The 70696-nt window shown below is 41.0% G+C and overlaps 9 protein-coding genes across 15 annotated transcripts in view; 6 read left to right on the top strand and 3 right to left on the bottom strand.

The window, feature by feature from the left end:
* Positions 1-1113, top strand: part of RB195_002303 (uncharacterized protein) — a gene marked incomplete at both ends in the record, with an annotated part of 1874 nt that extends 761 nt beyond the window's left edge. The window contains 4 exons of the mRNA XM_064199490.1: positions 317-372; positions 497-588; positions 640-758; positions 986-1113. Coding sequence (XP_064055371.1) covers positions 317-372; positions 497-588; positions 640-758; positions 986-1113 — 395 coding nt within the window. The remainder of the gene's footprint in view (positions 1-316; positions 373-496; positions 589-639; positions 759-985) is intronic.
* Positions 1114-4390: 3277 nt separating this feature from the next.
* RB195_002304 (uncharacterized protein) lies at positions 4391-25912 on the top strand (the record flags this gene model as incomplete). Of its 3 annotated transcripts, XM_064199492.1 has the most annotated exons (18): positions 4391-4417; positions 12019-12078; positions 14726-14890; positions 14949-15038; positions 17091-17168; positions 17291-17379; positions 17644-17735; positions 17786-17938; positions 18002-18124; positions 18234-18313; positions 18368-18515; positions 18816-18991; positions 19054-19198; positions 19254-19383; positions 22667-22849; positions 24352-25244; positions 25299-25431; positions 25489-25912. In XM_064199492.1, 18 exons carry the CDS (start codon positions 4391-4393, stop codon positions 25910-25912), a joined length of 3189 nt encoding a protein of 1062 aa, XP_064055372.1. The 3 variants fall into 3 exon arrangements, with proteins under 3 accessions (XP_064055372.1, XP_064055373.1, XP_064055374.1); XM_064199493.1 differs by lacking the exon at positions 12019-12078; XM_064199491.1 differs by lacking the exons at positions 4391-4417; positions 24352-25244; positions 25299-25431; positions 25489-25912 and adding an exon at positions 11183-11263 and having other exon boundaries at positions 22667-22853.
* Positions 24554-25282, top strand: RB195_002305 (uncharacterized protein; the record flags this gene model as incomplete). The annotated part of the gene is made up of 1 exon (XM_064199494.1): positions 24554-25282. The coding sequence occupies one exon, from the start codon at positions 24554-24556 to the stop codon at positions 25280-25282; it is 729 nt and encodes a 242-aa protein (XP_064055375.1).
* RB195_002306 (uncharacterized protein) lies at positions 25622-25912 on the top strand (the record flags this gene model as incomplete). Its single annotated transcript, XM_064199495.1, has 1 exon — positions 25622-25912. One exon carries the CDS (start codon positions 25622-25624, stop codon positions 25910-25912), a length of 291 nt encoding a protein of 96 aa, XP_064055376.1.
* A 273-nt stretch (positions 25913-26185) lies between these two features.
* RB195_002307 (uncharacterized protein) lies at positions 26186-26767 on the top strand (the record flags this gene model as incomplete). 2 transcript variants are annotated; one of them, XM_064199497.1, is made up of 1 exon in its annotated part: positions 26186-26767. In XM_064199497.1, the coding sequence occupies one exon, from the start codon at positions 26186-26188 to the stop codon at positions 26765-26767; it is 582 nt and encodes a 193-aa protein (XP_064055377.1). The 2 variants fall into 2 exon arrangements, with proteins under 2 accessions (XP_064055377.1, XP_064055378.1); XM_064199496.1 differs by having other exon boundaries at positions 26300-26767.
* A 1602-nt stretch (positions 26768-28369) lies between these two features.
* On the top strand, positions 28370-41990 carry RB195_002308 (uncharacterized protein; the record flags this gene model as incomplete). Of its 3 annotated transcripts, XM_064199500.1 has the most annotated exons (11): positions 28590-28744; positions 33695-33804; positions 35487-35580; positions 35633-35721; positions 35787-35928; positions 36346-36486; positions 36576-36735; positions 36813-36959; positions 41196-41261; positions 41639-41770; positions 41910-41990. In XM_064199500.1, the coding sequence occupies 11 exons, from the start codon at positions 28590-28592 to the stop codon at positions 41988-41990; spliced, it is 1317 nt and encodes a 438-aa protein (XP_064055380.1). The 3 variants fall into 3 exon arrangements, with proteins under 3 accessions (XP_064055379.1, XP_064055380.1, XP_064055381.1); XM_064199499.1 differs by lacking the exons at positions 28590-28744; positions 33695-33804 and adding an exon at positions 37086-37158 and having other exon boundaries at positions 35495-35580; positions 41196-41395; XM_064199498.1 differs by lacking the exons at positions 35487-35580; positions 35633-35721; positions 35787-35928; ... (4 more) ...; positions 41639-41770; positions 41910-41990 and adding exons at positions 28370-28480; positions 34862-34969 and having other exon boundaries at positions 33695-33770.
* A 2108-nt stretch (positions 41991-44098) lies between these two features.
* Positions 44099-45331, bottom strand: RB195_002309 (uncharacterized protein; the record flags this gene model as incomplete). The annotated part of the gene is made up of 6 exons (XM_013448770.2): positions 44099-44200; positions 44325-44465; positions 44568-44708; positions 44759-44815; positions 45137-45205; positions 45275-45331. The coding sequence occupies 6 exons, from the start codon at positions 45329-45331 to the stop codon at positions 44099-44101; spliced, it is 567 nt and encodes a 188-aa protein (XP_013304224.2).
* Positions 45332-49482: 4151 nt separating this feature from the next.
* On the bottom strand, positions 49483-52512 carry RB195_002310 (uncharacterized protein; the record flags this gene model as incomplete). Of its 2 annotated transcripts, XM_064199502.1 has the most annotated exons (4): positions 49483-49879; positions 49928-51256; positions 51314-51446; positions 51501-52512. In XM_064199502.1, the coding sequence occupies 4 exons, from the start codon at positions 52510-52512 to the stop codon at positions 49483-49485; spliced, it is 2871 nt and encodes a 956-aa protein (XP_064055382.1). The 2 variants fall into 2 exon arrangements, with proteins under 2 accessions (XP_064055382.1, XP_064055384.1); XM_064199501.1 differs by lacking the exons at positions 49483-49879; positions 49928-51256; positions 51314-51446 and having other exon boundaries at positions 51463-52512.
* RB195_002311 (uncharacterized protein) lies at positions 49924-51123 on the bottom strand (the record flags this gene model as incomplete). The annotated part of the gene is made up of 1 exon (XM_064199503.1): positions 49924-51123. One exon carries the CDS (start codon positions 51121-51123, stop codon positions 49924-49926), a length of 1200 nt encoding a protein of 399 aa, XP_064055383.1.
* Positions 52513-70696: the final 18184 nt, after the last annotated feature.

The following is a 70696-nucleotide window of genomic DNA, read 5'->3' on the forward strand; positions in this document are numbered from 1 at the left end:
TTCTGCTTTTTGTTAGAATTACCCAATGCTAGTAGCCATAGCACTTTTTTGGTGATCATCTGCTCCATCGCTCGATCGATTATCGTCTCATCGATCGCGAGGTTGGGCAAGGTGCTCGCCTTCATTGAATACGTAATACGTCAGGACCGACAGAATACATTCGGGTGTAAGCTGACATGGTAAACTACCTGAAGTACCACCTGTTTTGAAGAAGCATAAAGAAGTCTGGAACTCATCTTACGTTGTTGAGAACGTGGATCTTGTACATATTTAGAATCTTTTCTTCATTATCATTATTTCTAATCAACAATTTCAGGATTGATTTCCTGGGATTGTGTCACCGACTATCGACAATGTGACCCATTTGAAACTGTGAGTTTTTGAGGGGAAATTATGGATGATTGTTTCCAATGTACTTTGGTAAATTTCCAATATTTGTGCGATTCGCACTTTCACCTATGTATGTCGAAACAAATGAATGAAAGAAATTTTGCAGAGATATATAGACGAAATGAGGGTGGTAGCTACATTCATGTGTCTGGCGCTGATATCGGAAATTGCTTGTCTTATCTGGAATTTCGTTACTTTGTAAGTTTATGAATGTGTATACAAGGATCTGTGAAAGATATGACCATTAAGCTGTGCTTGCTGCTGGAAACAGTATATCATCCATCCATTGATCCTACTCTCTTTTTTCACGATAACATTTTTGCTCGTTGCTGTCATAGCCTACGCTGTATCTTATAAAGGAAACACTGGTGAGTTTTTTTTTTCGTTGGATCGTTGGAAAAGAACGCAATGAATTGTAATGCTTATTGTGGATTTTCACGTAAGGAATCAGCGCAACAACTGTAAACTTCGATTTTTTCATAAAAAAATTTTCCTTGAAAGATCCGGATAGCAAGCAAAAAAACAAGGTTTCATGAACATTTAGTCCAATTCTTCCCAGGCACTACCTCCTGGAAGTTTCCGCTTCATATTTCAGGATACTACACATACGATACGGATGAATACGGTTTTGCATTCTGGTTAGCGGTATCGGCGTTGATTTTAGCAGGCGTCGATGTGGCCGTCGCCAGCGTAACAGTGTGCCTGGGAGAGAGAGGACTATAAATACTGCTAGCTCATTGGTTACCGAGAAGGTCTCTGTCTGCCACGACGACCGCAACGCGACCGCAGCATCTCGTCTACTTTCTTCTCAGTCACGTAGGCAACTCATGTGCCACGGGTTACAGTTATTTTCAGCTCCACTGTAAATGCTCATAAACTTCGCACATAAAACAAACTTTCGCTACGGCAAAGTTGATACGATTATGAGATAAAATGGATACGAATTGATATTGTGCAGCTGTTTATATCTACCTTCGTAACTCAATTTATTCTTGATCGTTAATGTACTTATGTGTAATTCATGTATAATACAATACTTAATAGAAGCATGTTTAATGTGAGTACAAATTTGTCAACATTTAAAGGTTAACTTAATGTGTTCTTTGTGGATAGTGCATAATTAAAAATGTTAGACATGAGCAGGTGATCTGTTCAATTTTAAACACTACCCCGACGTATGCTCATGTTATTGTTGAGAAATGCAAGTGTTATATAAATGTTCGTTGACGAAATATGCGTCCTTCTATTCCATCGTTGGTTACTGTATCCATTAAAGGGGTTTATAGCTTGAGTATGCTCACTATGCATAGATTATACCAAGAAAGTGGGAGTGGACAGCCGCTACGCACGGTTCCTAAGAGACCTGCGCGTGCACGGTCCTTCACTCTAACGGTGGTGTATTAAAAAAAGAAAACCAATTAAATCGGAAACAAAAATCGTCAGAAAAGGGAGAATGTAAGGTTACTCCTTACTCAACTTTCTTACACTTCTAAAAGTATATGGTTGCTTTTTATTCAACCGATCACTAGTATAGTCAGGTCGAAGCTATGAAGGTCGATCCAGTTGCATAAGCGGCTGCGCCCGAAAGGTGCGGTGGAGTGTAGCGGTTAGGGTCGAGGGATGGCCTTTGCTAACACTACTCACCGGTGCAGTTCGCGGCGTGGTCCCAGATCGATCCTAGCCGCTGGATTCACCGCGCTGCTTCGAGCGCAGCCGCTTACGCCCGAGCTTCATGACGTTTTCACCCGACCGCGACTGCTTTTTGTCGTACTGTAGTGAGATGCGCGTGCTACTGAGTGTTCCTAAATTTATATGAGTTGATTCCTTCTAACTCCCAGATTTTAGGGACGATCTTCTGCGGCGAATAAAGTAAAGGGTTTAGCAAGTTGGAGAATCTATTATAATAAGAAACATAGATCACAAAGGATCACACTAGGGATATTAATGACAAGACGTTACAATGAAGCTCGGAACGAGTAGAGAGGGCCCTAAACGACCTCCGAGGTACCTTGTAAAAGAAAAGAAAAAAAAAGAGAAGAAAAAATCCTGGTGAGCCTGAGACGAAAGAGAAAGTTGCCACAACATTCTGCGCGTTCACAGTGACTTAGTGAGTTGTTCCTCGCTTTTATTCGCAACTATCGTCCATTTCATTAATGATCGTTGCGAGGTCATGGCAGTTTGACCTAGCACTTTCGCCCTGCGCTGTGCTTCTGCCGCGAAGTCCCTACATTGACTGAGGAAGGAATGTAAGAAATGAATTTTGTGACCCCCTTTTATATCTTATTTTAAAAATCAAAGACAGTGTAAAAACAAATCAGTAGCAGGATTCAGTAATAACAATAGAGAACTAGAAATAAATCAGATATAAGAATGACTCCGTAATAAAAATAGAAAGAAAAATGAGAATATTAGTTTTTAGAAATAATGTGTGCTTCTTACTAGTATAAAAATCGTACCATCGACTCCAGAAACCGAAAGCGATCCGCTGAACGCCACAGATCCAAACATGGACTTTGTCCGCTCGCCGGGAACAATGTAGGGTGCCATATTACAACACGACGCTCGTTCTGAACTTACGATTTCTCTGTCCGACAAATCTTGTTTGCTTCGTGACAGAATGAGACAGTGGGTGCGTCAAAGACGTTAGACAGAAGAAGAAATAAGAAGATAGACTTTCAAGAGCGTCTCTTTTTCTTCGAGCACGCGTAAATGAACCGTTGATACTATGTCTTGATGTCACCTCGTATTTGAACCCGATGAATATGTCATGTAAGAGACCTAGGGAGTTGTAGCATTAATGGAAGATCAAGGCTACAGGGATTTTTTTCTTGAGCATAGAAAAAATAGCTAAAAGGAATGCATGATCATGTTTAGGAAGATTTACGGACTTCCTGAACATTTTTTTCTATTTTGGTAGGATGTTTTTCTCACTTCTAGGCATGCCCTCTTCTTCTCAATTTTTCCAACGATTTTTTCCCCGAAAAGTTGCTCTCGGATCGGAGTTTCCGGATCAAATGTGGCACGAACGACACTACGCTCCTTCTTTGGTGCCTCTACTAACCTTGGATACAACTTTCATTCGTGCGGTGACGACATTTTAGAGGTGAAAAAACAAGCTGTTTTTTTTTGCTTTTTCTAGGTCTGATATAACATCTTCAAACTGGTTTATCTTAAAAATTCAGTCAGGAACATCCTTGAAATGTTCTTAGAAATCTGCGGGTAAATCAGAACAAAAAGCATTAGATAGCTTACAAGCATACATATTCGAAACCAAATATGTTCGAATGAGCGCGATGCATCTTCGATAAGAGCTGTACAGAGAAAAGAGGAGTTTCAGGGTTGAGCTGAGAAAGAGCTTGCATTCCGGCAGTCACACCCTATTCAAACGGCTTTGTGCGCTTTAAAAATATGTATAACAGTGCAACCGCTGATCTTCCGTCATTTTAATGTGCAATTGCGGACTTGAAAAACGTAAATTGAGGAGACGGCGCCATGTTGGTTGTTGCTTTTCTGATTTTCGCAAAGTAAAGTTCAGCGGTTAAGCTGAGGTCTGCATTCATTTCCTTGCTTGTTGAACAAGTTAATCAAGAGGAAGGAATCGAGGAGAAGGGAATTTCGTTGAACATAACTCAAGAGGGAATAGATGTAGCTGGCAAGAAAACCCTCGCTTTAAACTCGAACACTGGTTGAGCGACGCTTTTTGTAGCGATTTAAGTCCAGTTCGTCGACAGTGAATGCACGTGAATTCGTGTTCACAACGGAACAGAGAGATCGAGCAAGCGTGTCTGCGTTTTATCAGCGGTGGTGTTTGTTAACAACGGTTGGTTGCTAGCAGAACAACCGGACGATTCATTGTTGGATCCGAGCGCTGGGCGGTCGCGTGGTGTAGTTCTTCGTTTCGGTTGCACACAATTGCTACTGTGCATCATCTGCTGTGATACACTACGTCAGGCGACTGCAGCTTGATTCTTGAAGACGCGCGTGAGTTCCCCCGGCAACGATGGTGATGAAGTGGCATCAGAAATTGGTAGGTGTTTCATTTATCCTCTGTTCACACTTTAGTACTTGTCAGTCTTGGAAGAGCTGTGTTAAAAACTCGGACGAAACTAGAACGTGCACTAACCGACCATAAATGCTGCACAAACTTTGGCACGGAAAAAACGAATGACAGGTGAGGTAAAATTAGATCGGTGGCTGATGTACGCAAGCGTCACCGCTACGCATTGCCGTTGCGCAGAGTATCAGCTCACCTCAACACTATTGATGGTAAAGAACTAGCAGTCACCAAGAGTGCCTCATAAAGAAGAAGAAAAATGGGCTAGACCTTAAACGAATGCGAAAAAGCGTAATTTGATGACCAGGGTTTAAGTTTGCATTTGGCACATTCTAAGGTAAATAGGTGAATAACATATATTTTGCGATATAGTTACAATAATAGTTAAATTGCTCAAGGCTAGCGATAGTTTAAGGGAACGTATTTGTATTGAATTGTGCAGACAAAAGTTAGAAATAATGAAATGATGATGGTTTTTGAAGGTTACTATAAGTTTTGATGATTAAATTGTTTTATTAATTGATTAAGTGATGGACTACAAATTCTCCAACGAAAGTTTTTGGAGATATTCGCCCTCTGAAAAGATCTAGCTTGGCAAACTTTTCATGGACCTTTAAATTTGGAGAAGTATTCATAGCGTCTCTCCCTCTGTTTCTCAGAGGTATTGATGAAACATCAAATTCCAAAGAGTGTCACTATCAGAAGCAACGATCTTTTCCTTTCCTAGATAGTGAAATACTTCTGAATATTAGATGCCAGGAAGGCAACCTCAATTTCACAAAAATACTTTAAAGATATCCTGCTGAAAATAAACAGAAAATGTATTAGTAAAACTTCAGTGATTGTTGCTAATAGCAGTTTTCCTGAGTAAAGCCCGGAGATGCCCTTTTCCTGCACCTATTTCACGTCTGCTTCTAGTTGACTACTACAAACCACTTTCGGCTACGATTTGTCTAAAGGCATGGCTTAAAACTTTCCATTTCTTTTTCTTCCAAGTTATCAAACCAGCTCAGCTCTCTGTTAATATTTCATATATCTTATTTCTGAAATGTGAGTATTCCTGGAATGCGCGGATGGCACTGCACCTGTCTACACTCTAGGAGTCCCAGGCAGAAAAGTTATCTTCATTTCACTTTTTTCAAGTTAGACTCCAACTCTTCGTTTATAACGAGTTTTCTATCTCTTCCCAAAGACTGCAGCATCCTTACTGTACAGGCAGCATTTGCTAAATATTATTGAAGAACTCTGCGTAACTATCTGTTTGTTACACTCTGATATGGTTGGCGAACGTGAAATCAAGTTTAAAATTGTGTCGGAATGTTCATTTGCTGATAGTTTATTGCCTCTGTTACGCTCCTCTTTAGTTATCCTAGCTATATTCAGAAAGTGTAAAGCTCGTGTAGATTAATATCTGCAAATTGTGAAAGATGTTCTAAAAAAGACTTAGTTGCTAACATTTTAGAATCTGTGGAAAATACATTGAATTTAAATCAATTTAAATTTACACAGTGGGTGCATACACACCTCCGGGTCACACAATCGTTTTTAAAAATTAGCTCGCAATAAGTTAGTTCGTGCAAGAAATCTGGATCTAGCGCAGATCTCAGAAGCTGCGGAAACAACGTGCACAACCTTGCATGAACGTAGGTCGCATTTGGTGAACAATGGCCGCAAGTCGCGCTTGATAGTTTCGGTCTTTGGGAAATGCGACTAGATATCTCCTCAGTTCTGCTTAAAAGAACTATAACCTATACTTGATTTGTCATTTTTCCCTTGAGGATCGCTTCAAACCGGTTTTGAGATCCAATTAGTTGAGGAAAGAACAAAAACACTCGTACAGTACCTGAAGAAGAAGTTAGGAACAAGTAGGTGAATTTTAGCACAATTTCAGTTAGGGCAGCAGAGCACAGATGTCAGCGTAGCTATGTAGTACCAAATCAATAAATCACTCAGATCTACAAAAGAAATCATTCTGCTTGAAACTGAGAGAACGTCACGGATAAATTGACAGGAATTTCAACTAATTCTAGTGCTTTCTGCACTTCCTTTAATTTATCACGCCATTACAAATTAAGTAAATCATAGCAGCCGATTAATTTGGTCAAACAACTTTTTTCCCTTCCTTTTCTATGCTTCAGCGATCATTCTGCGAAAAAAAAAGACGTATACACGTTGTTACCTATGAATTCAATTGTTTGTTTAAATCCATTCCGGTTCCTCCATAAAATTTGGAGCTATTTCTGAGAAACGCAAACAAGTAAAACAATGTTATCGTTGTGGTATGTGACAAGCTCTCAAATTAATCTAATTTGAGAGGTTTCGTTCTTCGAGCTTGGGGAAAATGTTGAAGTCTGCTTAGATTGAGGCTTATTTGAAGATTGAAGGAGAAGAAGATTTGAGTGGTCGCTGAACATAACCCTTCTTTTTTTCATATGATCCACCCCATGTCCATATCCAATCCAGCGCCTGTTCTCGTATAATAGTGAAACACTGTCTTCTCGTTTAAAATAAGTGAATATATTTCAATATTTATTACCTCTGTGCGGACTAAGAAGGCCGGGTGTAGTGTAGCGGTTAGAGGTTCCGCTTCCTGCACGATCGATCGGAGGTTCGAATCCGCCCTAGTGCTCACCAAGCCTTTCATCTCTCCGGGGTCGATAAATTGGTACCAGACTTGTCTGGAAGGGCAAAAACACCGATTTCACACATCGGCTAGCCACCGCAAGTCGCTGTATAGGCCAGTTACACGTTCGTAAACCTCAAACGACTCTGAAATGAAGTGAACGTGGGGGCGCATCCCAAGCGGATTAACGCCAGAAAGTTTGTCCTTTATCCTTTATATCCTGTGCGAAGTGGTCGCCAAACATAACTCTTCTTTTTTCCTTTTTTTTTCTTCTTTTGAGGACCATATTGTGGAATGGTATGGCTAGGAAGAGGCTGAGACGGAACTCGCAAAAAAGACGAAAAATATCGCACAATCAATTGCTATGAGGAATTTCGAAGTGAATCACTCTCTCTCTCACAAAAAAAAAAAACAACACACACACACACACACACACACACACACACACACACACACACACACACACACACACACACACACACACACACACACACACACACACACACACACCACACACCACACACCACACACCACACACCACACACCACACACCACACACACACACACACACACACACACACACACACACACACAACTCCGTATTTTTCCCTTGGAAAATGAGCAGCTTCTTCCTGCACGCATGGAAGATGCTTATCGTATGTCTATTGTTTTCTTTGTATGTGGCCCCATTTTTTCACTGTACATACTCGAAAAAGAAAAAGAATGCGGAGAGCAGTCACGTAGGGCTAGTCTCTGTACAAAGCTGCATAATTATTGGCAGATATCTATTTCGAACCGGTTCAATTTGCCTGGCTCACGCAGCCGTCGCGTGCAGCTTCAAATTCACGCTAGTACTATTCAAGCACAACATTTCCTATATTCCTGTGTGATTCCCTCTGATTTCTTCCCGAATCAGAAATGCTTGAATATTTTTCTGGTCTAAAATGTTTTTGGACCTGCTGTCTCCGCATTGAAACTTTAATTTCTTACGGGAGAAGAAATTCTCCGTACTCTTGCAAACTTATTTATTCTTCTTGATTTTATAAAGCTGTTTTTCGGATTTCTTGAAGTGGAAATCAGATAGGGCCCAATTATTCACTTTATAAATGTGCGATTAGTGAGATTGATTGCAGCGTTTTTCCATGTTTATGAACGCAGTTTACACAAGCGATCTAGAATAATGAAAATCACTTTCAAATTGGGCACAGTGGGGAACTCAAGAACTTTTCCATTATGATGCCAACAAAAGTACATCCGTGCAGCTTTAATTCCTTCGCTATCTTTCCCTTTTAGGAAATATTTTAGTTAATCGAAAGATGCACACACAGAAAAGTTTGCACACGTATTTGTACATTGTGTTGTATTTGTACAAATGTGTACAAATGTATATACTGCAAATCCCTTATGCGGAGAGAAGTAAACAAATAAATAGGGAAAAATAAGAAAAATTTACATCTGTGTGTTCAAACGAGTTCCCACAATGAAATGGAACACGGTGCTAGTATTGCATATCTTGAACTTTAGGGAAAAGTGTTATGGGTCACAAAATTTTTGAAATGACTTCAGCACAGTCCGCAAATTTCTCCTCGTTTTCATTTAGTGATTATTTTGATTTACTGACTCATAAATGAATTTTTGCAATTAATTTGTACGTTTGTTCTCGAGTTGAGTACTTTTAAGATTTTAAAGGTGTTTTGTTCAAAATGCACACCGAATACAGAGAACATCTCTTTTTTAAAGTAAATTTTGAAGAGACGGGAGAGTCTTGTTCAATAAATGGGAAGAATCAGCCGATAATAGGGAACGATGAATGCTCTAGAAGCTAATAGCAATGGATGGAAAGAAAGAGAATTAGGTTGGCTTTATTAAACTAATAGTGACGAATTCTCCTCTTTTTTCATCCTATGAGACTCCTGGCGGTTGTTAGGCGAAATCGATGTGCATAGCACGTCTTTGCTCGATTCTCTCTTAGTTCTAGTCTCTGCTTTCTCCTACTTTTCCTTTCGCTCTTTCTTTCTTGGAGGTGTACAGGTCAACTGTTACATGAGACCAACTGTCATCACTCGCTCACGAAACATAGTCTATTCTTATCGGCAAAAAATAATCGGCCGGGTTTCCGCTTGCACAATCAATTCAGTCTAACGAACGCTTTCGCTCTGAATTGTCACTTCGTTCATCGAATATGCGGAGATGGACAGAAGCCCTCTTATTGCCAACACGTCATATGTCGACAAAGTCCTGTTTTTTGCTCTTGAAAAGCGCCGTGAAACATATTTTCCTCTTATGCATTCTCGTCCTCATACACTCTATGATGTACTTTCAAAATGTGTAACTTTTCTTTTTGAAGTAAGAGACTTTTCTTATGTTTTTTGTTTACTAGTTAATAATAAGCAGTAATAACCAGAGTATGATACTGTTTCATCAATAGACTTCAATGTTTTTCTTGCTAAAGTCGAGAATTTTAAAATACGTTATCGAGACGTTCACTTCTTACTAAATAGTTTATATTAGGAACTAATTTCCACTTTTCGGCAATATTTTAAGCTTTTCATTTTTCTTTTGAATGTGCGCGAAGCGTTTCTATTTCTATGCTATATTATTCGCTTTTTTCTTTCTGCTCAAATTTGAAAAAGACTTGTCGTTCGTGATGTTCAGCTTTTTTTTCGACATACACAAAATTCCCGGTCTCAATTGTCCCTCTGCCATCCTGTATTTCACATCTTAAGTGGTATTGTGTCGTATTAGTCGTTTTGGTATTCGTTGCAGTACCTCCTAGACACTCTAATGATCTTCTTAAATTTTAAAAGCATATTTCAATGACAAATTACCATTCTTATTTGGCTGAATTTTGTCCAGTTAACGTTAGAATCTCTGGATTATATAAAAAAGTTATCAATCGCTTCAAGCGACATCTTGAATGCTTAAATCGAAAAAAAGACTGAAAGATGTTTTAAAAAGCAGACATTGAAGCTATCACATAAAAAAGGATAAAGTTTCTGGCGTAAATCAATCCGCTTGGGATGCACCCCCACGTTCACTTCAATTCAGAATCGTTTGAGGTTTACGAACGTGCAACTGGCACATACAATGCTTTGCAGTGGCTAGCCGATGTGCCAAGTCAGTGTTTTTATCCTCCCAGACAAGTCTGGTACCAATTTATCGACCCCGGAGGGATGAAAGGTTTGGTGAGCACTAGGGCGGATTCGAACCTCCGATCGATCGTGCAGGAAGCGGAACCTCTAACTGCTACACTACACCCGCCCTCTTAAGGTATCACATATCACAGACTAATACCTAGAGCATAAAACCATAACTGCTACAGCCATATCTCTGACTTCCGATCTTTTTCCCTCGTAATTCTTCAAACACCTGCAAAACGGCGAACTTCAACCGCCAGTACAGGCTGCACAGCGACGGTCTTCGCATATGTGCATCGGTGCGGCAGATGTTTTTTGGTAATTTTACAACGGCTGCAAGTTTGTCATTGTCGCAGCAGTTTCACGCGTTTTGTTTATCGCCGATCACTGCACTGGTTTGTGAGCACATCCGATGGTTTGACCATTTTTCAGTTTTTCGCTTTTTTCTTCGCCCAATTTGAAAATATATGCGATTTGAAGAGTTCATCAAATCTTGAACATCTATTAGATTGTTCAATGAATTTCTTTCCATGGTCGTCGGCCCCTTGAAGACAGCGTATCACGATTTTTCTGGACTCGAAAGCCTCAGTGAAAGCGAAGAGTTCGGGTGGTACAAACCCAGCGTTGTTCCGCTCATCCCTTCCTGCTGAAAATGGCAGGAACAGCTCTCCACGCCGTTTTTATGACTTCAATTGCAACACATCACTTTCTGGACTTGTCTCATCTACGTACGAGCGCTCGAAAATTAACGATGTCTCCTCACCAACCTAGTCAAGTGAAAACAATGAAGAGGGTGCTCAAGAGACCGGAACGTGTACAGAGAAGCGCATTCAGACGTATCTTGTAGAAATTAAAGCGGTTCCCACGCCTTTTTGTTACGACGACTAAGAAAATAACCTACTACTAATCGAACTCTGTGCTTTCGCCATTCTTTCCTTTCTCGTTCTGGATTCTGCAGCACGTGAAAATTGTGATACGATGATTCTAAATCACAGCAGGCTGAGTCCTGAGCCAAAAAAGAATCCACAACCTAGCACATCAATCGGTAAAACTATTGTGGTAACTGTATAGTTGAATAAAATATAAAAATATAGGAAAAGTAGTAGAAAAGAGAAGAACTTGTGAGACCACTTAATGTATACTTAATTCGCTCACTATTATTGTCACTTATTACCACCAGGCGTCTTCAGTTCTAAAATTGAAAGAATAATATTATTATGACCTAATTTTGGACTCATTGATGCAAATGGTGGATCTTCGAGCGCGCGAAAGTTTCCAGCAACGATAGAGTCGTTGAGTAATGAAAACTTCATGTTCATGTTACGGATAATTTCTGACTGCAAGCTTAAATTCATGACTTAAGATAAACATCACCTCTGTTCTAGATCTCTTCTAAATTACACTGTAACTAGACTATATCATGATTATGTTATCGTATTCTTTTCTCAGCTCATATGCTTTTGCTTCCAGTACATAGTTTCATGTTTCGAAAAGTGTGTAAAACAGTGCAACGTATATGATGTGAACCTGCTGTACATGAAAAGGAATGACAGTAACGGAGAAAAGAGCAAGATTGAACATTGGGACTGCCTATCTTGCAAACTACACTGCTGTTCACAGACAGTGTTGAGCGGCGGCAGAAAGGGAGAAAAAGTAGCTTCCTGGTACCATAACTCCGGATCGTCCGAACGCTGCTTTATTTCTGGCAGAAATGTTAAAAATAAATTTGACGATCTGAGTTGAAGTAAGAAAATCTCTTCAACGTTCTGCATCCCTCCTTACGTTTTGTAGGAAAAAAATTCGTCGATTTTCAGGTTGAACTAAGTGAATTTGTTAACACAAAGGTGAATGTTTTCTGGGAAGAACTTGAACGAGTAAGTTCATAATGAAAAATTATTCTGCCTTTTCTTAGTTGACATTTTATCTTCACATTGTAATTTTCAGCTAAAAAAAAGGTGTAGTTATCAATATGTATTTCCTTGAAGCTCTTTTAGTCTTGACAGTTAGTTTCCGTTCAGACCTGTGGGAGAATTCTCCGATCTGTTGAAAGCATCATTTTTGTATACACCTCTGCAAAAAAAAAGCCTCCGAAGTAAATAACACCAAACGCTTGACTGAAAATTCCAAATCCTAGTTTATCCGTAGTTTTTGTCGTCTGGTAAAGAACATTTTGTGAAAACTAAGTTGTATCCGAAATAATACTCCTCACCACTGAACTTATTCAGTAATTGACAGAGTCGGGGCCAAAATTCTTGACCTGGGTGGCCGCAACGCGTCTGCCACAACGCGCTCTCTTTTCTCTTTCGTCTGCAAGCACTGACTTCTCCCTGCCTTGTCACAAGTGAACCTGCACTGCTGCTGAAAAGAATTTCGATGTTTTTGCTCACCCCCACGCTCCTCAAAAAGAAAGAACGAACACAGCAGCTTTGAGAGCTACCTTTAGCTCTCGAATTTCTCATGGCATTCAAATTTCATGCTGGGAGCGAGAAAAACCAAATAATATCACAAACGACGACGATTAAGGGAACAAAAGGACGCCTATGCATAGATGAGACGGAATAATGCCCGTCTGACCCATCGCTGCGATCATTGCGCAACGCACACAACGCAGCCAGTTATGCGTTATCCGTCGAATACTATGTATATGCATATGGAAATGTGTCAGCAAATATTTTAGACGTTATTCCTTCGTTTTCTCCCATCCACTGCTATGACATGCTAGCGTATTAATACTCACAATAAATTCATCGGTCGTGTGCTCGGTATTTTTCTTACTTTACATTTCTTCTGCGAAAAAAAAGACGAAGGATCATTCTGTTTCTCTCATTCTTACCATCTTACCAAATATTTGTCTTTCCCACTACCTTCTTTCAAACTCGAATAACGCCATAACTATCTGTTCTCTCTTCCCTTGAGGTGAGATTATTTCTAAATTCCTCCCAACGTGCATTTTCACCTGAAAAATGTGAAGCTGTTGCTAAAATTGTGTCATAAGGTATTAGGTTGGTGAATAATTTTTAAGATTATTATTTATGTTTGTTTATGTTTAAAAAACATACTAGTGCAAAAAAAGTCTCTTGGAGGCAATCTACGCTTGAATCTTCAAATTGACCACAAATTCATAGAAATGGTCATTAACTTTATTTGCTTGCAACTTTTCCAACGAACGATTGATGTAGTAATCGGTTAGCACCTCTTTTGGAGGATATGACGGATAGGAAAGCAGTTCCTAGCCTTCATCGGCTATGGGCTGTTCAACATGTGGAGACACATTATGCTGGTGGAAGATGATGCGGTTTTTCTTGCGTGGTCTTTTAGTCTGGATTGCAGGATGAATGCGATTAAGCGGAGCTAGGTAGACATCGCAAGTGATTATATTGTCGCTTGCCGTTTTTGTCCGGAAAACGTCACTGTTGACGTTCGTCACTGTGATTCCACCAGAAGCAAATACAATTTGAGATGATCTCCTAATGGATGGTTCAACTTCTGTCTCATTGCAACAGATTACCTTTTTACAGCGGATGTCTTCTGGTGGTCATCTTAATGTTTTACCCGAATTAAGAAGCTTATTCTTTCTTTTGATGTTTTTGAAGAGTAACCGTGACTCATTTCCAGTGAAGAGATTTGCCAGAAATGGTGCTTGCTCATGTTCCTGCTGCAACTCCGTGAAAACTCGAACATGATCGGCCTTGTTGTTTTCAGAGAGATCCACCTCGGCAATTCCCACGCCTTTCCCAAGGTTTCTGAGACGATGGAAGATCGTGGAACAGCCGACATTCAATTGGCAGGCCAACATTTGGGTCGTTACTCTCTCAGCTTTTTCCAGGACTGCCGGAATTGTCTGATTGTCGTAATCCTATGTTCGTTGTCCTCTTCTTGGCTTATCCTCCAAACTAGTGTCGCCAGATTTGAAGCGGGAAACCATTTCTGGCGTTGTCTTCCTGTCTTCCACTATTTGTCTCCTCGCCGAAAAGCTCGAAAATGGATTGGGATCGAAAAAGACTGGGACGCCTTTCATCCTTCTTCAAAGTGGTAGACCACATGACGAATGTGAATATAATTTTCGACACGCATTCTTACGAACGATACAGCAAAAATTTTCTTATTCAAAAAATAGAAGCGAAAGGCAATTTCTCATGTTAGAAATGTACACTGAAGAACCGCGGACAATAATGCACCAACCCTATATTTCCGGAAGGGTTTCTGAGTTGTGGGGTGTTTCTCGGTCATGATAATCGAGCAAAGCGCATGACTTCTTGAAAAAGTTCAGTTGGAAAAATTGGAAGAAATAGGAGTGAGTGCGCTCGGTTACCAATAAATTGTGATGTTGAAATTACGTTGAATTCGAACTTGAGCCAAAGGAGAGCTAGATGATATAAATTAATAGATGTGTAATAGATGTGCATACTGTGCCTGCAACTATCGCACTTATGCCTTCCTTTGTACATAGAACTTCCGTTCTTAACTCCACGAATGACTTCGTAGTGAGCGCTTCGTGATCTTGTAGATATCCAATTACAGCGTCGTCGTATGGGTGTCGCGACATCGGTGATCCGATCACCATTGGTGAGAACTCGGTCGGGTCCAGTACGTGGGCGAGAATACCAACTAAACGATGGGCGAATTGTTGACATGTACATGGGAATACCGTACGCAGAGCCACCCATCGGGAAATTGCGGTTCCAGGTGAAGTGACTTCTCGCATTGAAGTCGTCAACGGTCAAGTAAAAAAACTGTCATCTAGAAACCCCAACCGGTCAAACATTGGACGGAAGAAATGGATTGTGTCAAATTTGGACCACGCTGTCCACAAACAGACGAGTATTTCGCACAGGTTCGGTTTTTTTTTCTTGCCATAATGTATTTCAAAAGTGGTACAGTGATTGTTGTGTGTTTCCACGAAACCACAGTTTGTCACAATTCTAATCTTCATGAGTCGTACGCGTCTCACGTAATCGACTTCAGTAAAACAATTCTGACAAAGGCTATGTAGTTTACGATAATTTCTATTTGCGAGTGCAGCCGGATTAGGACGATCTGACTTATTGTGCAATTATGTAAGCAGTTGTGCAATGAAACAGTTGCTTTGCGTAGCTTTTTCCTGGTTTGCTTGAGCTGTAGCCAAGATCGGAATTGATCTTTATTAAAAGCTAACGTTTCGTCGTTATCTCCTCCGTCAGAGCTTGGAAAAAATCAAAGCCACCTGTTTATTGTTTCAAGCGGATTTTTTTTTCAGATTTGTTCTCTCAAACACCTTATCACCCCACAGAAAGCACTCAGACGGTAAGTACACTCAAACACCAACACATCGGCTAGTGCTTCCCTCAGGAAAAGACATGGTCCGTAAATTTGTCTCACAAAGTAGCAGTATCCAATGGGTACCCAACTGGAAAGTGTGTTCGAAAAACACGACATCCCTCTCGAAGATCCATTGTAGTGGATGGCATAGAAAAGATTCCGTTCTGTCTATCTTACATATCTGATGATATGAGTAGAGCGGTACGGAGCTGTTCACGGAAATCGTGTATACGGAATGACATGAGGGTTGTGGAAATACAACCAGTGAACCTCAAAACTCAGGGTACGTAATCGTGTGTATAACCGACTCCACACAACTCCCAACTGCGTGGTTTCAGAGAGGGTGTTTGCATGATATCAGGAGTGGTTTATCGTATCACGAGCAGGTTGTGCGGTGACGATTACATTCAAGAACGCTCACGTGCGTATTCGGGTCAGAGAGTATCTAGGTGGACTCACAAAATATAAACTCTCCAGCTCGCTCGGAGCATACCGCAAAATAAGTCGTCAAAACTACGAAATAGATGTGGAAGTTACTATACTATCGTTCGAGTCGGAAATCATAGCACGCAGAACACTAGAGGGATTTTGGATCACAGCCGAAAGTCCAAAAATAGGCAGCAGGGATGAGTGCATTGCGATCACAAACGAACTAACGCCATATCAAGATCTGTACGGATTTTGATTTACGAGGTGGGCCGAAAGGTTACTATAAAAACCCTTGTGACTCGTAATTGTGGTACGTGGTGGTCTGTTGCGATACCAAATCTAACAAAGGAGTCAGCACAAGCCGATGTGTTGCTGTCTGAGTTTAGTTATCGTTTGAATCCTTTCCGTGAGATGATAAGGTCCTTGAGAGAATAAATCACTGATTGCCTTCATTTTTCCAGACTCTGACGAAGGCGATAACGCCGAAACGTTAGTTAGAGTACAGGTGGTTCAGTGGTAGTAGTATACTAATTTATTGATAGGCGAAGAATATATTGATAGGAGAAGACGATATTGATGGGCGGTCATCTTGATAAGATGACCGTCGAAATATAACTCTTTACAATGCCGAATGTTTGTATAATGGATATATGATACAGCGCCAAAATTATAGCATAACAACGCAGAATTCGGGTCCTGATACAAATGTCAGGACATGCTCCTTAATAAAGAAGATCAATGCCAATCTCGGCTACACCTAAAACAAACGAAGAAAATGCTACGTATTGAACGTCCCAAGATTCAAGGAGAGCCGAACATGAACAATACAGTTGCCGTAGTTAGGTCAAAATGACATGAAGCTAGGTGCAGTTGCGTAAGCGTCTGCACTGGAGGTACAGCGTAGAGAATCGAAGGGGCACCTTTGCTAGCATCATTCATCGCTGCAGTCTGCAATGATCCCACAACGATCCCAACGGCCACCTCCACCGCGCCATTTCGAACGTGGCGGCTTACACCAACAACACCTCCTTCATGTCGCTTTGGCCTGCCACACAAATATGAAAAATGCAAAAACATGCATCAAAAAAAGACTGCAATAATAAATATAGACGAGAGCAGTTTAGATCCAGTTTTTTTTTTCTAAAATTCATCTTTGCAGTTCTTAAATATTGTTGGAAAGGACGAAGCGAACTGTTTGACATTAAACGTGTTCACACCACGATGGCGAGAAAACACGGTGAGCTTAGTACCATACATACTTTTTTTATTTCAAGAGTTCTGGAGGAGGAGATGAGAAGGTGATTCGAAAAAATGTTTTTAATTGCGGAGATTAGTTGAGAATTCATAGTTTTTGTTCAGTCGAAAAAATTCGCTGTGATGGTATGGGTTCATGGAGGTGGCTTCTCTATACATTCCAGTAGTAATTACGGCGATACATCGATAGCAAGGTATGATCCTTGGGGTACTTGAGCAAGAGGTAGATCTCCTCCAGCGGACATGAACGTGATCGCTACGGGTGTAACCCGACCGTGATAAGACTGGTTCTGGTCCCGATTACCTGATGTCGAACGGAATGCCTATTCAGACTATTCTGTATAGTAACTCCTCAACATTTGACTAAGTATTCCAGGAGTATAAGCGGTTTCTATCGTCAGCATTTTCTTTAGATACACGATACTATGTCTTAGCTTTCTGTTCAGACAACTTTTTAGAAATCTTTGCGTGAAAGATGTCGTAGTGGTGTCCGTTAACTATCGCCTCGGCCCTTTTGGGTTCTTCACTACCGGTGACGGAGTGTGTCGAGGTGACTCTGCATTCTTCACATACCTTACTTAATTAAGTCTTATGTCGCAGGGAATCTTGGCCTCTGGGACCAAACTCTTGCCCTACAATGGGTCCACGACAACATCGAAGCGTTTGGCGGTGATCCCGACAACGTCACAGTGTTTGGGCAAAGCGCTGGTGGAGCGTGTGCAGATTTGCTGGCGATCAGTCCACATTCAAGAAGTTAGTCCATGTTCCCTGTAACTGCTCCTATTCTGTGAACATAATCAATAAGGGACATTTCAGATTTATTCCATAGAGTGATCCCAATGGCTGGTTGTGGTGAGTGTGATTTTGCTATGCGCACTAGCGAGGCCCAAGCGAAGTTATGCCGAGAATTTGCTCGGTATCTTGGATGGATGGGTGAAGGTGCGTTGCTGGACCTTTTCAACTAATCTCTTTGTTTATGTTTCTTTTTTCACTTCCTCTGCGTCGTTTTGCCGTCATATAGAAATCTCTAAACGAACCTAGTTTTCAGATAGTGATACAGAAGGACTTTTACACTTTATGCAGGCCCAGCCTTCATCACATCTTGAAGTTGGAATACATCCAAAGAAGGCATGTGCAAAATCGTCGTAAAAGTGCCCGTAAGATCTGATAGAGTTTGTTCAGGGTTTCCGCCATTCACAATCAGGGAATCTGTACTTTGTTCCAAACATTGACGGCGATTTCTTCCCAAGTCCAATGGAGGAACTGAGACGCGTAGGACCCAAGAAATCGATAATGTGTGGAACCACTGAAAATGAGGGATTATTCTTTGGTGGGTATTGGTTATGTAGCAGTTACGTGCACTGGCGAGATTTTTCGCATGCCATAATGTTAAAATGCAGCCGGCGTAAAAATTCTACAATCGGGTGACCTCGATTTGGTTCGGTCAATTTCAGTCTCTACTATACCTTGTGTGTGCTGCGAATTCTCCAATAGTTTCATGATAGGGCTTCATATTTCAAGAATACTTCCCCCTATTGCGCAGCAGCTGTTATTTCTTAGCCATAAGCGTCAAAAATTTACTTTCATAGTCATTGTTAGCAAAGTTGAGCAATAAACAGCACACTTTTAGTTGCACTCGGCGGTTATCCAAAGACGGCGGAAGGTTTTCGACGATTTTGCAACGGTATAATCCGCGAATGTGACTACGGAAGTGACGAAGAGAGCGTTCGAAAGGAAGTCTACGACTTTTACATGAAAGACGTAGACCCTAAAGACAAATCGAAAGTCGCAGAACGGATGGTAGAGGTAAGGGTCAAGCCGACGTGTACTTCTCCGAATTCAGCAAACACCTATATCATTTCGTTAAGTTGATGGGTGACTATGCGATTAACGCCGGTGTGATGCGATACGTACGAAAAATGGCCGAGAATGGCAATGACGTTTACTTCTATTGCTTTGAATATTATAATCCCGATGGATTCGGATTTCTCCGGTTCATGTTACCTTTTAAAGGTGCGCTTTCTCCTGGGATGTCTTGCGTATATGGATGAAACTTAACTCAGTTAAGGTGCAACTCATTGCTCAGAGCTCCGCTATGTTCTTGGTAAAGGTGTCTTCGCGAAGTTCAGACCAAATGAAGCCGATCTAAAAATGATTGATATCATGACGACTTTCTTCACCAATTTCGCCAAATATGGGTGAGTAAATCAACAATGTTGTCTACAAAAGCTTCATAGCATCTTTATACTCAGTATGAAGTGAACCTCCGTTGATTTCGCCCAAGAGAATTCAAGACGCCTTAAGTTGAAGGCAGCATACCACGAATCTGAGGTGGTGCGGATTTCAGGTGGAGTATTCGTATATGGGGTCGTAGATTACGGAGTCGGGGTAGTTCCGCTCATCTCTCCCTGCATCACTGCAAACAGCCTCCAGAATGCTGTTTTGTGCGACGCCATCTATTGCAACGCTCCACCCTTGCACCGCCTTCGCCCTGCGATTCGTCGAAAATCAATTCGGACTGCCCCGATAGGCAAAAAGGGACGCTACGCGTACAAGGCTGCAATAGAAGGCATCGTACAAAACAGCATTCAGGGGCCGGCTGCTTGCAGTGATTCAGGAAGAGATGAACGGAACCACCCCGGTCTCCATAATCTACGACTCCGTATACGGATACTCCACCTGAAATCCGTACCACCCCAGATTCGTGGTATGCTGCCTTTAAGATTAGCCCTCGCGTAATACTGGATTAAGAGGACAGTTTGGTTTTGACACAAAAGCAAAACGGGCCGCGAATACAAGTCTGATTGTTACCTAGATCGTGTTGGCGCTGCTTTAACTAAATGCAATCAGGCGTTTGAGTGTACGCATTGGAAACGTACGAGCTATATAACCTACACGGGTATATGGCAAAAGATCCCTATGCATAGTAAAAAGGTGCTGTCGTCCAGCGCATCGCCAAATCGCCCTGTCTAGGCTTCTGCGATATTTCTGTGTGTCGTTTGCTGCACTGCAGGAAACACGCATTAGAGATCGACCGGCCACCAGTATCAGAGACAACACTATGTATTGCAGTAATGCTGATGAGAGAAAAGTAGGTGGCTGCCTGATAGCTGTGAGGAACGACTATAACAACCTAGTGGAGTAAATTTGGCTCAACGTCGTCTAGACACGCCTTTGCACGACTGCGGGATTACAGAGGACATAAACTCTGGAACGTAAGTGCACATGGACCAACGGAAGCCACTGACGACAACAATAAGGACGCTTTCTGATGATTTCAATGCGTTGATGGCTAAAATATCCGACCAGCAATTGGTCATTGTCGACACAAATGCGAAGATGACACTTGCACAACAATGCTATGTGCTAGGAAAATAGTATTATCCAGCGTAGCACACGTCAGATAACGGAGACTCTCTGGTCGACTTATGTGAAAAGACGGGCCTCATAATTGCTTCCACGTTTTGGAGGAATCATCGACGCAGTTGATTCACGTGGCAGAGGTCAACCATTTTAACCCCGGAAGAGCAGCGCAAGCGGAAGATGAGAACTCTCGAACTTCAGCTCGACTACGTTCTGATGAGAAACATTTCTCAGATATACAAAATCTTGAGCTGTTTTGGGACGTCGTGTTTGGCTCTGACCAGCCTCCAGTTCTTCTCAGCTTTAAAATACGGTTCCACAAAAGAAGCTGGGGAGTTCCTCTCCAAGCAAAAATTGACGTGGCAGGTCTCAAAGACGAAGAATGCAGAACGAAATTCCAATGTTGTGTGACTATTCATGTTAGAGCGCGGACCAGGAAGAAGATTTGCGATGCGGATTCCTTTACAAAGTGCTGCGTACGCTCCATTGCCCATCGCTCCGCTCTTTCAGTTGCCGCGGAACTCGTTTGCTTTGTCATCTGCAGAAACAAAATCCACGTACATTTGTGTCGCCCGCAGCACTGGTGATTTTAATCAGAAAAAGCGTCCGAGAAAGAAGTTGTGTCACCGAGAAAAGAGAAAGAAGTTGACTTGTGGGGACACGCTATCATAATTCCCCTCCACAAAAATACGTCATTATCCGTCACGGGCCCTAGAAATTATCGAGAAATCTCTTTGCTGTGTGTTATGTGCAAGGTTTTGGAGTGGATTATCTTGGATCGACTAATTAAACATCGCGAAAAAAACTACGCGCAACGAGCTAGCTAGCTTCCGTCCTGGCCCATCCACAATTGACAAGGTGTTCGTCGAAAAATGAGAAATCTAGGAGCGGTTTTCGAAGTCAATGCAATTAGCCTTTTTAGACCTTGAAGCCGCTTTTGACTCTCCTCATCAAGATCGTCTTCTCAACGCGCTCAGGGCCGATGGAATACTAGAAAAGTTCGTTCGTTTGCATGACGAGATGGAACAACTGCTGCAGCCCGAACACCAGCAGGATTTACAACTGTTTGGGGTAGTAACTGGAGTAAGAGAATGGAGGGCAATGTCAGGTCTCCTCCTGTTCAACTATTCATTACCGATGAAATCATGCGAAGAACAGTCAATCAGCGTCCTAGCGACGTCGTCTTAGCACTATGAGGGTCTCCTCGATCGACTTCATGCACGCCGACGACGTGGTTGCATTCGCGAAAAGCAGCACGAACTACAGCTACGAGAAAGATTTTCAGCATAGATGCGCCAAAGCCATTTTTGGAGTTATCTTCTTAACAAAATGTATTTGGTCGACCTCAATCACCACCGAAGTTAAGTTGCAAGTCAACTTATTCGAAATTTGCTCACCATGATATACTCGGAGAATTGGTCAGCTCCGTCTACGATGATAAAGAGGCTTGCCTGCACGGAAAGGAAGATGCTTAGAGGACTGCTTGGCTACTTCTGGCCTAGGGTATGCCAAACTGATGATCTTTATGCGGAAGTCGATGTGGTGTATTGGCGGACGACACGAGGAAGATATCAACATCTTGCACCGCCACCGAAAGTGGCTACAGAAAATCTTCTTCATTTCTTAGGTCATATTCTAAGGAGACTAGCAAATCGCCATGTTCAACGAGTTTTGAGGAGTTTGTCCGGCTTGAGCTGGAGGAGACCACCTCGTCGAAAATGGAAGTTCTGGACTGAGGTGGTGAAAGAGGACCTGAGAAAACCAGACGTGAATAGGAGTTCAGTAGAGACGTAATGTTTCGTAGGATATGGAGTACCGTCGAATGAATCTATTCTGTGCATGCTCTCGTAGAAGATCGAGAAAGTTGGGCAGAGCTAAGTTCAAGTACGAACACCTCGAAGATGTGGATGATAGCGTCAGGCTATGACGTCAGCTTGCCGATTAAGTCAAGTGAGTCATGAAAGCAGATTGGCGCAGCAAATGGTTTCGTTCGAGAAGTCATTACGTATATCTGTTCCCGGATCGGAATAACAGTAGTTTTATGCCTCTTAACTGTGCTACAGTTAAGAGGCATAAAAATTACAGTTAACTACACTTTTTTCAGTGACATATTTGCAGGAATCCCAATGGTGAACACTCTGTGACAGACAATAAGCAGCTTTGGGAAAGGTACGACCACAAGCAACCATTCCGCCATTTGCGAATCCAGCTACCGATGCTTGCCATGGCTGACGATTATCAGCAAAGGCGAACAGAATTCTGGGAGAAAATATTTACGAAAAATCGCGTTAAAGCAGCACTGTAAGGTTTTTAAACGGTACAGACTTGCAACTTAACAAATTCGTAACTCCATAGTTTCACATTGGACTCTACGTATGTCCACGATTACGTGTTTGCTTACGCTGTCATTTGTACCTGGTTATGTATACAAGTAATCTTTGATCAAATGCACTTAAAATAAGCATCACAAATAGCATTATAAATAGCTTCTAACATTTTTCTTTAAATCTAAAAAAGAACCTATCTCAGTAGAAGAATTAGTTTAGTTCCATCGACATTTATTTTAAGTGTTCCGTTGTTTGATGCAATTACTACCTCATTTTTTTTTCTTGGTAGATAAATCTTCCTAATGAGAAATTTTATTAGAAACAAATGTATAATATAAGATTTTTCTCCTACACCTTCATTTGTACGTACAATAGTTTGTCAGGACTTAGTCCTAATCATCTACGTCATTGTGAATAAAAGCAAAAGCGTTATGACGTAATTATAAGGATTTCATCGATTGCTTGCTGATCTTAAACTTTTCACTTGATTCGACACTATTTTGTTCAAGTTCAACAACCTTTTGAATAAATACTACTCCATCTGCTAATCATCAGATACGATATTTGCTGCAAACCTGCAATATTTTGGGGCGGAGTACTATACTAGTCCAAGTTTAGAAGATCTTTATATCAATTCCTCATTCATAACTGAACAGGACAGAGGGAAAAAAGTGAATCAAATTTGTATTCATCAGTCTTGGTAATGATGAGTTGGTTGTGAGGTTTATGAAACATTATGTCAAAAAAGATCCTGAGGAGCTTCTTAAGATTAGGAAAGGAAGAGTGCAGCGCTAAAGACTGTGCATTAGGTTGTTGAGAAGCGGGTCGGTTGGTTTTTGATTTTAGCAAGATTAACTTCTGTGGAAGTTCTTCCTTCAATATTCCTGGCGCTGGCACTTCCTCTTTGTCGTCACCGAGGCCGTTCTAGTTCTTCTCTGACTATAGCTATGCTGGCCTAATTCCCCAAACTGATACATTCCTATATTCCATACCATAACAATGCTCATTTTCTCTCCATATCTGCCAAAAAAAATCTTCAAATGTTAGTCTTCAAATGAAAAACACTAGCACATTTATATTTGCTTCAACAACTGTTTACTGCCTCACAGTGGCGCGGAAGTGACTCTGGGCGTCGAACTACGATGCACAGCGGAGGTTCGTCCTCCGGCAGGGTCTTCCAAGCTGAGGAGTTCGACACATCCGACATTCCGACTTCTCGGAATCGGAAGCTTAGCTAAGACTAAACCACTGCTAAGACTCACCACCGTCTGAGCTAAATGTCGCAATTAGCTTCCTGATCCGTGTAGGTTGTGCGACGACTTGTGATGAAAGCCAAGCTCGCCGTGGCAGGGCTACTTTGGGGAAAAAATTTTTTGCCACTCTAGCATATTCACTGCCTCAGCACTCTGCACACTGGACCCTACCGTCCCAGACGTCGAACGGTATGGCGACCGCTGAGAAGCGATAAAATCTCAGGCTGCTCAGGACGTCTTCGTTTCTGCACCAAGGCGACACACGCACAACTCGCCATGGAGACTGTCTCAGACTTTGTAATTACAACGCGAGAACAGTGTCCATAGACGCTGACCTGCATGCCCTTCTCGGAGCTGCAGAGCGTATCAGATTTCACGTGATTGCTCTCCAGGAGACCAAGTGTAGAAGGAGCGGCGTACGACAGATGAATGACGGTTCATTCGTTATTACTGGAGAGAAAGTTCCCTCGCAAAATGTAGGAGGTGTTGGTTTTGTTGTGCACCCATCTGTCGTCTATCTTGTCGATTCTCACGAGATCCTGTCACCTCGTCTGGCCATTCTTCGCCTCCGCCCTCTGCGCCAAAAATCCATCAGTATCATCAACTGCTATTCACCAACATCAGCAGCTGATGATTCCGAATTGGACGCGTTTTACGAGGAGCTGGAGGAGGTAGTCCGCAACGAGAAGTCCTTCTACAAATTCGTTGTCGGAGAATTCAACGCAAAACTAGGAAAGGCCACAGAAGAGGAATACGGGATTGGAAGATTTGGACTAAGGGACCGGAATGAAAACGGCAATCGTCTCGCTGGGTTGCTGTTCGCCGCCCGCCTCCTTCATGGGAATTCTCTTCTCATGAAGAACGATTATCGTTGGTGGATATGGGAATCGCCCAATGGCGCGACTCGTGCGGAGATCGACCACATACTCACCAACCGGAGGTGGTGTCTACTTGACGTCTCAGTAGTACCATCCTTTTGTAGTGGTTCTGATCACCGTCTCCTTCGTGCGAAAATACGACTTAGCCACACGATGGAAAAGAACATCTGCTGTCGGCAACGAAGGAGAAAAGAAGTCGTCTACGACGACTGCATACTCGAGGACTCCTTGTCTCAAGGTAACTGGGACATCGAGAAGGATCCAAACGTGGACTAGGAGATGCTGCTCGGAGGATTACGAGCCTGTGCTGAGCGTGCCTCGAAGCCACGCACGACAAACTTGGATCGAATTTCGAAGACCACCAAGGAATTGTTGGAAGGAAAAAGGGCTTTGAGGCTTGATCCGAATGCATCGCACATTGAGCGGTTAGTAGCAAACACTAGCTGCAGAAAAGCGTTGCAGGAGGATCCTTTGAAATACAGGCAGAAGAAGATTCTGGAAGCAGCACAAAGAAGAACGAGTCTAAAGAAGTGCCGCAGGGATCTCCGCGAATATAATATTCCTCTAGCAGCCTTCCTGAGCGAAGACGGGACTCGCACGTCTTCTCGTCGTGAGATGGAAATCATTATGGAGAGGTTCTACTCGAACCTTTTCCGTTCATCAACTCCTGTGTCAAGCCCAATCATCCCCACTGGCGAAGCTCCACCACGGGTTCTCCCTTCGGAAGTACGAGTCGCTATCAAGAGCATGAAACCTGGCACAGCCCCCGGACCTGATTTTATATCAGCAGACTTTCTTCGGGCTAATGGTCATCCACTTCATGTAATCTCAGCAGCGCACATGACGTCCTACCTTCAGAAAGAAAGGATCTCAGTGGAAGATCTCGCAAACCGTTCATACCCATAAGAAAGGTTACTAAGATCACCCTCACGCCATGCGCATATCTAGGAAGTCGAATGAAGCCCAGCTACAAAAACAAACTGGGTTCCGTCAGGGGTTCAGCTGCTTGGACCACATCCAGACCGTGTCGAGATGTTTGCCGGGAATACCGCCTGCCTCCTGTTCCTTCGTTTACTATGAGAAAGCCTTCGACTTAGAAGCGAATGCAATACTGTCAGCGCTGATCGATCTAGGTGTGGACGCGTCGTATGTGAGGACATTAGCTAACTGGTACGATCCATGCACCCTCGGATACAGTTTTTCCACCGCTCCTTCACCATACCCATTGGAAAGGGGGTACGACAAGGCGATACTATATCGCCGAAGCTGTTCACGGCTGCATTGCAATGGATAATGAAATCACTATCCTGGGAAGAAAGGGGCATACGTGTTGATGGAAGATTTCTCTCGAACCTCCGTTTTGTGGACAGCATTGTTCTCTTTTCGAGAAGTACCAATGAAGCAGAAACGATGCTCAACGAATTGAACAAAGCAGAGAAGAAAATAGGACTGCGGATAAGTAGAAAGAAGGAACAGTTAATGAAGAACGGCTATTGCGAAAACGAAGATGTACAGCTTGAAGGCTCCCAAATCGTGGAAACTTCTTCGTACATATACCTCGGGCGTTCTATGAATATGGAAAACGACTTGAAGGAAAAACTGAATAGAAGGATGAGAGCAGCGTTGGCAGCATTCGCACCCGTCAGAAGTTACAGACCAACTAACGGACCAAGATCTTCGTGCCCATCTGTTCAACTCGACAGTTCTTCCAGCGCTCTGTTACGCAGCGGAGACGTGGACAAACACCGCGGCCACGTCTAGGAAGCTACTCATTACCCACAGAGCCCTCGAGAGATGTCTTCTGAAGTTTAACGGGCACACACAACATCTAGCTTCGCAGCTCTGACCTAAGACCAATGTCCGTCTTCGCGAGCCAGCGTAATATATATCAAAGGCAAAGTGTAGATGAGCCGCTCACATTATGAGAAGAATCGACGATAGATGGACTAAAAAAACGCTAGAGTGGATCCCGAGAGATGCAGAACGCCCTCGAGGGAGACCGCCGAAGAGATGGGGTGATGTGTTCGTAGCAAGGATGGACCAGCTGAAATCTCAGGCTCTCTCGAATCTCGAATCTCAATCTATTTCTATTCAATCTCAATTTCGTGAGTGACGTGGACGGCTCAAGGACCTCGTCCACGTCACTCACGAAACATGAGAACATCTTGACATTTGAAAACTAAACGAGCGGAAGAGATGCTGGGCCCCATGTCCAGTGAAGAGGGGCCATCTATGTATCTGTGTATCCATGTAAGTATACACTCATGTACTTCTGATTTTTCCCTTCTTGAAAGCAAGAAAATGTAAGGGATCGGGAAAATAACAGTAACTAAGAACAAAACAAATGAACAGAAATATAGCATTATCCGAATTTAATGAAACCTTAAACTTTCTTCTGTATTCTTATCAGCAAAAAGAAACAAACAAACGAAGTTCATTTCACAGTGCCCTACGACTAAAATAGTGCGCTCCAGTACAAATCGCTCGACGCTGAACAGTCGCGCAGCGGTTGTCCAGTGGCTCTTTGGATTCAAATGATTTCTCGTAGATTCCATACTTGTGGGTGTTGCATAGGTTCAGTAAGCACAACATGTAGCTGTTATATGTTGTTGTATTAAATTTGGATGGCCCATCCTCCTTTTATTATATCTTTATATATCTCGATGGCTCATCCTTCTATTATTTGATGGTTCTTCTTTCTTTTTCCGGAAGCTTTTTTTTGTCTTATTGAAATTTTTGTTGCTATAGTAGTTGGGTGGTACCACTGACACGCTAGGTTTGGCCAGTAATTGGTCCGCGCTACTATGTATGTATGCTGTGTACTTCATCCATAGAGCACAGAAACTGCTGTCCATAGAGCCGACTGTCCTACCAACTTGCCGACTTCACTTTGGTTACTACGTGGCCGAAGCTTGCATCGAAGATCAAGGAGGGATTTGACGAATGGCGTTGTGATCGTGGATTGCTGTGGAAGGAGCGACCTTGCCCCAACCGTGGAAATCCCCGTAAAGTTACGAATCAACAACCTCCAGAAAGGCTAATTCAACAGCCCTCTTTAGGGCCACCAGCTTACGAATACAAATCGAAAATGTGTGAATGAAAGCTGTTGTATGTATAATTGGTGATCGCGTATTGCCATGAAGTTCATTTTTGGTTTTTTTTTCCTCCGGAAGTAATGCATGGTATGACTTAACTATTCACAACTGGAGAGCTTGTTTGCAAGTTTGGTGAAGTTAAAGCAGTTAAATAGTTCCAACTCTGTCTTCCTTTTTCCTTAGTAGCTTTAGCCTACATGTCGTGGATCCCCTAAGACTGATGCTCAGGTTTTAGGGCCCCGATTGACTAAGCTATTCATTTCCGGCAATGATACGACGATTGGTGAACTATCGCCTTCTCAAGTGCCTTTCAAACGGGAAAGACGCTTGTCATTTAAAAACGGTTTGCTGCTGTATGGTCATTTTGCGCGCCGTAGAGGTACAGCGCGTAGACGCACGCACAAGTCTTTCCTAGCGCGGTGGAGTGGCCCTGCCGAACTACCACAGCACCATATTTTTCTTTCACATTAGAATTAGTTATTTTCCAGATGTCCTCTTCTGATATTGATGACTTGCTGAAGTCGTTGACTCCTGGAAAACGCGCCAGTCGACGGTCTGTATGGAATCAAACCTTGTCCTTTGTCGATAATATAAACAAAAAGCCACCTCCTGTTCAAATGGCTGTTGGAGGAGGAGCTGGATTGTGAGTCGAGGGATATTCACTCCTAGTTGCAGTACAAGCCACTGAGACGCAGTAGATGGGCAGATTTTGTTTCGGCGCCCGCGTCGCGGCACATCACATTAGAGCATAGCAGCCTTGGCGTGACTTTCTACTGCTCACTATTCGCCATTGTGAAGCCGTCCAAAGTTATGTTCATGCTTAATTTTCTGTCATTTCTTCAATGTCGTACTTCTCATCACTCTAGATTCACTATTTATACGCTATTGCCCCTTTTCAAATTTATTGCTACGTTGCTTAAAGGCAGCATAGCACGAATCCGAGGTGGTGCGGATTTCAGGTGGAGTATCCGTGTACAGGGTCGTAGATTATGGAGACGAGGGTAGTTCCGCTGATCTCTGACTGAATCACTGCAAACAGCCTCCTCGAGAATGTGTTATGTACGAAGCCATCTATTGCAACGCTCCACCCCTTGCGCCGCATCTGTCCTGCGATTCGTCGAAAATCAATTCGGACTGCACCGATAGGCAGGCGCGCTGCAATAGAAGGCATCGTACAAAACAGCATTCAGAGGCTGGCTGCTTGCAGTGATTCAGAGAGAAATGAGCGAAACCACCCCGGTCTCCATAATTTACGACCCTGTATACAGATACTCCACCTGAAATCCGTACCACCCCAGATTCGTGGTATGCTGCCTTTAATTGAAGAGATGTGTTTCTTCTATAAACTCCTGTTGTTTCTCCTTCACGTCTGCATTTCAGCTTCTGTCGTCTCTTTAGAGTCGTTCTTTACGTAAATATAGCTTTACTTTCGATACATTACTGCTCTTAACTCACGTTTATTCACTTGTTGCATATATTTAACAGGTATGTTTTTTTCTATGAACTCCTGCTGTTTTCTTTTCATGGATTTACGTTTTTATCTTCTCTCGTTTCTTCACAGCTGTTCCTTCAGTCTATCTTTACTTCCGATACGCTATTTATTTTTTCAAGTTCTCACGGTATATTTTTTAAAATTTATGATGTTTTTTTTCAAACATTACATTTTTATCTTCTGACTCCTCTAGATAGGCTGACGTAAGGAACGGCTCTGAAGAAACAAGAGAAGATAAAACGTAAAGCCATGAAAAGAACACAGCAAGAGTTTATAGAAGAAACACATCTCTTTAATATAAGCAACGTACCAATAATTTTGAAAAGAACCAATAGCGTATAGAAAGTGAAGCTAGATTGATAAGAAGAACGACATTGAAGAAAAGACAGAAAATGAAGCACGAACATAACTTTGCGCGGCCTCGCAATAATGAATAGTAAGCAGTAGAAGCCTGCGCCGAGGCTGCTCTAATGTGACGTGTCGCGATACGGCCGTAAAGGTGAAATCTGCGCCCCTACTGTGTTTTAGTGGCTTGTAGTTGCAGTTAATTATATGGATCCTTCCTACTTCCAAGAATGAAAGATCACTTGGTTGCAGAGCCATATATTTATCGGGTGGATACATAACACAAAAAAAGATAAAGGATGAAGTCACTGGCGTATGAATCCACTCGGGATGCGCCAACGCGTTTTACTGTAATTCCTGGTCGTTGGGTTTTTTGGGATGCGTGCTGGCCTATACAATGTTGATATTGCAATATTGCCTATGTAATGAATTGCGGGGCGACGATGATCAAGTCAGTGTTTTTGTGGTCCCAGAACAGTCTGGTACCTATGTATCGACCCCGGTTTGATGAAAAGCGTGGTTTGCCCTATGGTGTTTTGAACTATCGACCTTGTGGTTACAACTTATTCTAGCTTTCCTTTCATTCTGCTCTTGTTTTGCGCATGAAACTTTCCTTTAAGGTTACTTATAAGTTCCTGACATCTCTGATATTTCCATCTTAATTTGCCAACATTTTATCTGAGTGAGTCGGTGAGTGTGCCGCAGTTAATGCGAGGTTCGGCTGTGACTGCACGGTTGGTTGTTCGAAGTTGTCCAGGAATAAGCCAAGCCTCTCATCCTTTCGTGGTCGATGAGTTGGTGCTAGACTTGTATGAGAAGATACATACTGACATGATTCTAGACCTGAAATGCATTCGTATTCGATTCTGAATTGGATTGAACGCGCTGGCGTCCCCGAGGGGATTGATTAACCACAAAATTTCTCTTTATGCGATTTTCTTAGCTTAGTGCTGGTGTTATGAAAAGCAGAAAAAGTCAAACAAGTTTTATTTTCTCTAACGATGCATATGGTAGGCAAAACGCTTGTTATCCCTATTGAAGTGTTATAATTTTACAGTATTCGCCATTACTTCAATACAAGGTGGGAGAACTCCAGAACATGTCGGTTCAGTGAATTTAGGTCTTGACAGGTCTCATCACTAGAAAATGTTTCTGAGTATAAAGAAAATTAACTTTTGATATTTATGCATATGTGTTCATCTTTTGATTGGAAAACTTTTGTCACCCATAATCACTAATCTAGCAAAATGCATCCAATATAAAAAGGTTTGGGGCACTACTTTTACATCATTTCCCTGTAGCATGGGTTGCTGCAGTTGCCGCGTTATGCACAGTCCGGTAAACATTCTGCCTTTGCATTCATAGATAGTAGTGTGTTGTTTTTATTGTAAAAACAAAGAAAAACAATGTTCGTGGACTTTGCCAGCTACATCATAATGATTTTTTTTGGAGCGGGAAAGAGATACACTGCACGAACCCTTGGATGTATTTTCAGGAAGAAGAGAATATACTGCTATAGATGTTGCAGTAATATTCTATCTATTAGAATTCAAGTTCCGTACCACTGAGATATTAGATAAAAAAAGTGGCAAAGTGATCAGCTACCATGTCATGACACATTAACCATAGTAGCTTCGAAGAGGAATGTTTTCAATAATCCTGAAGCGAAAAAAATTATGCAACTTTCCGATTTGTTACATCTACACAGAGATTGACACAGAGAATGTGGGGGAAAAATTTAGTGTGTTTGTGTTAACGTCGTGTTTTTCCTTGAAAGTTATTCTTCTTTTTCTTTGAAATGCCACGCAGTGACAAATCGATGTATAAAAGCTGCGCACAAATAACGTATGGTTTTGTGTAGTATACTGATGCTCTTAATGTCGGTTGGCATCTGAAAGGCATCACCCCACGAATCTGAGGTGGTACGGATTTCAGGTGGAGCATTCGCATACGGCATAGTAGATTATGGAGAGGGGGTGGTTCCGCCCATTTCTTCCTAATTGCCGTAAAAAACGGCCCAGAAGATGTGGCGCGTTCATAAGGCTGGCGCGCTCCAGTCGAACTCCTTGTAGGAAATAGCGCGCCGGAACGGTCCGGAAGATACGGCTTCGGGCGTTCTGACGCACTATTTCCTACAAGGAGTTCAACTGGAGCGCGCCAGGCTTATGAACGCGCCACATCTTCTGGGCCGTTTTTTACGGCAATTAGGAAGAAATGGGCGGATTCACCCCCTCTCCATAATCTACTATGCTGTATTCGAATGCTCCACCTGAAATCCGTACCACCTCAGATTCGTGGGGTGATGCCTTTAATTACTGCTTCGACCGCTTTGCAAATACACAGATTCATAGTTTCATTTGCCTCTTTTATTAAAAAAAAATATATTTTCAAATGGAAATACGGACGTACTCGTGAGACCCTGTATTTGAAGGGACTTGATTTGAATAATTTCGCTTATTGCTTGTAAAATTCCATTTTCTAAAATCAAGGGTCAGACAGGTGAAAAATAAGCAGTGGTAGGGAACGTTTTCGGTTTACAGTGGAGACTGCACATTGGAATGTGGAAATATTTGACCTGTCATACATTGGTCCATTCAAAAATGATCGTAGCTTGAATAGGGCACAGTTTTTTATGTTTATTGGTGGATTTTTAGAATTGTGAATTCGTGGTAAGGTTGACATACCGATGGACATAATGACGGCAAAGTTTTACGTTTTTTCTTAGTGCCGACGAGAGTGCCAAAACTTCTTGTTGTTACATTCCATTTAAATTCAAAAGTAACCGCAAAAGCTCAGTTACGAGTATGGAACCGAAGAAAATTGAGTACTAACTTTAGGACAATGGCAATATTTCATAAGTATTTTCATCTACAAGTAATGAGTAGTAATCACCAATAGTAATTATTCGCTCGCAGGAATCTTTCCTTTTTCTTTTCTTTTCCTGCACTGGGCAGTGTTTGATAACGTAACGCTCCGCATAGGCTTCTCAGTGCGTTGCGATGCTCGTATGAAGTCAAAGTGTCGATTTTGAATAGGTGATTTTGAATACGTTTCCATGCGCAGTGTTTCCAATTTATGAAGAAGGGGCGTTACCAACCTGATGAGGGAAACGTACGTTGGGAATAGACATGCGATGAAGTACATAACGGTGAAACACAGCGCCTTTCACGGCCATAAAATGACCTCAGATTTATTGTGTGGTTCTTCTATCCGTTCGACGACGTGGGATCTGTCCAAACCGTTTTGCCTTTTTTGGTGCCGTTTTCTGGCACCAATTCGACGCCCGGGGACCCGTCCCACCCCATTGTAACTGAAATCGGCACCTGCGTGCCAGTTCGACAAAATGGGCACGTCCCACCACATTCCACGGATAGTGCCGCCGGCGCGCCAATTCGATGCCGTGGGAATTTTACATAGTTCTAATCTGTGCTGTGCATAGAATAGTTTTTGAAACCGAAGGAATTTGTGAAGACTTCGACGAAATTTCTGTAGAGATTCCGGTTTTTTTCTCATGTTTCAGCTTAGGAAATTGGAACATTGTTAATAAAAGTATATTAGTTTAAAGTATATTGAGTGATTCCCTAATTGAAGTAGTTTATTTGGGGAAATTTGTTTTCTTCTCTGCTGAAGAGGTCTACCAGTGCTCATCGTAAACACAGCAGTTTCTATTTCTGATTCTTTCCTTTAAAAACATTTTATTTAAAATTTAGGCACCATGTGAGCTGCCCTAGAAGTAATGCGTTTCCAACTTTACAGGTGTGTCGGCTATATCTTCACTCGAACAAGCAAAGCTGCGGCGACGGCTCTTGGATTATCTCTCTTCGCATTTCAGGTTGCCCTTTTAGCATTTGCGTTAACCATTTCGGGTTATTCTTTTCTTCTCTAATCCGACATTCCTATTCCGCTGATTTATGCGGCCACTTTCGAAACTTTGTTTCTTTTTTTTCGCCGCATTACTCTTTTTCGTTCTGTGGTCTATCGTTGCTACTTCTTCTCGTATTGCAAATGATATGTTTCGACGTGACATGATGGGAACCACGATCTTTTTTTTTTTTTTTTTTTAAAAAAAATGCTGAGTACTATGTGCGTTAACGAGTGGGAAATTAGACGAGTAGAGTATTACATGTTTTTTTTTTAGTTGGAGAGGAGGCTCGATTCTATTCATTTCGTGGAAATTATTTTGTGATTTTTGGATCCTACAGAACTAATGCTGGAGTTCCTTATAGGACTTTGTGGTAATCACACCTCAAATATTTATGAGCACTCTAAACGTTATTTTACTCTGTGTACCCAATCTTCATCTTCATTACGGTATTCCTCAGTTGCTCTGTCTGTGGTGGTTTCAGAAGTTAAGATGTTTCAGAAGGTGGGAATTAAATAATGATAACGCGATATAATGTGACGAAGCTATAGCAGGTTTCTATACAGTTGCCGATTATTATTTCATTATTTTATGCTTCCTATAGCCGGGAGTTCAATCTCTGGTAACATAATTCTTTGCTGACTGCGGAGGATGGAATTATGTCAGCCGAATTCCTATCTGATGTGTTTGAACAGAATCGCGGGCAAAAATGGTGTTCTTTTAGGATAGGGAGGGGGGGATGGATGTGTTTTTATTATCGGTTTCATGTGTTTTTCTTGAAGGAGATTATGTTTAGCGCTAGGAGGTATAATTTGCAGCAGAGGAAAAAGAGAATAGCTTGCAGAATTAGAATTCTGTTACCACAAGGTTGAGTCACACCTACATGCCGAAGTTCATGTTTATCTTTTCTGCAGCGACACACGTTTTACCGTTATCTTTGTTGTAGATAGATGTTCACCTGTCCGTGCAAATTGTGACAGTTGTCGTTTTTCGGTTTTTCGAAAAACGACAACTGTCACAATTAATTTTCGGAAGTTTGTTAAGAGTAGTTGTTTCTTAAGATTTATGATCATATCTGCATTGCTTTCGGACCTAGAATTTTCCTTAAATTTGTCGTCAATAAATACTGCTCATTTGCGGTTGGCGTCTGTCGTACTATGTATCTATGATGGATGAAAGTATGCCAATTGAATCAATTTCTCATATGATCGAGTTGATTTGTGAACAAAATTGTTCAGAATATTTCCAGCTCAAAAATGTAGTGTTTGACCTCCATTCGATAAATGTTAGCGGTGCGGATGTTTCCCTTTTTCCAGGAGAGAGTAGAGGGTTAGTAATTTTTGAATGACCATGGTATCCATCCGCAGCCGTCGGCGCTTCATTTGTCTCCTGGAAGGAGAAGGCGCGAAAATGCCATGATCGTGCTCAAAGGTGGTTTTCAAGCGGTAATGGCATAAACTGAGTTCCCAGAAATTCTTGTCGTTACACTTCTTATTCTCCATCTTGTGAGAGAAAAAAGATCTGCTGCTGTCTGTTTATCGTGAATATTGCCTTTCTTTGTTGGCAATCATTTATGTTTTTCCGTCTGATTTTGTTTCGTTATTATTCCGCTACATTGTGTATTCCATTACTTGTACGTGCGTGTCGTTTCCGGCAAAGTATTCTTTGTGAATGCCTTCATTCAAGAATCAGGTATGATTCTTAGCGCGGATGTACTAGAAGTCCTACAGAGCTACTTAAAGTGGGCTGTTATTCCTGCTGCTTTATACTCTGTCTATAAGTAAGTGGAGCTACTCGAGTGTTTTTTCTGCTTTGATGTAGCTGTAGTATAGATTATGCACGTATTTAATTCCTGGGCCACACCGTCATCCTAAACTGTCATTCAAGGACAAAACTGTTTTAATAACCGGTGCGAGTTCAGGTAGGTCTCTTTTTTTGGTGAAGGGAAAGGTTCGCTCTGAAAATGAAAAAAAAAGAAGTCGTTAGGCCTGGGACGTGCGTTGGCGTTCGAACTGTATAGAAGAGGTGCTAAAGTAATTGTCACAGCACGAAGCATTGACAAATTGAAGGGATTGTGTGAGGAACTTAAGCGGAGCGGTATTGAGAATCCTCATGAACCATCTTACAGGTACGGCTTTTCGCAGTCTTTCTCTGTTTCCAGATAACCTATGCAATAACTTTTGTAGCAAATTTCTTTTTTTGCATCAGTAATTCCTTATTTTCTTCCTCTATGCTTTTTTTTTAGTATAACAGTGTTCCCTGTATGTTAGGTTTTTTCAAAGATTGAACCAGTACACGAATGGAAAAGACATAGTATAGTAGCGTAGTACTGGCAGACTGAAAACCATAGTGGTTTTCAGTCTGCCAGTACTACGCTCACATTCTTGTGGAATATTTTATTTTCTCTCCTATTCTACTTTTAAAACTAAATTGTCCTATACAAATTTAATTTCATCGCTTTCCTGTCCTGTACATATTTATCGGAAACAGAATATCCCTTCAGTCCCACAAATGTCTATGAATTCTGATCAAATTTTCTTTCCAGCTATCTTGATGTGAGCGAACCAATGGATGTGGAGGCCCTCAAAAATTTAGCTATTGATGGGAAGACCATTCACGTCTTAATTAACAATGCTGGACTTTCGATGCGTGGATCAATAAATGACACACCTATCAGCATTTACAAGTAAGTTTTTCTTTATGTCGCAGAATGATCGCTTTCTCTGCTAAGAGTTTTCGCTGTTTTTTTTTCTGTATATGGAACATAATGTTCAGGCAGCTAATGGATGTGAACTTCTTCGGACATGTTGTTATTACTCAAAAACTCCTTAATTCAATTCCTGATGATGGATGTATAATTGCAACGAGCAGCGTTCAAGGGAAACTACCCATCCCATATAGAAGCGCTTATGGGGCGAGTAAACATGCCTTTCAGGTTCGTGATAGAGTTCCATCACTTATTAGCCTTACTGCCATCAACAAATCCTTTTTAAATATCCGCTATACTTCTAGGCTTTCTTTGATACTCTCCGTTGCGAATCTCGCCCTAATATGCATATTCTTACTGTATCTGCTGGTTATATGAACACAGGTTTCGGGAAGCGTGCCTTAGATACGCAAGGTCATGCTGTGGGTAAGGAGGACGAGAAACAGTTAAAGGTGTGCATGTCTTTTTCCTACTTTTTTACATGGATTTATTTCTGTTTCAACGAACTTGTAATTCAACACTGTTAGTTTGCTTCTTCTCACTAGTCCATCCATTGACAGCAGTCCATGTATTTCTAGGATCATTCCAGTCGGGTCCAAGTGGCCATGATCTTGGATCGGGTACAGGAAAAATGCCAGGCTCTAGATCGGGGTTAGGGACGTCCTCAATACGCTCAACAGGAGCAGCGGTTGTTGTCTTTATAAAAGTCCAGTGATTAAAAACAAAAAAGTAATACATTCACTCTCTTAATATCTCACCGTTTGAACAATCCTTGGAGAGGTTTGAGGTGGAAATACGACCGGTTGTTGGTTTATTAGCTGTTGGTTGAATGGTTGCTGGTTGATTAGCTGTTGATTGAATGGTTGTTGGTTGAACGGTTGTCGATTGAAAAGGAATGGCACATTTTCCGTGAAGAAGAGGATTTGCGCTTAAAAATAAACAAACGAAATAATCAACAAATGCAAAAAACACTGTTGCGGCGCTCAGTTGTATTGGATGTGCAGAATAACAACAATCATACTTTCTTGTAAGTATAGGATATGTTTGAGATATGCGAAGTGTTTATTTCCCCACTGTTTCTCTAAAATAAACGTTAGCAATAACTGCATTAGCTTAGCTAATGTTGTTTCTGCTGTTGATAGCCTGGATAATTGGAGTATTTGTAATCCGCACACTAGTCGTACTAGTTTGGACGAGGGAGAACTGATGTTTTCGGGGACGGATTGTGAAAACTTTTCAAATTCGAACAATTTGTTTTGGTTAAGTTAGTGACGTAATGAGAACAAGAACAGTAAGAGGTTGAGTATTGTCGCAATTGTTTTGATTCTACAGTGCTGCTGTTTCAAACGAATATGAAGTTGAAAAGGTTGAAGTTGTAATGGAGAAATATGGTCGAAATGTATTCCATTCTAATTTGAAAACCATTTCCGAAGCTATAGTCTTCCTTGTAAAGCACTTCGGTAACGTTAGGAGAATACGAATCAGTTGTTTATCTGAACCAACTTCTTAAATTTTTTACTGCGTTCGTTTGAAGTGAAGTTGACATATCGTGCTATGGCATCACCCAACTTTTTCTCATTTACTGTCTTTTTTGCTTCGCAAATTTTGCCCATGTAACGTAGGGGCAGATGCAGCTCAGTCGGGTTTAGGAGGCATTCCGTTGTGACTGCACTATAGATGGATGTTTTGAAACGTTTCCAGAAGGACAAAAACACTCAATTGATACCTTGACGGGCCCCTGTGGTTCACTGTATGGACTAGACACGCATTCATAAACCTCAAACGATTACGAATTGAAGCGAACGCGTTGGCACATCACAAGCGGATTGATTAACGTCGGACATTTCGCGTAGGGGTCTGCATTTCTGGGTTAGCTGAAAGCGACAAAAGCGACAATCCAGTATGAAAACATTGCTAATTTCTCCATATTTCGTTTGCAGGTTTTGCTTTTGAGAAAATGTTATTATGGGGATGGTAAAATTCCATTAAATTTCCAGTTACTAGGTAGTTCTTTCAAATGTTTTGTAGTTCTTTTTTTACAACGAAAATACACGAATTTATGATGGTCGGTTATGTGAGTGATGCTGCCGACTAATTCAACGCTGTTCTAGTTTAATGTTTTTTTTTATGTGTGTCCTATTCGTCAAGCTTTTGTATAACGAGTAGTTAGTTGGTGGTTGCGGAGACAGACTATCCTATGTCATACAGTATACAGTGTTGTATCATCAAAAGTTTCGTTGAACATCAATTATTCTCACGAAATGCATGTTTTTTCCCTGAAATGTCAAGGACGTGAAGAGACAGTAAAGTTGCGTGATTGGCTTATATTTGGTTTTAACAAAATAAAAAGGAAAAGAAGGGTCCAGTGAAGTGAACGAAGGAAAATTGTTATCATGAATATGGTTTGCTGTACTGTAGAATTTCTACTATTAGAAGCAATCGCTTCCTCTACGTCAGACGAAGTAGTGCTTTATAACAGCAGCGTGTACCTATGGAATCTTTCATTTAGCTTGACAATTTATTGGGGAGAAGAGAAATCCAGCCGGGACGCACTTATGTGAAAGATATGAGAATCCTAGGGCACTTGTTTCATTCTCTTTCGCGAGGAATTTCGCTGGTGTCGAAGGATCCAGTTTGAGGATTGTGCTTTCAATGTGAGAACAAAAAAATATTTGCAGTTCTGGTGGCAAATAACGTTCGGAAAACAGGATAAAAAGAACTGGTTATTTCTTCGAAGGATACAGATTACTCAATAATATAACAGTCTTTACAAAAAGTAGTTACTAGTTCCTTGAGTGCTCTTTATGCGGATGAAAGAACGCATTCCAATGATAGACTGGTACTGTATCGGAAACATAGTTTTGTTCATAGATCTCTTCAAATGTGTGGCGAGGAGCTAACTTGATCAGTATGATTTGCAACGGTTTTTTTATAGCTATGGTAGAGCCAAATAGACATGAAGCACGGTGCACAAATGCACAAGAGGCTGCGCCTGAAGCGGCGCGCTAGAGCGTAGCGGTTGGCATCGGGTGGGGGACCCTTACTAGCCTCGATTCCAACCGCTGTGTCCATCGTGTCGCATGGAGTACAGCCGCTTACGCAACTACAGCGTGCTTCATGTCGTACCAACTACATATAGCGTATATCTGTAGCAGCTAGATAAAGCACATGAGAAACAAAACATATGTGGAGTACCTTTTTCACTGTTTTCAAATATCGTTGGAGATGTACGATACAGTGAAGACAACATGAAAATTCAAGACGTTAAGATTTTTCTATGTAATTGGGATGAAGCCTGACGGGTGGGAAGAAGTTACCCACGTTTTGACGTTTCATGTCATCAAGATTTTTGTTTTCGTAAGTAGGAATCGACAAGCACGTCTTGTCCAGATTTTTCTATTTGTAATTTCTTCCACTGCAAATTGTTCTGAGATAAATTTGTCTCACTTCACAAAAGGGATAAATGTCAATCTCGTTTACTATAGAATTCGTTAAGATTCATTAAGTTCGCATTCATTAAGTGTAGTACTCACCTTGTACTGTGCCTATTAAGAGGGATGTCAAGCAGTACGAATTCATAGACTTGAGTGAAACGAAGGACGATGTGCACCTGACCGAAGAGTAATGCGTTTTGCAGTAGAAGTAGGTTGTACGATGAAGAAGAGGGCTCGCCGAAACGTTCTATTTTCTTCAAGTCTCTTGCCCTTTACACTGACACATCGTCGCTCACTGGGTACAATAGAGATGCGCACGACGGCATGACGTGAATTGGACATGAGTGTTTTTTTTTTCGCACGTGTCAAAAAATATATGGAGTCGTTCTCTGCATTGTGTGTGAAGTGTATGGGTGCGATTTGCAGGGGGTTTATCTTAAAAGTGTGACTTATCCTCATTACTACTATATTCAGTCAAGCAATGGTAAACACTTCCTGTTGCCAAAGACGAAGGAGTGGCAAGATAAGGGTAGTTGAAAATCGGAATATTTTAAAGCAGGTCTTGCTTGGCCAGTTATTGGGAAAGGTCCTGTTTAATAATGTATAATGTATGCGTGATCATGCTCATACTCATATCTGTACCTTTTACCCTTGTGCGGCCCATACTTAAACTGACGGAACAAGAAGAAGGAGTTTGGATATGTTCGAGGACTGTCGCCTTTTTGTTGTTCTCTCCGTTTTGTTGTTCAGTTAAAGAAATTGTATTATGGAATACCTTCGTTTTGTCTACTTCTTGCGTCTATTAATTAGATCTAAATTATGAGATTCGACTTTGTTCACGAAGAGATTCCTTTGTCCTTGAAAAGGCATAACCTTTTTTCCGCCAAAAGGACAACTTGTTTCGCTGTAGCGAAGGTGAAAGTGGCCTTGACTGATCATAAAACTTGGAAGCGAATGACTTGCTATACTTTATGGAGGACGAATACTTGGAGCAGTAGAAGAGTAAAACCTACGAAATGGTGCTAGCGAACTTTGAGGACTATGTTGTGGAAATTTCTCGAATATTCGGTCCTTCACATGTATTCGAACAATAGCTTTTTCAATTATTCATATTCTTCAATTACTCGCAGTGATTGGAGCGTGCAATCATTAGTTTCGGCAGCATGCTTAGTGTTCTTCGAGTAGAAGAAATTCTTTGCAGCAATAAGAATGCACAAATTTTTGACCTTATCTTTGCAAATGCTTTCCTTTTAGGGCTTGTCACCGGAAGAAGCAGCCAACATCATCCTACGAGCGGCATCCGCTCGCGAAACAGATCTCGTCATGGCTCCGTTTTCGAACAAAATCGCCATCTTTTTACGTTGGGCGTGGCCCAGTCTCCTGTTCTACTTGCTTTACAAGAGAGGACTCAAAGACGAATACGCAACGAAGAAATCTCAATAGATATATTCCTGGTTACAATAAGAACTCCATTCTTCCAGTTCCCTGCTTTTTAATTCGACGGTGTTCACATGTTGCCCAATTTTCAGTTTAAAAAATTCTTCATGATCTAATGATGCTATTGTTCATTAGCTTAGATTGAATCTAGTCAAATAAATTTTTTAAAAGTGTTTTTTTTTTCTCCAGAACATTCTGAACTGGCGTTTCCTTAGTTTCTGCGAGTTTTTTCCGTTTTGTTTGAAGAAGTACTAGTTTAGGTATGCAATTACCGTGGATACATCAAACTGAATCGTTCGAAGTTCGAGAGGGATCTCAGAGAATTGAAAGAAGGGCTTGAACGGAACTTGCTTGGGGAGTCGTCTCGTCCCGTTATACCGGACGAAAAGGAGGTGAGTTGAGAAATCTTCCGCAATGAATTACGCAGAATTATACAAACAGAGGAAATTCCTTTCTAACTACGGCTGAAAACAAAAGATATTTACTTATCTCTTGTTTTCAGCCGTGGTTAGAAACTGTTCATTATTTCAGGTGAGCAACTTTTTGCGCTCTAACGCTTGGCTACTTGGTGGATTCGCTGCTGGATGGCTGCTAGGCTTTGGACTGGCTTGATCCGATATATTATATTAGAGCGTCCAATCATTAGTTTCGAATGAAAGGGATCCAAGAAATATAATACCGTTCTTTTGAATAGAATCGATTATATTTTGTGGAACACTTGAGGTCAGTAGAAAATAGAAAAGTTGAGCTTTTCTTGGTTTTTATTTCGAAAGAGAAAATAGCTTTAGAAAGTAAATTAGTTTCTCGTTTGAATTTCACTATTAATCATTCATATTAGCTCACTTTCGTTTTTTTTTCTGGATCTAGTCTGATGGCTGTGTCTTCATATTGATTCCAAAGTTCTCACAGAAAGCTCTGTTTGTTTCCTCATTCTTTTTTTTGTATTCTTACTGTATTGTAGTAACAAATCCTATCGCTTCACACGTGGGGAGCTAAATAATTATTTTTTCGTTTATTTTCGGGAGATCTCCAGTAGTATCGCAGAAATAATAGAGTTTCCTTAGCTTTTTACATTTGTCGGATTTTCCAGGCTTTATTTGGAATATGACGTAATTCAGCATGTCCAGCGTACTACTTGAGAATTCACAACTTGCAAATTCAGTTCGATTATTTTCTTTATTTTTTGACTCCCTAATTTAAAGTTTGAAAATGAACACTGTACAACTCGAAAACTACCTTCATACTTGCATGCCTTTATATTTCACACTGCATACAATAACATTGGCACAGTTTGCAATCGTAAAACTACGCAGGCATGTGAAAAATGTAATAAGTTATCGTGAAGTAGTTCTTTTATAAATTACGTGCTCCGTACATCCAAGACAGTACAGAAACGTGCACATGCACAGCGGCTGCCGTAGCTATTGTTGTCGCAACGCTACTGATGTGCATATTCATAGTAGCTGCGTACGCGGCTGCGCTCGAAGGGTGGGACTATCGCCAACTGCAACGAAGGATGGTGTTAGCAAAGATCCAACTTCGATCCTAACCTCTAGGCTCTATTGCATCTCTTCGAACGCAACCGCACCATGACTTTATGTTGAATTTTGAATGTGCGAAAAAGAAAAAGAAATGGAGCGTGACCTTAGTAATCTTTGACGTTAACTAGAAACAATAATGACAATGGGAAGGAAAATTCAAATAAATACAATACAACACGTATTAGGGTTAATGTCATCTATGACAACTGATTCCATTAATTATGTCGACAATCTCCACTGATGAGGCTTCACTACTGGTACTGTCCCCGACGAGTGGTGAAATGACAGCTCAGACGTTGCAGTCACACGAGTCAGTACCAGGTTGCGAACCATGTTAGGAAGTGGTAAAAATAAATGAAATATCCGCAAAATAGCAAACATTTTCATTTGTTTTTAACATCTCATTATTTGTCAAAAATATTGCTGCGGAATGACGGATAGAGCTGGAATTCGGGAAGCGATACTCTAGAAGAATGGTAAGCTCGAAAGGGTGGCGGATAGGGCGGTCCCTAGGAAGGAGCTTATTTGCTTCTGACTCTTCACTGTCGTTAGCAGAAGTAATCCGCGAAGTTTCCCTTACGTTTCTTTACTTTCTTGCTTTTTATTGCTTTGCTTTTATATGATTTGTTTTTTATCTCCAAGAAGATACTCAGCAAGAATGCGCAATAGTGAACCTATTTCGTTAGAAACGTTTAATATTAACTAGTAATACCATGTTTTTTCAGCTGCGCAGGTTGAAAAGTGTGCCGTCTGTGTACAAATTGTTACAGTCACTTGCTTTTAAAAGAAGTGGGCTAGTTCTGAAGGAACGCCCAGCTATCAAGCCACAAGCAGAATGCTAGAACGCATTGCAAATTGGTTCACCGTGATGGTTGGTATGAATGGAATTGTCGCTGAGTGAACTATAAACGCCGAGCATCCCTAGTGGGATGTTCCAGTCGTACCCGGGCTCAGCCATGTGCGCCTAGAGAAATTAAGTGAAGAAAGCCTCCATAGATGTTGAATATTGGCAAGAAATTACACTTTGAAAATGCTCAGGCAAAGCAGAAAGGTAAGGAAGCAGTGCCGACACATGCTTCTATTTGGATGATATATGGTAGGAACAGAAAATGTGAAGTTCAGTCTGTTCAAATCTAGTGAGTGAATGCGGAAGTATCTACTCGCTCGAGATTTGTCTCTTCACATCAGAGAACAAGGACAGCACTGTTCTGTCGATTCTCCTTGCTTTTTGCTTGTGTCCGGATAGCGGCGGTTGATTTGCCGAATCAAGTCGTAGAATACCTCGAAATGTCCGGGTTAATCACAGTAAACGAATTTAAACCAGAGATAAAAAATTGGGAGAAAAATGTAAACATAGTAAGTCAAAGTAAGATATGTAAAAAGATGAACGAATAATGGAAGCTACCTCGCTGACATTAATTTTAGCTTTGGCGGATGTTTCCAAGTAGGCGGAGCCAAATTGCCGAGCAAGATTCAATCCCTGATCCTTACCGACGACTCGTTCATCTTCGAGATCGCACTTATTCCCAACCAAAATCATTGGTACCTGGAAGAAAATTGCGAAGAATAATCGAACGAAGACAAAAGCTTTGTCTGTTCGATGAATTTCTCATAGGTTATGTAGCTGTAAACTGATCGCAGCACCCACTTCATCGGTATCCTTCACTCGAAGGATTTGATCACGAAGATCCATTAGATCGTTGAAGGTTGACTGTGCAGTGATGGAATAGACTAGGACGAAACCTTGTCCGTTCTTCATGTACAGGTCACGCATTGCTGTGAATTGCTCCTGAAAAGAAAGGAAATCTGTGGCTGGTACTAGGTGTAGCCAAGACTCACCGTGCCAGCTGTATCCAGAATTTCTAGCATGCATTGTTGTCCATCAACCTCTACTTGCTAAAAGTGGGTCTTGAGTGTGGAGACAACGGAACATCGGGAACTAATGAAACTGGGAATTTGTGATTGGAAAAGAGGAGGCGCAGGGCGAGTTGGTAGGCGAGGCTTGTTAACCGTGTCTGTCCTACCTCTACTGGAAGTACGTCCTGTTTTATATACCATTGACTGCAAATCTGTAATTTCATGCAGTGTGCAGATCAATACGTGGGTCGAAATCGGACGCATTTGAGTGGTAGTGGGAGGAGAGTGGTAGCCCAAATTAACCAATCATCACAGCTCTGCTCCGCCTCTTCTCTTCCCATAACCCCATTAGTAGTTTACCTTTCTATAACTGTCCTCAATAGTTGGATCATATTTCTCAACAAAAATTCCTTGCACAAATTGTACTGTCTGAAAGCAATAACGTTTAAAAATTGTACTAGAAGAAGAATTGTTGACGTTTGAGGAAGAAAATACTACCAGAGCTGATTTTCCAACGCCTCCACTACCAAGTACTACGATTTTGTATTCGCGCATGCTTCCTAAAAATGTTCTTAGTGGTTTTGGGTTCAATGTGTTCACCCAACGAATGAATAAAGATAAATACATACATACAGAAATTTAAAGACGACAAATGGAGCGACGGATTTTTGTGAACGAGGCTAACTGCAGAAGTTTAGTAACGAGCATTTTAAAATATAATGGGATTAAAACAGGTGGTTTCGAATAAATTACGTAGCTATGCAATCATTCTACAGAAATTGCCGAAATCTACGTCAACGTATGGTTCAGAGCCCCTCGGAGCAATTTGAATTTTAATTCAAATGTTTTCGGTGGCTGACTTTCAAACTATTTCGACTGAACGCCTGGGAACTATTACTTATTTACTGTTGTTCTTATTTGTCAAGTCCCGTAGTGAAGAGAAATACAACGTTGACTATTATGAAATGCGCTAGAGGACACGAAAATGAGGAAAATATCGCATATCTTGCAATAGTTTGTGGAGAAAGGCGGCATTTCTCAACGCTTGAACGAGAAGTATCAGCAGTATGGCAGAAGTTCGTAGAATGAGAACAGAGGGCCGTAGGACCTAATGGATTCTTTATTGCCTACTGTAATATGTGGCTATTGAGCTGTTTAGCAGAAGCAGCCAGTTCGTAAAGTGGAAATTTGTGCCGTCCTCTTGTGGAAACAATAACTAAATCTATTCGTTCTGTGCTCATTATATTTATTATGCCCTTAGGGCATTTTAATCTCAGTGGAAGCGCACTTTCGTCTCGAGGATACAAATAGGTATAGAACAGTGACGAAGCGGGGCAAGAACCTCCATCCAGAACGTTTCCAAAATGGGAAAGCAGAGTTGACTGGATGTTTGAAGCTACAGAAAGAAATTTAATCACTATTGATTCTTGTATTGTGAAAATTTAGTTTAGGCAATCAAAAAATAAAAAATGAGTCGACTTTTCGCGTAATGAATTCTTAGTTTCTTTTCATTGATTCTAAGTGCACGTCTGCTATCGAATCAATTTGCTTTTTTTTTGAAGTTGATTGCTCGAAAGAATTAGGGGAGAAAATGAGAGGACAAGTCAAAACAAGCATGAATTCAAGTCCAAAAAGAAAACGATGCAGGGAAAGCAGTAGGGAGGGAGACTGAAGGTTTCAACAAAAAAGTGAAAGAAGGCTTCAAAGAAGTTAACCGCTATCCACAAAAAAGAATGTAGAAAAAGCGAAAAAAAAACCAAAAAAGGCACGTTGCCGACTTAAACAAAAGTTCTGCGCTTCAGTGATTTTATGAATACGAAATTATCAGGTCTGGTCGGCCTGCTGTTTCCGGATTTTCTTCGAGTTGGGTGTCAGAGGTAAGGATCGATGGAATACTGTATGGAAAGGTATTGGAGGTGTCGAAATCGTTTATTGAACCGTTCTGGAGGCAAAAGTCATCGGTTATCTTATCGGAATATTAAAGACATACATAGCAATGATGACTCAGACTTTCAGGAGAACATTTTCTTCTTCTGGTTCCATGTGGACAAAATTTCATACTACACGACTTCAAAAAAATCCATGCATCCGTTTTGAATAAAACATGGATACTTTGATTAGTAAAAGATTCCTGAGATGCAATCTTAAAGACACATAGGCGAGATCTTGGTGATGTGTGAAATGACGTTCCGCTTTGCACCTTGAATTTTTTCTCAGGAATTTTTGTTGTCTTCTATACTATGCAGAAGTTCCCCCTTGGAAATGTCAGCAGTGAACAAGGAATAAAATTTACATCTTCAAGAAAACAAACGGCACTATAAAGACGACCATGTTTTACCAACCCCGCTAGTCGGTGAAACTGGTCAGTTGTTTTCCTTTTAAGGTCTTGCGTGGTGTACTTGGAACAATATCGGAGTTTGGCGAGGAGAGAGGAGTTTGATGGGATATGCATGGTATCAAAGACCTCGAATCATTTTCAGGCCTTTGAAAAAGACGAGTTTGTCGAAACGTCAGGCCAATAAAGAAGTTTCACCTAAACCTCGTTGGTATAACAAGAAAACATAAATACACTATCAAATACCGAGGTTTTAAGAAGAGAGGATTTGGAGATTATTAAAGTATGAAAGAAATAATTGCTCTGAACCAGTCTCTTTTTCTTATTTTTTAGATGAACCAGAAATGTCAAAAGTGACGAAAAATAAATTTTTTTAATGATCATAAAGCTGAGTTAAAGCTAGCTAGCTAGTGCAAGTTTTCAAGGACAAAAATTACAAGGCGAAATATTCTTGGAAAGGGAAGCACCAATGGTTTGAATAGATGAATTCAATTCCAAGTTTTATCGATAGATCTTATTTAAAGTACACTGCCGGTTGTAGGAATATTTCCTTATGCGTTGCAGGGCAAAAAAGGGATTGGTTTTAGGGAACCAATAGAGAAGTTTTGTGAAAAAAAATCGTATTGAACGCCAAAAATTTTCTTAAAAAAGTTGTATGAAAGTTTTCGTGATTTCAACATTATTTTGCAGTTTCAGAAAAAATGCTTGTGCGAGTGATTGAAGTATACCAATGTGATCTTTCAAGTGCTGCTGCCACTTCACACGACTCTGAAGCCGACATTCTTTATTCGATATTCGAATCAGTTTTATTCGATTGAGACCGATGCGTACTGACAACCGTATAAAGAGAAGACTGGAAGGTAGCAGTGGGGCATACGGAAAAATTAATAATTACCTTAGTAGAGCGAAACTGAGTGAGGGAGCATTAGGCTCATTAGCACAACTAAACTCTTACGTTCGACTAATAAATACTCTATCATTAGAAGGATTCAGCATGTGTCGAATCAATCCTGTTGCTAGGGTAGTACACCAAATTCGCGTTGTTGTTCTTCTTCGCAAAGAAGAAAGTGCTCCTTCAAAGAGTGACAATGGAACGTAATGTGGATGAACTGTCACTGTAGGATACAATTTTTAGGGAAATGAAAATACATGTAGATTTCTTTTACTTGTTCTTCTACCTATTTACACTGTTCAGCGAAGATTCAAGAAGAAAAAAAGTGGAGAAGAAGCTCCATTGATCCAAGAAAAAGAAGCAAAAAAAGGAACAATAATTAGAAATTACATTTAATATATTAATAAAAAGAAGAGTTTTACAGTGAAGTGCGTAAAATGACTGACACTATGAAAAAAGAATGGATGCAAAAAAGTCCAGCGACAGGCAAGACCCTTCGGAAATATGCGATTACAATAAATAAAATGAAATACAGAAAAGTAAGTAAACAAGGGGACCTTCTCCAAAAGCATCCAAGCGATCGAGCTCCAGAATTGAATGCCTCAAAGCTTATGTCTAGGATTGCTTCACTTTCAGAGTTATTCACGTGTGCATTAAGCATAAGTTGAGTAAAACTGAGTCCGACTGGATGTCGAGTCATTCGAAATGTGCACTACTCAAAAAACGACAGTCAGTCAAGTAAAACTCGAAAATTCGAACGTAATCGATTTGAATTGAAAACGTGATGATGACTGCTACTCTATGCGCCATGTGGAACCTTTTCTTGGACCCGTACTTCTTATTCGTGAATGGAGAGAATTCTAGAACAAGTCATAAGAAAGATACTCGAGGCTGAGACCAACACTGGAGTCCTCATCGATCTAGATTCTCGTTCGCAGAGGGTTTTTTCAGTGGTTCGGTGGATTGCGCGTTATTCCTTCCGCGTTACTTCTTCTGATCTTTGCATGAAGAACTCGGACAAAACTCCGAAGGGGCCTCACCACCTTTTTCAATTTCTATTAGTTAAAAGTCAGTTTTTTTCACGTAAGAAGTAACATTCTAGGATGGTCTTTCACATTTTTTCTGCTCGGTCTTTTTTTTTGAATGTAGAAAAAGTAGGACGTTATAGTAAGCCGTATGGACACCAACATTTATCTCAGGAAGAAGTGCTAAAGATATTTGGTGAGCAATTTGTAGCAACGCATCAACAAGAAAACAAATTCGAGCATCTGTTATAGGTCTGTCATCGTTTACAGGTGATGAATAGATGGGATTGCACGTCAGATCACACATCAGAAGATTCTTAGCACACACTTAGGTGATGGCAGTCAACACATCCATTTGACATGGAATTCGAAAAAGTCGAACTAAGTTACGATGAATGACAGGCAAAAATCTTCTCTGAAGTAATACTTACTTAGATACTTAGATGGCCCGTCTTCACTGGACGTGCGGGCCCCAGCATCCCTTCCACTCGTTTCGTTCCCTCGCCATTGTCATCCAAGATGTTCTCAAGCTTCCTGAGTGACGTTGACGAGGTCCTTGAGCCGTATCCAGCTGGGCTCTCAGCTGGTCCATCCGTGCAGCGAACACGTCACCCCATCTCGTTGGCGGTCTCCCTCGGGGGCGTTTAGCATCCGTTGGGATCCACTCTAGCGTTCTTTTAGTCCATCTATCGTCGATTCTTCTCATGATGTGACCGGCCCATCTATGTTTTGCTTTCGATACATATTCCGCTGAGTCGCGAAGACGGGACATTCCTCTTAAGTCGGAGCTACGAAGAGCGGCAAGGTGTTGTGTGCGCCGGTTAAAATTCAGGAGACATCTCTCAAGGGCTCTGTGGGTAGTAAATAGCTTCCTAGAGGTGGCCGCGGTGTCTGCTCACGTCTCCGCTGCGTAACAGAGCGCTGGAAGGACTGTCGAGTCGAACAGATGGGCACGAAGATCTTGGTCCGTCAGTTGGTCCGTAGCTTTCCTGACGGCTGCGAATGCTGCCCATGCTGCTCTCATTCTTCTATTTAGTTCTTCCTTCAAGTCGTTTTCCATGTTCATAGAACGCCCGAGGTATACGTATGACGAAGTTTCCACGATTTGGGAGCCTTCAAATTGTACTCCTCCGTCCTCGCAGTAGGCGTTCTTCATGAACTGTGTCTTCTTTCTGTTTATTCGCAGTCCTATTCTCTTCCCTGCTTCGTTCAATTCGTTGAGCATCGTTTCTGCTTCATTGGTACTGCTCGAAAAGAGAACGATGTCGTCTGCGAAACGAAGGTTCGAAAGAAATCTTCCATCAACACGTATGCCCCTTTCTTCCCAGGATAGTGATTTCATTATCCATTGCAATGCAGCCGTGAACAGCTTCGGCGATATAGTATCGCCTTGTCGTACCCCCTTTCCAATGGGTATGGTGAGAGGGCGGTGGAAAAGCTGTATCCTAGTCGTGCATCGTTCGTAGCAATTGGCTAATGTCCTCACATACGACGCGTCCACACCTTGATCGACCAGCGCTGACAGTATTGCATTCGTTTCTACGCTGTCAAAGGCTTTCTCATAGTCGACGAAGGTTAGAACAAGGGGCAGGCGGTATTCCCGGCAAACCTCTATGACCCTCGACACGGTCCGGATGTGGTCCAAGCAGCTGAACCCCTGGCGGAATCCAGCTTGTTCTTGAGGCTGGGCTTCATCCAGCGTCCTAGATATGCGTGTGAGGATGATCTTAAATATTTTGTACAACACGCTCAGCAAGCATATCGGACGGTAGTTCCGAAGGTCCTCTCGGTCACCTTTCTTATGGATAAGAACGGTTCGCGAGGTCTTCCACTGGTCTGGGATCCTTTCTTTCTGAAGATAGGATGTCATGTGCTCTGCTAAGATTACATGAAGCGGATGGCCGCCAGCCCGAAGAAAGTCTGCTGATATAAAATCAGGTCCGGGGGCTGTGCCAGGTTTCATGCTCTTGATAGCGACTGTTACTTCCAAAGGGAGAATCCGTGGTGGGGCTTCGCCAGTGGGGATGATTGGGCTTGACACAGGAGTTGATGAACGGAAAAGGTTCGAGTAGAACCTCTCCATAATGATTTCCATCTCACGACGAGAAGACGTGCGAGTCCCGTCTTCGCTCAGGAAGGCTGCTAGAGGAATATTATATTCGCGGAGATCCCTGCGGCACTTCTTTAGACTCGTTCTTCTTTGTGCTGCTTCCAGAATCTTCTTCTGCCTGTATTTCAAAGGATCCTCCTGCAACGCTTTTCTGCAGCTAGTGTTTGCTACTAACCGCTCAATGTGCGATGCATTCGGATCAAGCCTCAAAGCCCTTTTTCCTTCCAACAATTCCTTGGTGGTCTTCGAAATTCGATCCAAGTTTGTCGTGCGTGGCTTCGAGGCACGCTCAGCACAGGCTCGTAATCCTCCGAGCAGCATCTCCTAGTCCACGTTTGGATCCTTCTCGATGTCCCAGTTACCTTGAGACAAGGAGTCCTCGAGTATGCAGTCATCGTAGACGACTTCTTTTCTCCTTCGTTGCCGACAGCAGATGTTCTTTTCCATCGTGTGGCTAAGTCGTATTTTCGCACGAAGGAGACGGTGATCAGAACCACTACAAAAGGATGGTACTACTGAGACGTCAAGTAGACACCACCTCCGGTTGGTGAGTATGTGGTCGATCTCCGCACGAGTCGCGCCATTGGGCGATTCCCATATCCACCAACGATAATCGTTCTTCATGAGAAGAGAATTCCCATGAAGGAGGCGGGCGGCGAACAGCAACCCAGCGAGACGATTGCCGTTTTCATTCCGGTCCCTTAGTCCAAATCTTCCAATCCCGTATTCCTCTTCTGTGGCCTTTCCTAGTTTTGCGTTGAATTCTCCGACAACGAATTTGTAGAAGGACTTCTCGTTGCGGACTACCTCCTCCAGCTCCTCGTAAAACGCGTCCAATTCGGAATCATCAGCTGCTGATGTTGGTGAATAGCAGTTGATGATACTGATGGATTTTTGGTGCAGAGGGCGGAGGCGAAGAATGGCCAGACGAGGTGACAGGATCTCGTGAGAATCGACAAGATGGACGACAGATGGGTGCACAACAAAACCAACACCTCCTACATTTTGCGAGGAAACTTTCTCTCCAGTAATAACGAATGAACCGTCATTCATCTGTCGTACGCCGCTCCTTCTACACTTGGTCTCCTGGAGAGCAATCACGTGAAATCTGATACGCTTTGCAGCTCCGAGAAGGGCATGCAGGTCAGCGTCTGTGGAAACTGTTCTCGCATTGTAAGTACACAGTCTGGGACAGTCTCCATGGCGAGTCGTGCGTGTGTCGTCTTGGTCCAGAATCAATGACGTCCTGAGCAACCTGAGATTTGATCTCCTCTCACCGGTCGCCATACCGTCCGACGACTGAGACGGTAGGGCCCAGTGTGCAGGGTACTGAGGCAGTGAATATGCTGGAGTGGCAAAGAGACTTTTCCCCATACTAAGCAGCCATGCCACGGTGAGCTTTCACCACAGGTCGTCGCCCAACCTATATGGATCAGGGAACCACCTTGCAACATTTTGCCAAAACGGTGGTGAATCTTAGCAGTGGTTTACTCTTAGCTAGGCTTCCGATTCCGAGAAGTCGGAATGTCGGATGTGTCGAACTCCTCTCAGCTTGGGAGACCCTGCCGGAGGACGAACCTCCGCTGTGCATCGCAGTTCGACGCCCAGAGTCACTTCCGCGCCACAATGACGCGGTAAACCGTTGTGGAGGCGCTGAAGTAATTACAAGCTTAAAATATGGCTGCCAAAATAAGATCAGTTGCATCGATTTTGATCTTAGTGGATGGTTTTACAATACTGCATTTCGGAACTTTTATTCGTCTGTAAATACTGACGATAATGATAAATAATATGTTAACTCTGTAAATATGCGTGGATATTCACGTTATTGTATTTCAAAGCGATGGTGGTCTAAACTGACCCATCAAGCAAATTTTATGTGTATTTCCAACTCGTTCTTTTCGTACAATGATTTATATTCTTGTGTTGGATACTTCACGAAACTCGTCCAAACTCCTAATAATCAATATGGACGAGTTTACCGCGATGCTGGAAGATTTTTAGCGCCGTTCCAAAATAAGAGACTAGGAGGCACAAATAGAATAAGAGAACTATCTATTTGTGCCGCCGTATCCAACTGCGTTGAATAAGATGCAGCAGATTGACTATTCATTGAGTGCAGCGATTAAATGGAAAAATTAGCTGTTTGGAGGAGAAGACCGAGCAAAAAACAGCAATTTCTTTCTCTATCGAGTAGGTTCAGGAAAGGTTTCCTCCTAAGAAGTTGCGATAGCAACAAATTAAGAATTCTTGAAAACTGCAGCACAAAGAAGATGCTGGAAAATGAAAATTTTTCAAAGCAAATATTATATATTGTTCTGAAGATGTCCCCCTGAAGTATAGGAAAAACATGGAAAACAATGGTGCACTAGAAATTGTGGGCTGAGTGCTTTCCGGAAGAAGAGGAGGAACGAAGAGGTGAAATAACTAGTGTCTAAAAACTGCATGATGTAGCGAAGGAGCACATCCGAAAAGAGAAGGGAAAGAAAGGAAGGAGAAGAAGAATGAAAAGAAAAGTTACAGAATGGTAGTGAAATTTTCCGTTAGTAGCGGTTAGTTCAAGCTAAGCTGCGTGATTATATACCTGTAAGTCGCACTCTATATAATTAGAGGAGAGCAAAGCTATTAGATCCAGAAAGTGTAGTCAATCGTGCTCGCTCTCTCCCACTAAAGAGTAAAAAAGGACGAGAACATAAATACAAATGAAAAAGATGAAATAAATGAGGAGATTTGTTTTCTTCTATTTCTGCGAGATATTTCTTCCAATGTTTAGTGGGGATCACGAAATTTTTAGGCTCACATAAACCGTCCAAGCAAAGTATCTCATAGTAGACACAAAGGACACTCACGAATTTCTGCACTCTTCAGTCATGATCCCTTAATTTTATCGGGATTTTCAAACCTTTATTTGTAGAAATCACTGTTAATTTTTTTCAAATCTAGTTTCCATTTTTCTGGAAGTTCCACTCCTCATTTCTTTCGTTTTCTCTCTCGTTTCCATGGGTCACTCTACAGAAGCAAAAAAAGCCGGATAATCTCGATTTCAACCTTTGTGCTTTCATTTTAGTGGAACGGTTCGCCGAGTAAAAGAAGAAAGAGACGAAATGGGATGGGTATTCCGCCTTCAGAATCCTTTTACTTACGTTGAGATGCGCTCGATTGAAAAAAAGAAAAGAGAGGTGGAATATTTCCAGTTCTCAAAATATACCTGCATTTCTAAAGGGACATTTGCACATTTTTTTTGCCGAAACGTTTGCGCATAGGATGCTTCACGTGAATTGAGTTATCTCAGCAAAAAAATAAATAAATACGTAAACAAATAAATGTTGCTGCCAAACTTAGGAAAAAGCAAAATTTTGGGGGACTACAAGAAAGAAGAAGTGAAAAAATGAGCTCGTTAGCATAGAGCCGCTGCGTAGGAAGATATATCCAGACGTCGTGGACATCACCATGAATATTCCTATGGAAACTGATATACGCTCTGCGTTAGTCGCGCAATCTCTTTAATGATTCACTCCAGAAAGAGGTGGAGGGCAATGACGAAGACGATGGAGATGATGTCATCGATTACGGTAGACGAAAGCAGCATTATTTGAGGTGGAATTTGCAGACTGTCGGTGAAAAAACAACCACATGTGCACGATGCTCAGAAATTTTGACGTGCTAGGAAATTTCAAAATCGACGAGCGGTTTCCAAAGCGGACATATCCCATCATTCATAAATGTCAGTCGAATAGCGGAAAGCCGTAAAATGTGACAGCTAATAATCCCTTTCCGGGATTGGTCATACTTCCAAAGTGCGTCCTTGAAATATGCAAAGTGAAATTGTGAACGGAAGGTGAAAATTGTGTTAAGCGAGATTTGTTCGGTCTGAAAAAAAAACCGTAACCTATCTGAACGATCACATAATTTCTGAGGTGATAGATAAAATTAACCAATAATTAGTTTAGTTCAGCAGTTGCACTCATAAAAATACGATTTAACGCCACCGACCGCGATGAGTCACCGGTGTCTCACTATGAAACATGTGCTACTCGATCTTTGCTGATTTTGCTATATTTTTTGTTAGATTAACGTTAACTTTTTATGGAATGATGAGACAAATTTTTGCTTTCGGATAAAATTTAATAAAACCATTTAGAGCCAAAAGCTGCCTGATATAAAATATAGGACAAGCGTGACTCTTCGTTTTCAAATGGTATTGATTCATTATATTACTATTTATTTATTCATGGTATTATTATTACTACTGTTAGTATTAGTATTATTAGTATCATTAGTATTATTAGTAGTATTATTAATTGGCATCATTTATTTATTGTTTATTTTTCATTAAATTAAGGTTTTTGGAGAGAAAATACCTACTAAATAAGTGGTGCATCCGGTTGAGACGAGCAGAAATCTGAGTAGGAGGTCGCCGCTCTCACATTTATTATCACGCTCTCGATTACACTTCTACAATAGGACGAACAAGAAACCACATGAAAAAAATAGAAGAGCAGCGAACATGGTTTGAACTTTTTTTGTTGTGCAAGATCGGACACGCGTGCTCCTCATCAATGTTTTTATCCTCAAAATGAGGCATCATACAAACTGCGATGCTCCCGCGTTGGTTACGTGGGAATCCAGCTATCCAATGACAACATTCTGGTGTAACCGCATGCGAAGATCGTAGTTCGGATAGAGCGAAAACTATGGTATGAACTATAGACAGAGAGCGCACTATAAATATGCGGAGGCATATGGTAGATACCACAGAAATGAAGTGCGTCTAAGCCTAATCCCTTTCCTTGCTGAAAGCTGAAAACTCATGCAGATCAAGACAAAGTAAATGAGGTTAAGGCCGCAGTTTTAGCGGTGAACTCACCGCAAACCCACGTGGGAATAGCCTCAATGAAGTGCCTGATTCCACTCCCTTCCCATTCCAAGAGTCCACTTCACTGACGATCTGCACTTTTCTGCTGCTCAAACTTCAGTGCTCTTCTCATTCAAACCAAAGATGGAGTATGTGCGAGAGGTCGATTCGCAAAGATTTGGTTTGACAAAAGATGTAATGCTAATAACAATAATTGCACAGAATCTTCTATTCACAATTGAAAAAGATTGAGAGAGTGAAATGAATAGGTGAAAAGAAAAACCAGTAGAAAAGGTGAGATGAGAATAAACTGCATGTATGTAAGAAGAATAATTCGAAAAAAAGCGAAAAAAAGGTGGAAATGTAACATTTGTTCTCTCGAAGGTGAGGAAGAGTGGAAAGGCGAAGGATCTGTAGCGCATTCCAGGCGAAAATACCACGATTTTCGCACGAAATCAAGAAATTTTCAGGAACAAATTGAACTGAAATACTATAGAATTTGATTCCTAAAATCGAAACGAAATTCATTTATTGGAGACCACATCACACTGATATTGTTTCCAAAAGATGAGGCATGTATATTTTTCATTTGTTTGAAGCAATTCTGAAAAACAGTTTGAAAAATAAAAAAATGGGTTAGTTTGTCAAATTTATTGAACGTCCTGAGGCCAGCAGGTGCCACTTCGTGTAGTAGGTTGATGCAGCGCTTCATTTGCCTCTTTTTAAAATTAGTGGCACAGCATACTGAATCATCTGCAACTCATTTTCCCACAAATGTGAAGATGATATCCATGGATGAGAGAGAATAAAAGAGAGGAAAGGAATAAAGATACGATTGGAGCCGAGAATTAATTACTTATAAAGCGCATGACGTTGTTCGTTCAACCGAGTAATTTGTATTCCAAGAAAAAAAGGATAGTGTTGAAAAGGACAAAGCATGAAGCGTGAGGTGATTTCCCTGCACGCAAAGATATTTCGCGTCCCAAAAAAGTCGAGAATTCCACTGATTGATGAGGTGTAGTGAAATCTACCGAAAATGTCTACAGATCGAATTCGACAGACGTAGCATGAAATGCTTTCAGAACTAGGTTCTACACAAAATCACCAAGTTTCACAGTTTGAACGGTGGTGAAATCTAGAAAAAAAAGTAGAAACCGTTGCAAAATGACTTCCTTTGCCAGACTACTGTCGACGCTCGAATTAGTTTTCTTTTTGTCTCGCTTCCACAACATCTCAAATGAATTAGCGAAGGGCAGATGGTAACAGGAATGATAAATTAGATCTACGAAGGACACCGAATTACGACGAAAGAGGAATTCTTTAGAAGAATTTTGCAACTGAATTAGCATCAGTAAGAAAGCTATGAAGTTGAATTATTCCTTTTTACGGCCATCAAGGCGATTTTTTTTTGTCGCGTTGTCGTTTTTTATTTTTACTGATTTCGTAATGTTGAGGATGTACCCGCAGGTGATTCTGAAAATCCAGGAGGTGTTCCAATGTGTAGTGAGTTACATGGAGTTTATAATTTAATCATCCATGCATGGTGAGAGCTATGTTTCATGAATATCCACTTCCAGTGTACATTTATTGCCACCAAACACCACGCTTCGCCATGGAGTGCCTCAAAAATTGCAGCCAAATTAACGGATAGAATCATCGAGGAAGCCGATAGTCCTCGGATTCCTTCGATTCGAATTAGTAGCGCGCAGTGCTGGCTTGTAATTCCACTCATTTTCGGTGAGTCAATGGCACTTCTACCATGTGGTCCTCGTCGACGTCCCACCTCTTCATTGATATTTCAAAGGCAATATTCAGGATGAAAGGAGTCGTGTGCACAACTATAAACTATAAAGTTCTGGACGAGTTATCACGCGTGTCTTAGACCAATTGATTTGTGAAAAAATTAAGCGTGATTAGGCTTCGTTAACAAATATTTGCAAGGCAGAAAGGACGAGTTCGCAGTGCTGCCTCATCAAGACACTATCACGTCTACATGATTTGTCCACATGTAGATGCTTGCTTTGAGCACGTGCAAATCGCCCACACTGTGCCTGAAAATTCACTTAAATCGTCCATTCACTTAAAAGAAAACCCAATTTTAAGCTTAGTAGACGGATCTTCGATTTTCAATTTCTAGATCAGATTTTATTCATACAATTTCATAGTTCGGCAGTTTCTGAAAGGTGTTATCAGTTTTGTTGGATTTGCCGTTAACAATTGGATAATTTTCACTTAAATAATCAGAACGATCCGTAAAAATCTCAAGATTCTTCATTCTTCCGTGGGTACATCGTTTAGGCATTCATTGACTGGGAAAAACCTGATGAGATTATTAGCAGCAAACAACTCATTCAAGGGGAATGTTTCTAGTATGTGAGGGAAAGGAAGCGTGCACTTTCACTTTGGGACCCACTATAAGAGGTTAATGGAGAATTCACTCAAGAACTGATCTCTATGATCAAGTTTTGACAATCGTCAATGATCGAGCGCTGAGGATGAGAAAGCAGTTGGAGAGGAATGCTGAAAAAGACGGATAGTATGTAAGGAAAGGGGTACCACTGAAAACGATACTTTAAACATTAATTGCGCAAATACTGTATCAGGTTAACTTTCTAGAAACGTCTACCACTTTACTGACTAGTGCAGATGCATGAAATTCATCACTTGTTTTCTCTCTAACTACATTTCGTTTTCCTTTTCTATCATACGTTTTACGCATGAAACAAAAATTATACGTGCTACTCTGATGACGCATCGGAATTCAATTATGTTTTTGTTTAAAATTATAGTTTTCTACTTGAAATTAACGAAAAAAAGAGAAGGGAAGGTGTCTCGCTAACCACGTGTAGATGCACCACAAACGAAGACCTTGTGGATAATTTGAAGTTTAGAATAAACGAAGTTCCTCTCATTAGAAGAAATAATTAGAATAAACCCCCGGACATTGAATCGTAAAGAACTCATCATATTTCGTACAGTGTCATTCAGAAAGAAAAAAATGACAGTTTGAATAATATTTCTCTGACGATGCTATTATATGAGGAAAATGACAAATTTATGCAGGTTATTGATGATTGTCGGAACGAGCGAACGTGCTCAATTGCTTGCCGTAAATTCTAAGTGATGAATAGGACGAGAAATAAATAGAAATAATAAATGCGCCATAATGAGGAAATCCATCTTCCGTCGCTGAACGAAACCTTCGGAATCCAGTTTCTAAATGTAGATTTCCCAAAAGAAATATGTCTAGATATTTTTAACTCCACATTCACTGAAGTATGTTCTATTAAATCCTGGCGCAGCTAAACGAGAAATGATTAAGAAGATTGTGCACCAGGCATAGGTAAAGATTAAAAAATACTGGAAAATTCCGGAGGAGGTGTCACGAATTGTTCCCTTAAAGCAATTTTGATGACATGGTAGATAGTGTTTTTCGGAGGAATGAAAATGTTTTTGAAATCCCAACTATCATGATACTCGGAAAAAATCATGTGATAATAGTAGGAAAACACGGATAAGTTTGGAGGTTGTCCAACTGAAATGCCCTGTAGTCATCAAGATGTGGTAACTGTTTGGAATTAGCCAGAAATGTACAATCACTTCTTTAAAGAGGTTTGAGACTAGGGGGAAAACATGAAATATCTCAGATATCAGTGACCTTATTCATGTTTCTCTCTTTTTTCCTTATTTCTGTTCGTTAGCTGTGGATACAGCAATTCCTTTTCCTTGAATTTTTAGGACACAAATGTCTGCACAACAAAATTCACAAAGAATAAAAATGAACGAGAGACGTTTTGTATAAAACATATGTGTTTGGAAATGTACGTTCCGTTCCGGCGAAAAACCATAGAATGCACATAATTTTTATTGGCACTAGTTTTGAATGCGCACGAGGAAGTCAGCTGACTGCACGCCGACAATAACATCCGAGTGATGTCGAGGAGGAGGCTGCTCACTTCAGTTCCATTGCATTTCAATGCCTCATGAGAGCAATCATCCGAATTTTTATTCTTCAACATCTCAGAATAACGCAGAGGCGAAAACACTGCGTCAAGAAATGAGGCGGAGTGGAGCGCGTTTGGATCTGCTCAGAGAGAACGAGTGATGTTTTCTAATGGGAACTCAAATAATAAAGGCAGATGTAAATGTTCCCAGAGAAAAAGTGATCATCTTTACAAGAACTCGGCGCGAGAAGTGTTCCCCAACACAATGCGTTGCGATACAGTGCGATCCCTTTTCTTCTCCATCGTTGCGACTTCAATACACTTGTGCTTCAATTCTTAGCTACGTGGGCGACACTCCCAGTACGGCTGATGAGCGTTGTGTAATTATTCTCAGAATATGATGGAAAATGCGGAAAGGCGGAGAGATACCATCCGAGAATTAGGAAAGAACAACATTAATAGAAAAACGAGCGTGAAAATTTTTCACGAATTAAAAGGTCGGTGGAAAAATTGAAGCCACCTTTGAAGGTTCTACTCATTATCACAAGAAGACGAATTTGCGGTTGCGAGTGAGTCACATTTAAAAAGGATTTCATCTCCAAAAAATGCAGGAAGTCATTTCTATAGCTGTGCTCTAAGTCGAGTAAAATGTTGTATAAATAAACTAGGTAAAAGGATGACTTAGTGTACAACCTTATCATTTCCTTCCCTCCTTTCATTTTGCTTGAGTGTGCAGCACTGAAAAAGACAACAAACACATACACCAAAATCGGCAATGCTCGTTTTCTGAAAATTAATAAGAACAGATTGCAACTGGTGCATAATTCAATAACGTGTGCGAAAATACCAGAAAAGGGAATAAACTGGTGTGTATAGATGTTGCAAGTAATCTACCTAAAGAACAAGTGATTCGAAGAGACAGGAACGAAAAAAGGATGAGAAGACACGATGAGTCAGTCCATTCTGAACTTATGATTCCGATGTCCTTATCAAAAATTGGGAGAAAGTTGTCATTTTCATGTTTGATATTGGTAAAAAGCTGGTTGGTAAAAAGCCCTAGCATTATAGGCTAGCCATATGCAAATTTCATGGAATGTATGGCTAGCAATCCGCTAGTGTAAATAAACCACGGGATTCATATGGATTCTCATTTGTAACGATCGAGTGCACATAGAAATCCTATGGGAAAGGTTATATCGTACTTTGAAAAGCTTGGAAAGAAAACTGATTGACCAATAAAGTAGAAGCGTTTATGCAATTCGTTCATCGAATTTGTAATAAATGTGAAGACGTAAAAAACAAACACACGAATTTTTTAAGAGAAAAACATTGGAAACGAGAAACTGCTACAGTCTCCTAAACAGGTTCCACGACAACGTTTCGCTTCGCTTGTCGCCATTTCGGCATCACTGGTAATTGCTAGGCACACTCGCTTTTGTGGTAGTTTATCGAACCTGTTCCAGAAGTTGCGATACGGTAAACTACTATACATAGGAAGATTCGAATAGAGGAGATAAAGGTGGTCAAAAATATTCGAACAAAGCAAAGCGCAAATTCATTCAGTCACAAAATCTCGAATGAATCGAATTTGTGGTCGAACGGTTCACTCGAGCTGTTTCTCATTTTCGCCGAAGAGAAGTTCGTTCTTGCGACTGGCTTCTAACTATTGTCCTTAAATAATTTTATTTTTCCTAGAACAAAGGAAATCTGACGCACTAAGTAGCTTCGGTTAGGATGAGTGGATTAAAAAGGATTAGGGTCTAGCAGACGATTCAAAAACTGCACTTTTTGAAAATGTCGGAACAGTCGAACATCTGAAGTTTCCTCAGAACTTTGCGAGTGGGCCAGAGAGAAAGGTGGGGTTGGTATATTGAATGCAATGAGTATGTCAATAAATTGAGGATATCGATCGCATGAATTGGCTTTTGAGCAAATATTTGTTTTAGGTGTCAAAAAATTGACATTAGTGAGTCATTTATGTCTCATTCGACTCCAAAAAGATGTCTTTTTGTGAGTCGCAGGTGTCTCTTGGAATTCGAAACAGGCACCATTTGCTGTGGCGCGTTTCCTCAATCCATTCAAAATAATTGCTATTGTTCGTCAAGTAGTCAGTGTCTCACGTAAAAAATGCTTTTTTTCCAGTATTTTCTCCTTTTTGATTTTCTACTATTCGTTATTGCATTTTTTGAATCATTTATTTTATCATAACTTAACTTTCTTCAGCGTCAATTTTTTTCGAAGGAGGAAGAAAAAAAAAGAGAGGATTCAGCTAGAAAGGAGGATAATTGATTGTGATGAAACATTAAAAGGTGCAAAAGCTTACTGTTATCTGAATTTAAGTAGTGTATTGACGGAGGAGTGCGCAAAATGGACAGTCTGCATTGGAAAACAACGGAAAGGCGGCTGAAATCCAGGAGTAGTCGGAATGATGGTACATAGATACATGTGCTTAGAGTGAAAAAAGTCGGCTAGAACTTCTTTCCTCGTTGCGAGAGGCGAAAACACTGAGGAAATCAGGAGAAAGTTTCTGAATATGACAGATATTTTTGGATTCAGCCGCGCTTAACGCGTTTTTGTTTTGGTGACACTGAAAAACAAACTGCAGAACTGATTCAAAAGTTCATAAGATTCATAAATAAGCAGGTGTAAATCAAGAAACGGCGAAATAAATTGATTTGCCATCGAGACTGATTCACTTGAACAACTATGTGGCTAATAAGTTCTTATGGATTCTGAGGATTGGATGAGAGAAATAACTAACGAAGCGTTCGTTTTTTCGAAGAGCAACGACCAAAACAGGAAACGCTGAATGAGTTGAGTAAGCAGCGCTGTCGATGAGGAATTTATGAGGCCAGCGGAATTCATGCTCGTAGTTATCCTGTGGCTTGAGTTTTTCGGGCTAAATTTCTCAATCCTTTGAAGGATTGCTCCTATTTTTTTATTTTTACTATTCCTATATCCTACTTTTAAAATATAAGAAATGCAATTGTTTTCTGAGGATCCAGAAAATATGCCCAAACTAAGATTTTCCAGATGTATCCATAAAAGGTACTAAACCGAATTGAATCTTCCAACAGTTCTTTAATCGGAGACGAGCTCGTTCAGCCGTGCAGGCGCGACGCGACTGCAGCGAAGGCGGGCACTGATGCATGGGGGAGCCCGCGGGGTTCTCTCGGGACTGAGCCGTTGATCGGCAGGCGAGTAGGAGACGCGAGGAGAAGAACCCTCACTGGCCTCTTTATAGCTGCGTTTCTTTTTTTATCGGGTTGTCGTGTTCTTTCAAACACAACTGAAAAGAATTGGAAAAGTCCACCAGGAAGCGGTCGACATGATGAGCATGCATATTGATTTTCGCGAATGCATCTGTTCTATTTTTATTATGTCATTGTGTTTCCATCTAGTCGTTTATTTACACTGGCGATCAATTTCAAGTGCGAGTTGATTAGGTGCTGGTTTCATGCAAGTAACATTCCTAAAAAACTCTGCAGAAGTTGAATTTTAGGGGCAAATTGAGCGATGGAAAGATGAATCAGCAGTGATTTGATTTGATTTGTGGCGACTGCGAGAAATTCCAGACAAGCACGAAAAAACTTCGGAATTTGCAGAAAAGGGATTAATATAACGTAAAATCCAGATAATCGAGAAGGGTTGCTTCTTTCTTTTTACTGAAGTTGACTAGCTTGATGTTGATAAAGGTTTTCTTAGTTCAGTATACTAGTTCCGAAAAAAATTGCACACGTAACCGCACGAATCGCAATTGTTTGTAGTAATGAACGCGTACGGAATTGTGTAAATTTCACAGAAGGAAATTTCTTCACCGTATGAGCGAGTGAGATTTCTAGTGGGACTGGATTATAGAGTAGAGCAGAGGCCGAGACGCAGAGAAACGTTGTTTGTAGAACGTCACAAATTCAGACCACGTCTATAAAAATCCGAGCGGTTGATGTGTGCTTCCCTTATGCGCAGCTGACATCACGCTGGAGCATCTCCACTGCTTGTTTGCACTGTTTCTGGGTTTCTGTGATAGATACGCACGAACTCTATTCGGCATTGTGATACCATTCCTATCGATGGCAAGTGGGTAGCGTTCTAACCACACCACCGTGATGGAGTCAGACTTCAGATGAAAAAAAAAGATAAAATTCAAAAAAGATGAAAGAGATGCAAGAAAAAGAGGGGAAAAGGGAGCAAACAGAAAAGCATGACATGGAGGAAATCTATTTATTTTTTAAGATCAGAATGAAGTAAAATAATGAAGTAAGTACCGGGGAACAATTCTCGTTAAAAATGACCAATTGCAACCGAGTAAGTGACCAATCACGTTGCTCTCGCCCTCAGCCTCCGGCATCGGCTCCATAGCTCAGTTTCCACGGGATTATAGGATGGTAAAAAGAAAACAAATATTATGAATGACCAGGATCACTAACGCAATCCCACAGTAAGCCTCTGCTTCAAAACAGGAGAACTGAAAGCGGAAAAAATGTGGCGATATATGCTGAAAGAAGAACAGGAGAGCTCTGGGAGTGATGGAGACTTAGGGAGTTGTTCAAATGAAAAAATACAGATTCAGTGCTCAGAATCCAATCAAGGGGGCAAGAACAGAAAAGATTATTCGAGAACGAAGAGTGATTAATAGTAAAGACAAAGTTGGCTATAGTGGTTGTTGAACTGAATTTTAGCAGGAGTTCACTAACTTTCGAACAGGAAGCTGGAGGAAGGCAGAAGGCGTGTTAATTTTCAAAAATAAGAAAAATATCTATCTGTGACACTTATAATGAGTTATAGAGAAAGGAGGACAAGGAGTTCACAGGCACTGGCTGAATTGGATGCTTGCTGACATACTCAATTTTGCTCATTTTTTCCGCAAGAGGCAAAACAGCAAGTTTCCGTTCAAATAGGTATGCTTGAAGACAGCGAAGAATTTAAATCCATAGCGATTCCTCACCGATGCCCTCAATTAAATGGTACGGAGGACGAAAAGTGCAAGCAAAGTGCATCCTGGAAGCATATGGGGAGAAGAAACGCGACTGAAAGACGAGGCACCAATAAGGTCGTATCAAAATGGAAACAGCAATGGTTTGTTAGTGGCGATGATTGAAACCGGAAGAAGAAGCAGCAGTCATCCGTGGGTCAACCGGGTGGGACACCCCGGGAAGAAATGCGTGACCGCAACTCAAATTAACGGCCTCGCAGGCGGATTTTTCTTTTCGGAAAAAATGGGAAAAAAGTGCTAGAACTTTCTGCACCAAAAATAATAACAGAAATCCGACGCAGGAGCAGCATTGTCAGTTAAAGATGTACGGCTTTCCGTTAATTCGGATAATCGCCGTCTACGACGCTTTCAAATTTACGCACAAACATCACCATCGGCTCACCGTCACCCCGCTGTGCCTCGAAAGACGAAGCCATGTGACTTCAAGAGCTGATTCCAGAGAAACACCACGTACATCATCACTTAATCATCGTCTGCTGATGTCAGAGAATGACTGAGAAAAAAAAAGAAGGAAATTCACGGACGGAATGGATTTCAAACAGAACGGTGGACATGCGCCGCGTACGCAGGCGTTCTCGTCTGCAACACGATTTGGGTCAGCACGATTGACTTCCGAATAGAGAAAACAGTGGAAAGAGAAGTGAAGTGGCCGTTAGAGCGGCCTGTAGAAAGAGTTCTGCATTCACTCAGTGAGTTTACAAAAACTTCATGATTCCTTCGTAAAAAATTTGTTCTCAACGAAAAAGTGCTACCAGAATTTTCTCTAGTCGAAATCATATTTTTCCGAACATAAATACACAAATTTTCCAGCTACAAAAATGCAACAAATATTACTTCTGAAGTTTCAAGGGATTAACTTGAGTGAAAGCAAAAGGTTTCATTTTTAAGCTCTAGAATTTTCTGTTTTTAGCAGATTCTTGAAAGGAGGACGAGTTATTTTAGAGTTGGTTTTTTTTGCTGTTAGTGTCATATTTTACTCTTGTTTACAATGCGTTGAGGCAGATTTGAGGTGAGATCGATTCACAGAGATTATAAGGGTTGGTGGATGTTTACACTGCTTTGTGTGATCCCTATTTATCTGCAATGATGATGCACTGACGCAAAAACGATACCAAGAGCTCATGAATTGAATGTTGTTCTCTTTGGGCAGTTCAAAGAAGACCAGAACTATGGGAAACAAAAAAGAATCTATGAAGCCTTGCATAATTTATAACCTCGATGGCGCTATCCATACCATACTATCGGTCTCATCACACTTTGTTGGTCACCATGAAGGTGGATATGATGTGCTTATGAAAAAAAAAATTGAAAAAACCGGATGGAAATGGAGAACTGGGCTATTTTCACTGTTATTCGTAAAACATTTTTCTTAGTCTGAGCCTATAACATCCCTTTAATAAACTGATAGATTCCTGAAACATTGCAAGCGGGTTTGTACTTCTTTAGCGAAGAAACATGGTATGGTTCTGAATTTGTTTCACGGCAAGAATTTATTTTGCAGGGCACACCCCAAATATGAAAATATGATTTTAAAAAAAGTTAAATATAAAGACGTATTCGATGAAAGAATAAATTCTGAATCATTTATAATCTTAAGAGCATTTGCCTGAGAAACATCTCTTCTTGGTGAATATCGGAATTTTCCATTAATTTATATCTCCCGCAAAACAATTTTTAAGATTGAAAAATAATATTAGATAGTTTATTATTGAACTATTGCAGCTATTTTGGGACGTTCTCTACGTCCCAAAATGCGAACAATGGAAATTGACGGAAACAAATTTTCCACTCCCTTGGGCCCTTTCGAGAAAAGGAAGGAAACAATTGGCGATTTCCGGAGGAAGAGGATTATTTCTGGCTAACAAAAGCAACAGTTTTTCGATCCTATAAAGTTGCGAAAAACTCTAGAAATGTTTCATCTTGTCCCATCAATTAGTGGAGATATTTCAGGTAGAGATCGGTAGAACGTCGATAACGGTAACGGTAACAAAAAGAAAGCGAGAAATATGGCGCGATGAACGAGATACCAACGATCAATCAATGGCTTCAAAATAAGCGATAATTAATTGATGTGAAGTGCTATTTGCGTCTGTATTTAAGAAAACTGATAAGATGCGGGCCAATTCCTGCGGAATTTTCCCAAATTTTCCCAGATATGCGTCAGAGAACAACTATTCTCTTTGAAACAATATGACGAAACCGAATGATACAACAGACTGAGAAACTACAACAGGAATTTTTATAACAAAACTATGGCTTAGAAAATAAATCTGACATAGGAAATAAAAGATGAAATAAACCAAAAATATTTCTGTTGTGAACAGTTGTAAAAATAGACATTCAAAATTTTAGTGAACTAATATTAAAGAAATTACGCCTGATTTGTCTTTAGTTATTATCATTTATCTAATTTACCTTTTCTTTTTGTTGAGAACCTAGTTATTCGTTACGAAAAATTCCATGTCTGACAGCTGTTTCCAAAGCTGTTCTGAACGACGCAGCGAGTTGCGAGCAGAATTGTGAAGAACTCCTTAAAAGTGGGCATATTTTTGCATGTCACAAAAACAAGGAAAATAAGTTGACACTAAGCTGTACTGACTGTCAAAAACGCTAAAAATGCATTAATTGTGAAAATGCGAATAACGAAAACACAGAATACGAGGTATAATAGATCACTCAGATCCTATACCTCGTCGCTACACTTCGGTGTCGCCGGCGAGTGCGACTGCGAAGGAAAAGAGCAGCGACGACATATTCACATTTAAACCGTACTTCCAACAGGGAATGATTCTAAACGATTCGATCACGCATACTCCGCCCACAATCAATACCTATCTAAAAGGAAGTCCCCTTTACTGGTGTGGACAGTCGTAACGAACAGTCGCAGAGCACAGCTACGGCCCAAAAGCCCACGTATATGGTGCATGGTGGTTCATCTGGTAGGAAAAATTACCAAAAAATATCTATAAATGTTAATAAAGGGTGTAAAATACATTTGAAAACTGCAGGGAGTTTTTGAATGTACTTTACATCTTTATAAAATAGCGAAAAATTGGAAAATTAACTATAGTAACTTTATCATTCATTGATTTTCCCGAAAAAAATCTCTCATAGCATGATGTCGTCGCCTTAATCGCTAAAGAACATCACTGGAACGGTCGGACATATCGTAATCCCGAATTTCCCATCCAGTTCCAACGCACTTCCGGTTGTTCGAGAGCGTGTTTGCTAATGCATTTCGTCCTCTACATTATTCTCTTCGTTTTCTTCGTATTTTTTGCGACGATTCGTGTTTTCACTTCCAACCATCCTTTATAGGTTGCACATATTGTTGCTCCCATACCGACATAAGTAAGCACGGTGTATAGCTTTTTTCTTTCACTATTTTACTTTCTTTTTGTCGTCTTCGCAATTATTTCTTGTTATTTCGTCTCGAGACCTGATATTTCTCATCACGTCCGCGACTATTTTTATTAGAGAGTCTCGATTTTCAAATGAAGTCGTTTCCAAAAGTTCTCTGCTTTGTTTCCAAGCAATGAAAATTTTCCGGATCTGTTGAAATGCTGTGCGTGTGTACGCGCACACACAATCATTCTAGAGTTCTAGGTGGAGGGAACGGCTCTTGAACTTGCTCCTTTCTCATCTTTTCTGTTTTTCTCTTCGTTTTCCCATCGTTCCTCAACTGACGGCATAACAAGGTGTTCACAACCGTCGTGAAGTAAATAAAGTCAGCTTTTGAGCTTATGTGTGTGTGCACACGTCTACTTTGTAGTATTTCACCACAACCGGAAGATTTTTATACTTCGGAAACAAAGTATCTCTTCGTTTATGTTCCCACGACGTTATGTAGAGAAAAACCAACAACAAAAATTTCCTATTTATGTGTGCAGATAAATTTCTGCCTCGTCATCATTAGAAAATCGTCAAGGTAGTAGTGCGATGACCTCACCACTGTTATCCAGCAGAGACCGCAAAATCAACACAGGTGAAGTCGGAAAACAGCTAATTTCGGTGTGACGGCCTTTAATTAAGCATTTTCCTATTTTTCTTTATAAATTACGTACCGTAATGGTGTAATTCAAGGAAAAACAACTATTCTAATAAAATCAAGGAAAAACAACTATTCTAATAAAATCTATGCGTAAACCAGGGTTGAAAGAGCCGAGCATAACTCTTCTACTGGATACGCTTTCACTGTTCATCATCAGAACACTAGGATCTCTGATTTTTACTTTCAGTCAATTCGAATATTACAACGTTCTTTGAATTCCCAACTCGCAAGTTCGGCGGCAATTTTGAAAATGACGTTCGCTCATGTTTGCTCGACACAGACTCTTCCTTATTTAATCCTCTTCAATCTTCGTTTTTCTTTTGAAGGGACCACTTGGGGGGAATTATTGTGGAATTTCGTTGGCTCTATTCGTAGAGCGTTAGGCTTTTAATCTAACAGTTAAGGTTTCGAGTCCCCTCTAGGACTGGTCGCTTTGTTGGAGCTTATGCTCGGTCCTCAGTAAGTGATCAGCGTAGTATCACATTCTAGAAATATCCTGCATGAAAAGTACTTCATTTTCTAAGATGTTTCCGTTTTTTCTTCAAAATTTGATTTATTGGAAGCTCGACTCATTTCGACTCAATCGATTGGATGTGTAAACAATTCCTGTGGAGCGATGAATAAGAAACTACAATTGAAAAAATCGCGACACTGAAGTAAAACTGCACCTGGAATGCTGGAGGAATTCTCAAAAGAAGACTACAAAAACGAAGTATTACCTAGATGAAGTTTTGCAATAGAATATTGCAAAGTGGTCAGCCCCGTAGGGGACTCGAACCCCTGACCGTTAGATTAAAAGTCTAACGCTCTACCAACTGAGCTAACGAGGCTCCAACAATGTTGCTAAAGGCATCGCTCCACGAATCTGAGGTTGTGCGGATTTATAAGGGATAGAAGATTATGGAGGGAAGGGTGATGCCGTCCATTTCTTCCTAATTATCGTAAAAAACGGCCTGGAGGATATGGTTTCAGTCGTTCTGGCGCACTATTTTCTACAGGGAGTTCGACTGGAGCGCGCCAGCCTTGTGCGGCGCCGCATCTTCCGGGCCGTTTTTTACGGCAATTAGGAAGAAATGGACGGAATCACCCTCCTCTCCATAGTCTTCTATCCCTTGTAGGAATACTCCACCTGACGTCTGCACCACCTCAGATTCGTGGGGTCATGCCTTTAACCTGAAGTCAGGATCGAAATATCGAGGGGTTAACTAGAAGAGAATGTTAAGCAATATTAGCATCACGACTGTTTTGTAAAATTACTGGGGATATTTCTAGGTATGAAAGCGCAAAAAAACATAATTAATGAAAAAACCTTGAAGAAATAATGCTGGAAAATATGCAGATTTCTCTCAAAAACCAGTAATCTCTTTAATCTCCGACCAAGAATGACCGAATAGTGCTCTGGCAGAGATTGGATTATATATCGCGTGCAAATCGTGCCAACAGTCACTTCCGCTGCTATCATGTCAGTATCCGAGAGAAGTTCTCCTCTCTGACGTCATCGTCCTCACGTTTGCTCAGTGACTGTTCTATTTACGATTTCGAGCGTTGTTTGTTAAGTCCAGGGTGCGATTTGTGTTTATAGTAGAGCCGGCACGATACAAATTTGTATACCTTAAAGATGTACTCTTTTAGTTTTATCGAATATTCTAGAATTTCGTCTCATGGATATTGATCAAATTGAGTTTTTGATCCAAAACTTTGCAGATTTTGCAGAT

Source organism: Necator americanus, chromosome IV (genome assembly GCF_031761385.1).
Source record: "Necator americanus strain Aroian chromosome IV, whole genome shotgun sequence".
Lineage (NCBI taxonomy): Eukaryota > Metazoa > Nematoda > Chromadorea > Rhabditida > Ancylostomatidae > Necator > Necator americanus.